At 45.1% G+C, this 71,639-nt stretch overlaps 4 protein-coding genes and 1 long non-coding RNA gene across 8 annotated transcripts in view; all 5 read left to right on the forward strand.

The window, feature by feature from the left end:
- The first annotated feature begins 1,153 nt into the window (after positions 1-1,153).
- Positions 1,154-7,948, forward strand: LOC310794114 (arf-GAP with dual PH domain-containing protein 2-like). The gene is made up of 11 exons (XM_083656011.1): positions 1,154-1,301; positions 2,006-2,136; positions 3,338-3,429; positions 3,739-3,827; positions 4,227-4,330; positions 4,425-4,571; positions 4,940-5,017; positions 5,127-5,189; positions 5,783-5,860; positions 6,005-6,233; positions 7,610-7,948. The coding sequence occupies exons 1-11, from the start codon at positions 1,214-1,216 to the stop codon at positions 7,636-7,638; spliced, it is 1,128 nt and encodes a 375-aa protein (XP_083512137.1). The 5' UTR covers positions 1,154-1,213; the 3' UTR covers positions 7,639-7,948.
- Positions 7,949-9,743: 1,795 nt separating this feature from the next.
- Positions 9,744-16,087, forward strand: LOC310793604. The gene is made up of 3 exons (XR_014553531.1): positions 9,744-9,798; positions 13,857-13,898; positions 16,013-16,087. It is a non-coding gene; the product is annotated as an uncharacterized lncRNA (long non-coding RNA).
- A 188-nt stretch (positions 16,088-16,275) lies between these two features.
- Positions 16,276-30,526, forward strand: LOC310793964 (transmembrane channel-like protein 2-B; the record flags this gene model as incomplete). The annotated part of the gene is made up of 18 exons (XM_083655845.1): positions 16,276-16,424; positions 18,554-18,697; positions 19,148-19,238; positions 19,357-19,438; positions 19,546-19,652; positions 19,799-19,897; positions 20,103-20,245; positions 20,568-20,715; positions 24,566-24,760; positions 25,043-25,222; positions 25,396-25,554; positions 25,851-25,979; positions 26,124-26,191; positions 26,679-26,918; positions 27,435-27,560; positions 28,954-29,032; positions 29,134-29,269; positions 30,270-30,526. Coding segments are annotated over 18 exons (2,532 nt in total), but the record flags the coding sequence as incomplete, so codon positions are not given.
- A 3,558-nt stretch (positions 30,527-34,084) lies between these two features.
- rhot1b (ras homolog family member T1) lies at positions 34,085-58,659 on the forward strand. Of its 3 annotated transcripts, XM_083655540.1 has the most exons (20): positions 34,085-34,441; positions 36,469-36,527; positions 37,899-37,980; positions 38,233-38,276; positions 38,498-38,551; positions 38,767-38,819; positions 38,927-39,035; positions 41,889-41,990; positions 42,205-42,303; positions 42,497-42,605; positions 43,660-43,780; positions 49,640-49,724; positions 51,843-51,988; positions 52,163-52,263; positions 52,491-52,621; positions 53,012-53,095; positions 53,521-53,643; positions 53,761-53,963; positions 55,206-55,328; positions 57,455-58,659. In XM_083655540.1, exons 1-20 carry the CDS (start codon positions 34,405-34,407, stop codon positions 57,570-57,572), a joined length of 1,983 nt encoding a protein of 660 aa, XP_083511666.1. In that variant the 5' UTR covers positions 34,085-34,404; the 3' UTR covers positions 57,573-58,659. The 3 variants fall into 3 exon arrangements, with proteins under 3 accessions (XP_083511666.1, XP_083511664.1, XP_083511665.1); XM_083655538.1 differs by lacking the exon at positions 55,206-55,328; XM_083655539.1 differs by lacking the exons at positions 53,012-53,095; positions 55,206-55,328.
- Positions 58,660-67,005: 8,346 nt separating this feature from the next.
- Positions 67,006-71,639, forward strand: part of rhbdl3 (rhomboid, veinlet-like 3) — a gene marked incomplete at both ends in the record, with an annotated part of 88,270 nt that continues 83,636 nt past the window's right edge. For both annotated transcript variants that reach the window (XM_083655562.1, XM_083655563.1), the window contains 2 exons: positions 67,006-67,125; positions 67,832-67,855. In XM_083655562.1, coding sequence (XP_083511688.1) covers positions 67,006-67,125; positions 67,832-67,855 — 144 coding nt within the window. The remainder of the gene's footprint in view (positions 67,126-67,831; positions 67,856-71,639) is intronic.

The raw sequence follows: 71,639 nt of genomic DNA on the forward strand, positions 1-71,639 counted from the left end.
CACTGTCAGCACTTGTGTGCTACGCACTATTCTTTCTTCTGTATTATGTTACGTTATGTAGCAGCCTGTATGTCCAAGACAAATTTCCCTCGGGACAAAATAAAATAATCTTGGAATCTTGAATCTTGAATTTCGTTCTTCGTTCATTTGACTGGCTGGTTTACCAGGCTAAGACTTTGGTGCCCAACTGTACAATGTTTGAATGTATTAAGTTCCTTGCATTTTCGTTTAGATACAGACTATGCTTAAATACTCTCATTTCAACCACTAAACCACGACATAACATCATCAAAACAGCAGGTAAGATCATCAGAACACAACTCCCCACCCTTGAGGACATTTACAACACCCGCTGCTTGAACAGAACTAAGAGCATCCTCAAAGACCCCACTCACCCCGGTTACCACCTGTTCACTCCCCTACCCTCCGGAAGGTGCTACAGGACACTAAAAACTCACACTTCCAGATTCCATAACTCCTTCTTCCCAAGGGCCGTCACATTACTCAATAAATCACAATCACTTCCCAAATTATAAAGTATAAAGTATTATGCTGCTGTCATATGTGTGTATATATGTATGTATATATGAGTATATATATATATTTATATTGCACATAGTTATTTACTACTATTACTACCATTACTACCCTATTTATTATTAAGTCTATCTACTGTGGGGTCTGGTGAATCGTTGGTGAATTGTCTGGTTGTACTGAATGTCTGCACAAAGGGGAGTTTGCAACTGCAATTTCGCTGTATTTTTTTATTATTATGCAATGACAAATAAACTACTATTCTATTCTATTCAGTGTGCCTTCTGTGATTTATTCCTCTTTTGCCACGACTGCACCATACAAGTTTGTCCTCACCGGGTGAACTTTGCAGTTCAAATTCTGTCAGCTACACAGAAGTCTATCCCCCTATTAATAAAGGGGTGGGTAAACATAGCGACGCCTGTTCCACTTCCTTTCTCTGTCATTTGGAGACCAGTACGTTTGTGTGCAGAACAATCAACTTCGTGCTGCCGTGTCCTTAAGAGGAAATGCTGGGGTACTGGTCTGGAGCACACTGGCCGGGGAGAACATGTTTTTCACCTGCTATGGGCTAGAATAGAGCTGCACTGTATATGATAGAGAATCAGTATGGACTTTATACCTAACTGGAGCTATTCTTTTGGGACTCTGCTCTGACAGAAGCAAACCACCTTCACTGATGGCCAGTCTGGACAGAAATCAGAAAATCCTGCTAGAATTGGTGAAAGAACCGGGCAATAAATTGTGTGCCGACTGTGAAGCTCCTGGTGAGTATGCTGGCAAAGAATTACCATTAAGAATGACATCACATTGTTCAAGTCATGATTCAACATTGAATTATACAGTACCATAGTTTCACCATTTTGTGTATTTAAATGCTGAGTTGGCATTCGCCTCATTTGAAGTTGTTTACCAACCAATGCATTCTTTTGTCAAAGGACGTCAATGTGAATTTTCTGAAAATACAAAGGTTAAAGAATAATGATAAAGGATCCTGTGGCTCCAGGGCATCGAGTTTGTTTGTTTGAACAGAACGGTCTCCAAAATAATGCTTTCTAGCCAAATCACATTTTATTATAATAAACTCTCATAAGGGAAGTGTTCGCTACTTCTTACATTCTACCCAACAGTTAATTACCACCACTGACAGGAACACTAAATATAGGTGTGTGTGTGTGCGTGTGTGCGTGTGTGCGTGTGTGTGTGTGTGTGTGTGTGTGTGTATGCGTGCGCGCGCGTGTGCGTGCATGCATGTGTGTGCGTGTGTGCGCGCATGTGCATGTGTGAGAGAGCAACAACAGCTAGCTACATTGGAAAATGAAACTGCAAAGAGGAAGTTTAGATAATCCACAATGCTTGATGCTGTTATGATACAGCTGGTATACCTGCAAATTCTGTGTTATAGTGTGTCGTTTTCTGGGGCTCCAACAGAATATGTGTCATGTATGACTTCATGTCCTGTACTTGACAGAGCCTGATTGGGCCTCCTACACCCTGGGTGTCTTTGTGTGCCTGACCTGCTCAGGAACACATCGAGATTTGCCCGCCGTCAGCAGAATCAAGTCCATACGTCTGGATTTCTGGGATGACTCACTGGTGAAGGTAGAGCTCATATTCACCTTATACTGATAGTAAATACCCTCATCTGTGGCAACACTTTCAAATGATGTTCAGTCATAAGTCATTTATAAGCCTTTAGTTAATGATGATACATTATTTTGAATGGCCTGCAGGGGGCGACCCATTGGTTTGTTGACTGCCGTTGGTTGGTTCTCGGGCGAGACCAAGGGTTTCCCATAGAGCCGCAGCGCGGCCTGCTGTTGGTCTGTGATTGACAAGCTGCGCCATCAATGGACAGGTGACCTGTCAATCAGGCCCCAAAATTACAAACTCGTGCTGTATTGAAGAAAACGTGAAACTAGCGATTTAGACACAAACCCATTAGGAAAGTGTTTACTGAGGCCATACATCAAGTAAGGTATTTTTCCTATTGACTTCCATACAATCTGACTTTTGCAACCAGTGGAGTCACCCCCTGCAGGCCATTCGAAATAATGCAGGTTTGAGACACTTCCACTTTGGCTTCAATTTTTATAAACAGAGCTACCGTCTTGTATGTAACACATTTATGTGTGATGATGAAGAATTGTTTACACTTAGGGGATACGAAAGCCTTGTAAATGAATTGTAAATTATTACTCATCATTTATAACAGGTGAGGAACACGTTGTAGTTTCTACTGCAGTGCTTTTTACTAAAAGTTTATAGATGATGTCCAACACATTTTGTTATATGTTAACATAGCACTTATTAATCATCTACAAATGTATATTAATGTTTTGTAAATGATTAGTTCATCATTAACTAAAGGCTTAAATGACTTATGACTGAACATTATTATAAAGTCTCGTGCCTGCTGTGTCTGTCCATGTTCTATTATTCTATCAGTCATAATCCTGAGTAGGTGTGTATATGCATAAGGATACTCTTGGTCTAAGTATGATATCCTCTATTTTGCTTTTCAATTCAATAGACCCTTTTCACAGCAGCATTTTGACGATGTGTCAAAGCAGGGTAAACACAGGTGTAACCAATAACATTAATGCTGGTTCCATTCTACCTAGGTGTTCCAGTGCCAGTGCCCTCATTATCATGATCATTGTTGTTGTTGGTTACACCTGTGTTTACCCTGCGTGTTGACACTCCAAATGCCTGCAGTGAAAAAGGTCCATTTCATCTCTCCTCTCTACGAATATGAAATGAAACAGGATATTTGTTGTTTTGCTCATTCTAATCATTGCAGGTCATGAAGGAGATGGGCAATTCTGCAGCGAAGGCCATTTATGAGAAGTGTGTCCCTGCTTTTTTCTACCGGCCACGGCAAAGAGACTGTGCGTGAGTGCCTGTCACCTTACTAAGTTAAGTTCAGTTCAGTTCAGTTAGACTGTGCGTGAGTGCCTGTCACCTTACTAAGTTTAGTTCAGTTCAGTTCAGTGGAAGTGAAAACTGCTGACTCAACCAATGCTCCATTCAGTGCAGAAGTCTTCTTGTACATAAGAGGAACAAACACTAGGAGGGCTGGATGCCATGGTGGAGTCATCAGTGTTCAGCCCTACGTGTTGACGTTCATCATCAGCAGCAGTGCGCTTGTGTTTGCTCCATAATGAGACATACAGTAACCAGGAACTCTGCTGTCCTCTTTAGTGTTCTTAGGGATCAATGGATCCGCGCCAAATATGAGAGACGAGAATTCACAGGAGAGAGCAACGACTTTCAGCAAGCTTATAGCTCAGGTAATTAAACTACCCATACGCTGACACAAACAGATTCTTCCCAGGCATCAGCAAAACATTTTCAAATATTTATTTTTCTATCCAGCTCATAGGATCTTCATATTCCATGTAGGCTCCTAAGTGGAGCATAGGGCCACAACCACACTATGTCAACAGGCTCTGGGCAGTCTTCCTCATACAGAAGAAGCCCCCGCACCATTGCGGTTTCTGAAGCAGTGGGTTTTTACGGGGTGGGGTTCCTAGCCCCACGCCCGCCATAGGATGGGGGGATTGATTTGGGTTCTTTGCTTTATTCATTATGTTCTATTGATTTGGTCTATCTCATGCAGACATACATACAGACACTCCTGGAATGATTAGATAGATAGATGTTCTATTGATTTGGACTATCTCATGCAGACCCGTATGAATTGACGCTGTGGAAAAAAGGCAAGGACAAGAAGCAGTTCCTGAAGAGGACTTTCCTGCTGTCCCAAAAGGACTTCACTCTCAGATACTTTGTTGTGAGTAGTTCTTTTCCCCTTATTTAATATGAACATTTACAAAGTACAAACTTTTCCTCCCAATCTCTTAAAATCAATCCTCTCCCAAATACAGTCCAAGGTGCCAAAAGCCGTGATCTCCATGAAGGACCTGAATGCGGCTTTCCAACCGGAGAAGATAGGTCACAATCACGGTCTGCAGATCTCCTACCTGGAAGAGGAGCGCTCCAGGAATCTGTTTGTTTACCATGAGAAAGGGCAGGTGAAGCCAATCCCACACAACTAATAGTATGTCATTTAATTTCCTCTTGTCTTCAGATAAAGGGCCTGACAGATACAGCATGCAATAGCTGTATGATGGACACCAAGGTCTGTACTGTGAAGCCTGTTTGAGTAGCATTGCTGATCCACAAGACCTGAAAGGCAAAACTGATCCAAATTCCGCACATCTATAATACACACTACCGCAGGATCCAGTGGGTTATCTAAAACGCATTAGACTGTCCAAACAATATTGACCGTACTTTTGGGTATGTGACATGATGCCAGCAGTATGTATACTTGAGGAGACATGCGAATCAATAAAATACAGTTTCCCTGATCCCAGTCTCCTATATCCAACACCAATAGGTAATCGTGTCCTGGTTCAACGCTCTTCGTGCAACGCGTTTGGCTTACCTCCAGAAGAAAGATCCCAACGACGATAACGTGAGACCTTTTCACGTTTTCTGGAGAAAAGAAGAAGATGAACCCTATTATAGCAACTTCTTGTGTGATTTATTCAACTCTGCTACTTGTGTGTTTGTCCCTTGTGCAGCTCATACCTCAGATCACCAGGAGTAATCTGAAGGAGGGGTACATGGAGAAAACTGGTCCAATGGTCAGTCAGACATCCAGCTATCAAAACAGTCTTTTATTAATAGCAGTGTTGACTCCTGACCTGATTCCTCCCTTTCTTTCTGTGTGTGTGTGTGTGTGTGTGTGTGTGTGTGTGTGTGTGTGTGTGTGTGTGTGTGTGTGTGTGTGTGTGTGTGTGTGTGTGTGTACGTGCGTGCATGCGTGCGCGTGTGTCACGGTGCGTGCGTGTGTGTGTGTGTGTGTGTGTGTGTGTGCATGCATGCATGCGTGTGTGTGTGTCTGTGTGTGTGCGTGTGTGCGTGTGTGTGCGTGTGCGTGTGTGTCTGTGCGTATGTGTGTGTGCGTGTGCGTGTGTGTCTGTGCGTGTGTGTGTGTGCGTGTGTGTCTGTGTGTATGTGTGTGTGCGTGTGTGCGTGTGTGTGCGTGTGCGTGTGTGTCTGTGCGTATGTGTCTGTGTGTGTGCGTGTGTGTGTGTGTGTGCATGCGTGCGTGTGTGTGTGTGTGCGTGTGTGTGTGTGTGTGTGTGTGTGCGTTTGTGCGTGTGTGTGCGTGTCTGTGTGTATGTGTGTGTGCGTGTGTGTGCGTGTGTGTGCGTATGTGCGCGTGTGCCTTTAGCATTGGGAGCGATTCAAGAAGAGGTGGTTCACACTGAGCTCAGTAGACAGAAAGCTTCTCTACTTTAAATCGCCACTGGTAATAAAGAGTTTTTTCCCCCCGCCCAATTTAGGGTGTTTTTTGTGTGTGGCAAGATCCAGATTTAAATAAAATGCTAAAGTGTGTGTTTGCTTATATATGCTTTCTCCTCCAAGCATGCATGTGTTTGTCTCTGCCCATTAGGATGCCACAGAGGTGGGCGCCGTCTTCATTGGCACAGAGAGCCACAACTACTCGGTCAGTGAAGGCTGCCCCAGAGGCATGCGGGGCGGCCGCTGGCACTCCGGCCTCACCCTGCACACACCAGGCAGGCAGTTTGTCTTCATGTGCGAGCAGCAGCAGGAGCAGAAGGAGTGGCTGGAGGTCTTCAGGCAGGTCATCTCTCAGCCCATGACCCTGCAGGACTACGCTAGTAAGACACTACGGACTGTTGGTACAATTGTTAGCAATGTTGTTGGTAGGAAGGTACAGCAGATAACTTCATGTACCGGTATGTTGTTATCAGAGGTAATCCAATAAGGATGCAAAGTCTGTGTGTGTGAGTGAGCAGAAATTGTCTTTGTCTCTACAGCTATGACATTTTACGTGCCATCACGCTGAATCTTTCAGGAAGTGTAAAGAGCGCCCCCTGCAGGTGACCTATCACACAGCCAGACTTTTTGAATTCGGTAATTAGGGACGACTAAATGGGCAAAAATGGCTAATTACCGTAAATTCCGGACTATAAGCCGCGGCTTTTTTCCCGTTTTTTGGTCTTTTTTGGCCCCTGCGGCTTATATAACGGTGCGGCTTATCTATGGATTTTTTCAGGAAAAAAAAAAAAAAAAACTGAATTCTCTCTTCTTTAGCACTCTTTCTAACTATAAATCCACTTCTGTTTTAATTTCCTCTCTTGCCCTCTTTTCACCACACTGTATGACACTGTATGACACTGTGTGCACTGTAAAAAAGAAACACAGGTGGTGTTGTGTTATGTTGTTTTGTTGAAATGTTAATAAATGGGAGTTTCCTCAAACAGCCATCTCTTTCCCGACAATCCCCTCTGTGCATGAACCCTTACATATGGTAATTAAACATTAAAACACAATAAAAAAAAAAAAAAAAAAATAAAAAAAAACATTAAAACACCCGCGGCTTATAGTCCGGTGCGGCTTATATATGTAAAAAACAGTCAACTTTGCAGGTGCGGCTTATACACCGGTGCGGCTTATAGTCCGGAATTTACGGTAGGTACCAAAATGAGTGAACACAGGTTCAGCACCGTGGAGAGCTCCATTCCTTAGCTACTGATGGAGCTCACCTGAGTGGAGAAGCACAGCTGAGCTGGAGTTGGAATCAGCCAGGAAAGTGGACTCTGAAAACTCTCTGGGGAGAGTAGAGGCTGCATGCCAACTCTGTCTCTCTGTGTGTGTGTGTGTGTGTGTGTGTGTGTGTGTGTGTGTGTGTGTGTGTGTGTGTGTGTGTGTGTGTGTGTGTGTGTGTGTGTGTGTGTGTGTGTGTGTGTGTTTTACCTTGGCACTGCTGGGCTTGTGCTCCTCCTGGCAGCCATTGAGCACAGCCACCTCATCACCAGTGAGTGAGTGATTGATTGATTGAGTGAGTGTTTGATTGAGTGAGTGAGTGAGTGATTGAGTGAGTGAGTGAGTGAGCTAACAATGGCTTCACAGCCTGATACTGTATATAGTATTTATTAATTAATGGTGAATTACAATGCCACACAAACAGCCACACAGGTGTGTGAAGTTTTCTTTCTTTCTCTTTCTTTCTTTCTTTCTTTCTTTCACTCAGATGAAGCCAATTGGAGAAGAGGGAGGTGACTGCAGCAGCTCTACTTAACTGCTTTGCAGCAGTTCAAGATGTGATATGAGGGGAAATTCCTTTACGGGACTGAAACAATGACTTCAACTGGATGTACAAAACAGTACCTGTACAACACTGCACATAACACGCTGTTATTTTGAATTGTGGTAACTTATTAATTGCAGCACTTTGCATACGGTAGTCTGCACTCACTGGCTGCGATTAAATGGGGACAACGTGGAGGCCTCACTGTCATAGCTGGGTTCATGGCTGCTTTATAACATTTATGCAGATGACTGTCTTGTATTTTGTTACATTTTTGTTGTTGTTACATTGTTGCACATTGTCATGACAGTTCATGCCAAGAACAAAAATATTCACTGTCATAGATATTACTAATCTTTTTCTCAGTAAATGTTTTTCTCAAATACTTCCAATGTCTCACATTTTCTTCACAGGGAACTTGTCACTGGTTCAAAATTAATGGAAAACAGCTTCTTAAAATGTCAGACATTGGATCTATATTTCATGAAATATGATCTGGCAACAAGTGAGAAGACGAGAAATCCAAAAGGGTTGAGATGAAATATGCAAATTGTGATGGGATCTCCTGTTTCCCTGCATGTATTATTCAGTAGGTTAAAAGTGACATTTGACCATAACCACACATCAGGTAACCACAGCAACAAGGAGGGCGGTGGTTTAAAGTGGACTCTACATGCATGGGTTCTGCATGGTCCCGGTCCAGTCTGCGCTGCTCATACCTCTGTCATCACTTTCACTTGTCTATAGATAACCCTTTTCACTGCAACCGTTTTGAGGTGCTAAAGCAGGAAGTAAACCAATACCATTAATGCTGTTTCCATTCCATTTAGGTGTTCCAGGGCTGTCATTGATGTTGTTACACCTGCTTTATTTTTGTCTTTACCACATCAAAACGATTGCTGTGAAGAGGGTCTATAGGCCTATAGCTGTCACTTGGAAGCTTGTACCGAGTTGTCCTGTTGCAAAAACAAACGTATTTAAATCAGAGGTGATCTCTTCCTCTCTCTCCTGTGTAGGCTACAGTCTGTGTTGCAGCTCTGTTTATGGTTCTCACTGAACACTACAGTATTGAATTACAGTGACCCCATTGTGGCTGCTTGTTTCACTTCACTCAGGGTTACTGAATGTAGTGACCGCACTTTAAATACACTTTAAGGGTTTGTAGTGAGACCAACGCCACCTTGTTTTCTACTGACTGTGACAACGCCACCTTCTGTTTAATGAGCGGAAGGAGCTCAACCCAATGGCATAGAGATGAAGGAATTACCTTGCTTCTTACAAATCGCCAGATGAGGCATGAATCGTATAAAAATAATTGTTTTTTATTACAAAAGTCAGATTAAAAGGTAATTAAAAAGCACAAAAGCAAATGACCATCCTGTTTGGCCGACCACCTCTCTACCGTCTCCGCCATGAATCTCTCGGAGTGCCTCACTCCCCGCCGCAGCCCACCGACAGGAGCACCTGGTGAGAGAGAGAAGAAAACAGCATCGCAAGCCAGCATGCAAGATAAAATGGGAAACATGTGATCCCGCTTTTTACCACTACAAACCATACGCTGCAAGCCAAACCATGTGCACACTTAGTTTTATCACTATACCACGTGACATGGATGGAAGCACACACCCCCCCCCCCCCCCCCACCACCAGCACCCCACACTAGGCTGGCCCGGGCCAGCTCTGAAAACACAAACACTGACAAACTGTTAGTACACAACACAACAGCACTGGCGGCGCTGTAGGGTAGTAGTTTGGTATGGCACGATTTTCCATACTGGCTAAATTACGCACAGCCAACAGCATAAACGCTATATAATTCTACACAAAGAAGCCCTATAGGAAACAGCGGCTGATTGCCCCACTTCGATAGTCATCTGCCCGTCTGGATTGCTGAATGCCATGATTGTGCCAGATGGATAAATCTGTCCCGAATCCGATTCTCTTATCTTCCTATCATACAGCTGCAGAACGCTGAGGGAGTGCCAGGAATCAACTGGGTCAATCTCTCCAATTTCCTTTCTACTTCAGTTACAAGAATGGAGCACTGCCCAGCCTGCGTTAACTACCGCTCGGCTGCAAAAAAGAGTTCCTGCCGTGCGCTGTATGAGAGAGACGCACAGCAACCCCGACAGGTGAGCTTCTCCTTCTGTCTGCTAACGTTAATAATCAGACCTCCCCTATTTCTAGCTCCACACGTGGAGTGGTGATTGTGCAACCTCGTGAGAATGTCACGAATGTGCAGTGACTGATTGAATTAATTGGGCCTCCTGATTACCCCGGGACACCACATTCGTCCGCCCCCAAAGTTGAATTGTCGCAACGACGATGGAGCCAACACCAGGGCCTACAGGGGACAGGGCCAAAAGGCAAACTTGGGGATAGGGATGCAGCTATCGTTTCAGTTCTTACTAGCTGATCTAGGTCGATTATGGAGGCTTTGATGCCTCCCTGGCTGTGGCTCTGGTTGTGCGGCGGGGGACAACATCCGCAGACTCCAACTCTTCCAAAGCTCCAGCTGGTACCATCTACTAGCTTCTTAGCACACCAGGATCAAGGCCCCATCCCCCTGGCTGGACTGGAGGGGTGGGACAGGTGGTTGCAGAGTCTGTGACACAGGGTCTGGAATAGCTTTTTCAGGACTTGGCCTAGGGGAAGATTCGTGGTGAGTAGCACATCGCATTTCAGTTCGATGAACCCTTACTCCATACACCACCCCACCTGCATTTAGGGCTTCTGCAACTCTATACGGCTCCGGGGCACAGACATCCTGAATTGTATTTCTCCCCCGAACCTTGTGGTTCTTCATGTAGACCAACTGTCCTATCTTCATGAGTGTATGATGTACTCATTGTGTACCTTTCTCCGATAGTCTGCTGCTCTCTCCAAGTTCCTTTGGGCTGTGGCATATGCTGTCTCTCCTGATGTTCCTGTAGTCAACTCCGGCCCAGCTCCCATTTCTGTTCCCAAGAGAAAATGTATAGGCAGTTGGGGTTGAATACCAAACATTAGCACATGTGAGCAGTGGCACTGACCTGTAGAACGATGGGCAGTACTATTGTACGCCCACACAAGCTGGGACAGGTACTCTGGTTCCTGACAGTAGGACGCTTCTTTTCTGGTGGCAGGCTCCGCAGGAGGTCATGAAGTGTGCGGTTGAACCACTCGCACTGGCCGTTTCCCGGAGGATGGTAGGGAGTAGTCCTGGATGTGTGATATAGCATACATCTTGCACAACCGATCAAAGAGAGCACTTTCAAAATTTCTTCCCTGATCCGAATGGATTCTAGTCCAAATATTGAATCAGCTGTTAACGAGGACCTTTGCTACTGACCTTGCGGTCTGGTCACGGGTTGGTATGGCCTGGGTATACTATAAAGTCAATGGCCAAAATCTCAAGTGGGTGTGTGGCCACTACTGTCAGGTTTCTCTGCTTTGGGCAGCATGCATCGTTCAGTTCTTACAGTAGTTTTCTATATCGACCCCATTCTAGGCCAATAGCAACGCAGCCTAGCCAGTTCCATGGTGCGTCTTATGCCTCGATGGATATGCTGATCATGCAAGCTCTCCATACCTCTTTCCTCAGTTGTTGCCGCAGCAGCAGCAGTTGGTCCACCTCTCCTCCATCACTGTCATGGGCCAACCGCTATAAAAGCCCGTCTCGTTCCTGAATTCGGTCCCACTGACTGATGAATTCAATCACATCAGGTCTCAGGCGATTCCTCTCATCATGGTTTGGTCTGCTCCCCCTCTGCCAGAATGGTTGAAATGCTTTGATGGCTGGATCAGCCTGCTGCAGGGTCACCAACTCACTGCGGGACCTCGAGGGTCGTACACTCACAGTGTTGACTGGGCGGGGCTGCTGATGAAGGGGTGCCAACTGCAGTCCCAGTGGCACGGAGCTCCACGGCAGGATCTTCTCCAACTCCCCTGGCCTTGGTGATTCTGTATATTGGCAAGAAAGCGCATCGGCATTACCGTTGTTTCGACCAGGCCGGTAGCGTATCTCGAACGCTGCCAGCTGGCCATAGCCTGGGTAAACCCAGCCTCCACGTGACCTGTACTATCAGTCATTATAGATAGTATTCTGTTACATCACCACACGGCCATTTTGGTAGGAAAACAACAGGTGATTGTGATCAATTAACAGGTGATTACAATCAAGTGACACTTACAGCCAATGGGCTGTAATTGTAGCGCCATGTTGGTAGGAAAAAGGCTTGTGACATCATCGGAATACTATGAATACATGATCTTGCTGTTCTGGCCAATTAGCATTTTGATTAACCAAGTCCAGTGTGCATTTTGTTTTCAATGTTTGTTTCATTACTTTTCTCCTTGGCTACAGATCATCTGTCACACTCTTTCTTTGGCAGTTGTCAAGGAGCCCAGCCTTTGAACAGCCCAAACAGAGGCACACCTGTTGCTGTAGAGGCAGGACCAGGCAGAACAAAGGCAGCGTGTAGCCAGGCTGAGGGAGAGGACTGAGACGAGTGCTGTAGGCTCGAGCTGGAGTCAGGCTGGCAGGCAGCACTGCAGGGACATGGAGAGACCAATTAGGCAAAAAACCAATCAACATAATTCAGAATATGCAGACCAGGGTGGCACAGAATGTAGAGACAGTCTCAGTCTCTATGTTTATCTGTGGATGAGTGGATGAGTGGACCAGGGGAGATATACTGTGGGCTGATGAGACAATGACGAGCAGCTGGTAGCCAGACCCCCATACACCTGACACCACTCCTGTGATGAAGCACAGAGCCTGCAGGCTGGACGGAGGAGGAGGAGTTCAAAGTGGAGGGCATGACAGCTGCTCCGTCATCTGAGAGAGAGCAAAGGATGGAGAGGAGAAAGAGACGGTGGTGAAGAGACGAGTAGGAAGAGGTCAATTCAAACTAAAACACAGTGCAGCAGAATGCTAACCTGACGCTGCCAGATGGCTTGTTTCACAGAACCATCTGGGAACTCGATCTTGGAAACCGGTTAAAAAGGGAAGAGGCACTTTAAAAAAAAATACTTGGCAGGTGATTGGATGAATGACTTGTCTAACTTCAACCACTTTAGGACCGTCTCTTCCTTCCTCGGACGTTGATTGATCCGCACCACTGCTGGAGTCCAACGCATATCTGGCAGCATGGCAAGATAGATTTCTTGCCCAATCGTGACCTCGCAAGGTTAGCAGAATGCCTCCCAAGAAGAGAAAGGATGTTGCAATCAGGATAGGTGATGGTGAGAAGGCTTTTCTCTGCTTGTGCTGGGAGGATTTTCTTCCTACAGTCCATTTGTTTTCTGCTTTGACCACCAACTACATATTCAATGGGTGATTTGTAATGGTTTGAATGAACCACATCTTAACACATGTCATTGCTTGATAGTAGGTAGGGATGTAACGATAACTGGTTTTAATGATCACCGTGATCAAATTTCTTATGATAACCATACCGTTTCAAATTTTCATTATCATTAAAAGCGTGGTACCGTGATGACAGTGCTTTGAAAAACATGGTAAAGACTGTCCATCATCAACCAAAGTTGGCAACAGTCTCCCAGATGCAAACGTGCAGCCTTTTTTTTTTTTTAATTTTCAACAATTTACGAGTACCGTGATAATATGACAACCGTGATAAATTTGGTCACGATAATCGTGATGTGAAATTTTCATACCGTTACAGTAGGTTATTGTTAAGTGATGGACTTCTATTGACGGTGTTCTGTTTTTTTTTTCCAATATTTTATTTTACATTTTTCATAACAATAACAAGACAAAGAAACATGCTCAGACACACACATGTAAAAAAAAAAAAAAAAAAAAAAAAAAAAAAACATAAGGTAGGCTACATAGCTACCAGCCGCATAATGTGCTTATGCGCTCGTGATAAATGTGCCTGAGAGAGAGTGAGATCCCACGCTAGGGGTCCATGAGAGACCAGTCAGGCGACTCATCAGTCACCCCTAACCTCATCAAGGTAGGCTAGGTTCACGGAGTTCTGTTGCTAGGGAACAGTTTAGCTTACGTAATGTCAGTTATTGTATAAGCAAACACTGTAACAGGAAGTAAGTAAGTTGAAACCGTCCCTAATGTGTGTGTGTGTGTGTGTGTGTGTGTGTGTGTGTGTGTGTGTGTGTGTGTGTGTGTGTGTGTGTGTGTGTGTGTGTGTGTGCGTCCGTGCCTGCGTGTTTTTCCATTTTCCAGTTGGGATGGAGATTGATGCTGTGGAGGAGAGTGGCAGTGAAGGTGAGTTTCCTTCAGTGTGAATAATGGTGTCATTCTTCATCTGTTGGTGTTGAGATCTTTGACTTGTCTGCCTGGTCTCTCTGATCTCTTCTTAGCACTTTTCTACATTTTCCTCAGACTTTGCTTTTCTTCCATGTTCACTCATTGGAATATTGTCATGCCTTTTTGGCTCTGACATTTGCACTCTTTATTGTTGATTGTTTGCATTTTTGTGATGTATGAATTTAAAGGGACAGTTCACCCCAAAAATTAAATACATATTTTTCTTCATACCTGTAGTGCTATTTATCCATCTAAATTTAGATTGTTTTGGTGTGAGTGCCGAGTTTTGGAAAGATCGGCAGAGATGTTTGCCTTCTCTTGAATACAATGGGGCTGGATGGCACAAAGATTGTGGTGCTCAAACTGGGGGTAATAATAAACCCCCCCAGCAATGTCTCTTTCCAGAAATCATGACCCAATTACTCAAGGTAATCCACAGACCTTGTTGTGAGCAGTTTCAAGAACTATTTTCTTTCAACTAAAGCTACACCCACTAGCTGCTGCTAAAGCTACACCCGCAGGCTGCTGCTAGAACTACATCCGCATGCTGCTGCTAGAACTACACCCGCTAGCTGTTGAAAGAAAATAGTTCCTACATGAAACTGCTCACAACAAGGCCTGTGGATTATCTTGAGTAATCGAGTCATGATTTATGGAAAGATATATATATATATTTTTTACAGGCGCTTTGAGCACCACAAGCCGGTCGAGTGCCATCCAGTTCCATTGTATAGGTTGTTTTCAGGTGAAGTTATGTCAAGATGGCGACCGGGGCGAGACCATTGACCATTGGCTTGTTTGCAAACAGCTTCTCTTCATTGCATATGGGTCATATCCAGTGTTGGGGGTAACTCATTACAAAAGTAACATATTAAATGTAATATATTACTTTTAGCAGTAACTCAGTAACATAACTTATTACTTATAGGATTTCAGTAATATTATACCAGTTACTTTGTCAAGTAACTCAAGTTACAAATTGAGTTAAAAAAAATCATCAAAGGACATATTTAAATCAGTACCTAATCAAACTGTGTGTTTTTAGGCAAATAACTACTATAGATGACAATAACAAAGGAAAAGGATAACATTTAGAATTTTGGATTGTTTACACTGACTTCAAGACGGCTGAAATTATTTTTCGGGATGGTTCCGGGGCAGCGATATCATTCTGCTGCTGCTGTTATTACAGTGAAAGTAATGCAAAAGTAGTGTAATAAGTAACTAGTTACTCTACACAGACAGTAATATTATAAAGTAACTTATTACTTTCAAATTAAAGTAACTAGTAATATGTAGTATATTACATCTTGAAGGTAACTTGCCCAACACTGGTCATATCCTATATGTTTTGCAATCTTCTGGCGATACCTGCAGCGTGGAGCGGCATCCAACCTCTTGCATACTCGCTCTCCTCCATTCTCCATAGTAGCTCTGGGAGAGCTGCCCCTCAGACGTCACGCAGACATCATCTGAATCACGTGGTCGAAAACAAGCTATTTGAGAGAAGGCAGACATCTCGATGGCCGATATCTCCAAAATTCAGCAACTCGCATCAAAACGATCTAGAAGGATAAATAGCACTACAGGTAAAAGGAAAAATATGTATTTTTGTTTTTGGGGTAAACTGTCCCTTTAAACTAATTCCACTGCTGCACTCATTTTACGTTACTCTGTTAGAGTGTCGGCTAATTGTAAATGTAAATGTAGTCTAAAATCAGTGGTTCTCAAATGGGGGTCCGGGGACCCCCAGGGGTCCTTGAGGGGGTTCCAGGGGGACCCCGGCCAAAAGGGGGGTAATTTATTTTCGCTATAATTCCATTCATAAGTAACACAATTTGTCAGTGACTATTTTGGTCCTGGGTTTTATACACTTTCTGTAATAAAACATCTAAAAGCATCAATCTTACTATCATATGGGGGACCGTGGGACAAAATCCTATCAAATGGGGGTCCGTGGTCTAATTGTAGTCAGTTTAGGGGTCCTTCATGTGAAAGAAATTGAGAACCACTGGTCTAAATTGTGTGTTTGTGTGCATGTAAAGTAAAATGGTAATATGTTTGTGTCTCAGATGAGGCCAGGAGGAGAGCTAAAAACAGGAATGCCAGACGAACTCCACGCAAAAGGAGAGGGGTCAGTGAGGATGATGATGACGACGAGGAGGAGGAGGAGAAGCAGGAGGAGGAAGAGGCACAGAGGCAGAGAGGACAAAAGAACAAGGCCAAGTCCCGTGACAGCGAGGACGAGGACGACCAGCGGAGTGTGAAAAGCACCACTTCGAAAGCCAACCAAAAGAAGAGGGCTGCCAAGGAGGAGAGAGAGGGCCAGGAGAGCGAGGAGGAGCGAGGGAAGAAGAAAAAAGGAGGGACACTAAGGAGCAAGCAGGAGAAAGAGGAGCAGAACAAGGAGAAGAAGGGAGCCGCTAAGGGGAAAGGAGGAAAGGATAACGGCAATGAGAAGGACAAGACAAAGAAGAGTGGCAGGTGCAGTGTTCTCTGCTGCTGGCAGAATATTCAGGAAGATGAAACAGTCAACACTCAATTTACACTTGTCTAGCTGAATATTATGGTATTCATGCCTCTATCTGGTTGACTTCAAATGTAGGAGGCAATGTTCAGTCAAGCTCTTGGATGGGAGATGATGTTAATGGACTAGGAAATGATGGCGAGGGATTACTTCAAAATGTGTAACAGTGGCCCATTTTGGATCAACAACTAAAATGAGCAGGCAGTTATTAGAAGAAAGTCTATTTTCAGAGACGGAACGTAATAAATTCCTTTAGCAGCACTAGCCGAGCTACGCACAAATCCATTGAGATTTTTCAAACCGGTCAACGTATGAGGCTACAGCGCAAGTTTACTTAACATCATTTCCCCCTTTTTGTTGTTGTTCGTCACAAGGGGTTAGTGTTTTTGTGAAAAATGATCAAATGGGTAACCCCATGTGACTAACGACTCAATATACATACACACAGATTCAGTATATATGGCTGTATCTCAACAAGACTATAGTAAAAACCTATAGCTGGCCTTCAGTGTAGCCAAGGAAGGTCGCTATTGGCTGCTCAGAAAGTCGCTAGAAGTCACCAGATGGCATCACATGATAATGTGCATATCAATATAAGGCTGCACTAGTTATGCATGCCACGGTGTAGCCCATTTTAATATAAACTGCTGGCTCCTCCCACCCTGGCCAGAGTGTGCATACGCTGGTAAAATAATAATAATAATGGGTTCTATGGGTACCCAGAAGTCCCCCTCTGCTGGTCTACAACATGGTCTACACCATTGTAGGAATTTAGCCAGGGGCAAGGGCAAAAAGGCCCCCAAGAAATCACAGAATGCCCCTAAAAACCACGATCCAGGGGCAAAAATATGCCCCCAATATTTTGATAATTTTATTTACATTCAATTCATTTAATTTCCATCTCTAACACACACTCAGCACCTGCAAGCTGGTTGCCAGAAGACAATGAGGAACACTCACACAAACAGCGCTGTTGTTCACACTACGCAACTTTATGCACTAATTACTATGTTTTAAAGTGCCCCCAAAATTTTGTAAATGCCCCCAGTTTTTCATTAAGTTCCTACACTGGTCTACACCCAGTGGTGCTGTTGGGGAGATACAGTATAACTAGAGGCACTTAACGTGTAACACCTGTATGTATAAATGCCATTGCACGCTCAGGAAGGGCTGCCGCCCGAAACGTCCGTTGTGTGGCAATAAATATTTGTCAACTTGGAGTGCTGTCTCCTTATTTGATTACCCAGAAGTCCCCCTTTACAGACCTGCCCACTCTATGCTATTTTTTGGCAAAACCACGCAGTTTTCTGCATGCAGTATAAATGTGTGTGACTCTTGTCTACTTCTAACGCATATGCTGCCATAAAACTAGTTGCATTCGAGAAGCTAAATCCAGTGACATGAAGGGACACGAGGGTTTCTTTATCCTTGGCGAAAAGCTTTTTCATCTGGTATATGGCAAAGTCCTTGCATCTAATCCTGCATTTGTCACCAACTCTTTGAAACAGCTGCTCATATTATCAACTACAACAACTCAACAGGGAGCACATTGAGTGATGACTGATAATTGGTTCTTAATTAGACAATGTTATTATTATGTCGGTCACCAAACTATGTTGTGCCAATACACACAGAATGAGGTGAAAACTGCTCCTGAATTCGCTGCCATGTGTGAATGATTTCAAAATAGATCTGTCGATTTTTGCTTGATGGCATAAGTCATATCTTAATTAACATTCGTGTTTGCAAACAGTATCATAGATGAAAAATGTAATGAATACACAACCTGAGAAAATGAGCTTTTTCATTGATCTTAAATAGGAGCACAGTTTTAATGAGTTGAAATTCAGTGAGTTGTCACTCTTCTTCTATGTTATAAGTCTCTTCATCACAGGCAGATGAGTGAGAGAGGTAAGTTGAGCTTTGAAGTTTGGCTGCTGTAGCATCCTGACCAAGTCACATGACACATGACAGCTCCCTCCCCCTGCTTTTAACATCCTGACCAAGTCACATGACAGCTCTCTCCCCCTGCTTTTAACAACCTGACCAAGTCACATGACACATGACAGCTCTCTCCCTGTACCAGCTCCTCTTCCTCCGGGTCTGATGATGATTCCCTGTCGGAGGGAGAGATGGCCACCCTGAAGGAGGAGGTAGAGGAGAAGAAGAAACTGATTGCTACCATAAGGAACAAACCCTGGCGCCTGAAGAGGAGACTCGGACACCTTAAGTAAAACATCAAACCAACATCAATAGCCAACCTTCCCATATCCTCTGCCTGTTTTATTCTAGTTCATTTCTGAATCTGGTTTTGAGGTTATTCCTCGCTGTGTTTTGTCCTCTACACTGACCTAAATTAGACTACAGACCCCCATTTGATAAGATTTTGTCCCCGGGTCACCCATCTGATAAGATTTTTTCTTTTAGATGTTTTGTTACAGAAAGTCTGAAATCCATGACCAAAATAGTCATACATTCTGTCATTCTCTTACTTATGGGTGGAATTAGTTAGAATAAATTATTTCCCTTTTTGCTGGAGAGCCCCTCAAGGACCCGTGGGGGTCCCCGGAACCTCACTTTGAGAACCCCTGCCTACCTCACTTTGAGAACCCCTGCCTCAGTCTATCACTTAATTCCACTGGGTGATTGTGCTTCTTCTCCTCTCTGGTTGGTCCAACAGGGAGGCCCAGGCGTTTGTTGACAAGTTTGAAGGAGCTCTTGGGAAAGGAAAAGGGAGGAAGCTCTATGCATATAAAGTCATGATGTCGAAGGTAACATGCTCACTTTGTTCACATCACACATCAAGCTAAGTTATTACATCACTGAGAATGATAGTATGCATGCAGGAACTGGGGCAATGACACAGTTTGTACCTGCTTTTCTTTTCAGATCCTAATCAAGTTTAAACGTGACTTTGAGAACTTCAAAACAGCCTGCATACCCTGGGAGAAGAAGATCAAGGACGTCGAAAGTTGGTACCGCTACGAGATTATGGCTCTGATGCACATTTGGTCGAAATTAGTTATTGACTTATGAGCTGCCCTATTTATGTTCTATTTTGTCCTTCACGGATCATAGGTCACTTTGGGTCGTCTGTGGCATCTTACTTCATTTTTCTGAGGTGGATGTATGGTCTGAATCTGGTCTTGTTTGGGTTCATGTTTGGACTGGTGATGCTGCCAGAGGTACAGCCTTTCTCATACTGCATGCGGACAAGTGATTTCTGATGTAACATTGTGCAATGTACATGCTATCAGTATTAGTTAGACAATAACTTACTGTAGGCCTATACGTAGTACTATCCTCCTCCACCCTCCTCCTCTGTCTTTAGGTTCTCATGGGTCTTCCCTATGGCGCCATTCCCAGGAAGACTGTTCCCAGAGCAGAGGAGGACAGAGCCATGGATTTCTCCGTGCTCAATGACTTTGGTGTGAGGAACTAAGCTTCATTCTTAAAACATTCAGCCTCAACTCATTTCACCAGAATACCTCAATGTGCTTTATGTTGTTATACCTATCGGTAAATGAAGTTCTTAAGTCAAAACAACTTCACTTTGACCGAACACAGTTTGTACAACATGTGTTATTTCCTTTGCTTTAAGTATATGAATATTAATTTGTATGCCTCACCAACAGGGATACTGCAAGTACTCTTTTTTGTTTTATGGGTACTATAACGACGAGCGAACCATCGGGGTGCTGCAGTTCAGACTCCCTCTGTCCTACCTGCTGGTGGCCGTCGGCATCTTCGGATACAGCCTCATGGTTATCATGAGAATGTATGCAAGACACACACACTCACACTCACTCTCTCTCTCTCTCTCTCTCTCTCACACACACACACACACACACACACACACACACACACACACACACATGTGCAGCCACAGACCTAGGTCTTCCCTAGCCTAGGTAAACCCTAGCCTAGGTAAACCCAGCCACCACGTGACCTGCTCTCTCAGTTCCCAGTCACCTAGTCACCCAGTCAGTGACTGAGAACAGGTCTGAGAGCAGGTCACGTGGGGGATGGGTTTACCCAGGCTAGGTCTTCCCACCCCTCTCCTCTCTCACCCCTCCTGCTGTCTGCGTGTCTGTCCTCAGGATGGCTCGTAACGTAAATGAAGGAGGGGATGGGGCGGGGGAAGGAGAGTTCACCTTCAGCTGGAAGATGTTCACCAGCTGGGACTACCTGATAGGAAACCCTGAGACCGCAGACAATAAGTATGCCTCCATTACCACCAGCTTCAAGGTTAGCAGATGTGTGTGTGTGTGTGTGTGTGTGTGTGTGTGTGTGTGTGTGTGTGTGTGTGTGTGTGTGTGTGTGTGTGTGTGTGTGTGTGTGTGTGTGTGTGTGTATATGTATATATGTATATATATATATATATATATATATATATATATATATATATATATATAGCCATATATATATATATTGAGTGGGATATGATGGTAAACGGAGCATGGGCTAGGGACATGCATGATGTCCTTCTAAGAGCTGGGTTGGAAGATGTTTTTCACAGAAAGCAACTCATAGTTATTAATGTAGTGAAAGACATTATTTTTCAGAAAGTAAAGGATAAATGGGCATCAGATATATGTTACAAACCAAAACTTCGCACCTTCTGTGAAATAAAGCATGTGTACGGCACAGAGAATTATGTTTTGTATAATCAGTCTAAGAAAAAGCGCTCTCTATGTGCTCAAATCAGAGCTGGCATACTTGGCCTTCATATTGAGACAGGCCGATTTGTGGGCACTGCTGAGGAGGATAGACTGTGCAGTCTGTGTGAACTTAAGGAAGTTGAAAACGAAACACACTTTGTATTCTATTGTCCCTTCTATAATACTATCAGGCAGAGTTTTTTTAATAAGGTAGACAAAGAAAATGAATTTGTGTGGTTGGAAGACTCTGAAAAATTCATACGGCTCTTCCAATATGAAACTTTTGCATTTCCCACTTTCTTAGAAAAGGCTTGGTTGATGAGGAGGAATGAAATGTATAGATAAAATAAGAAAAAGAAAATGTATATATTTTGTGTAACTGTGTCATATAATCCCATGTGGGATGGGCCACAATGTGGTATGACACGCAAATAAAATAATTACTCATTCATATTCATTCATTCATTCATTCATTCATTCATTCATATATATATATATAGTTAACACGTTTCACCGTAGAGTTGTGTGTGTGTGTGTGTGTGTGTATGTATGTAGGCTATGTGTATATATATATATATATATATATATATATATATATATATATAGTTAACACGTTTCACCGTAGAGTTGTGTGTGTGTATGTATGTATGTGTATATATATATATATATATATATATGTGTGTGTTCTCACTCCGAGCACGTAGCATATTGACGCTTTGTCCCGTCCCTTGTGCGTCACTTGTTACTAACATACCCTAACGTACCCTTGAGCGACCCATGAAACGACTTGGGCTTTCCGACTAAACTCAATGCAAACCCATGGAAGTCATCTTTGACGCTTATGGCAACTGCTCCCCCATTAGCCTAACTGCTCCCCCATTAGTCAACTGCTCCCCCATTAGGGTCTGGGGGAGGTTAGGTTTAGGCGTGGGGGGTGGAAGAGGTTAGGTTTAGGGTTAGGGTCTGGGGGAGGTTAGGTTTAGGCATGGGGGGTGGGAGAGGTTAGGGTTAGGGTTAGGGTCTGGGGGAGGTTAGGTTTAGGCATGGGGGTGGGAGAGGTTAGGTTTAGGGTTAGGGTCTGGGAGAGGTTAGCTCCTCCAGACCCTAATGGGGGAGCACTTGACTAATGGGGGAGCAGTTAGGCTAATGGGGGAGCAGTTACCATAAGCGTCAAAGATTACTTCCATGGGTTTACATTGAGTTTAGTCGGAAAGCCCAAGTCGTTTCATGGGTCGCTCAAGGGTACCATGTTAGTAACAAGCGACGCACAAGGGACGGGACAAAGCGTCAATATGCTACGGGCTCGGAGTGAGAACGGGTTGATATATATGTATATATATATATATATAGTTAACACGTTTCACTGTAGAGTTGTGTGTGTGTATGTACAGTGGGTTCGGAAAGTATTCAGACCCCCTTAAATTTTTCACTCTTTGTCATATTGCAGCCATTTGCTAAAAGCAATTAATTTCATTTTTTTCCTCGTTCATGCACACACAGCACCCAATATTGTCAGAAAAACACAGACTTGTAGACATTTTTGCAGATTTATTACAAAAAAACACTGAAATATCACATGGCCATAAGTATTCAGACCCTTTGCTGTGACACTTGTATATTTAACTCAGGTGCTGTCCAATTCTTCTGATCATCCTTGAGATGGGCCTACACCTTCATTGTGCTTAATTATATAGATTGGACTTGATTGGGAAAAGCACACACCTGTCAATATAAGACCTTACAGCTCACAGTGTAAAGTCAGAGCAAATGAGAATCATGAGGTCGAAGGAACTGACTGAAGAGCTGAGAGACAGAATTGTGGCAAGGCACAGATCTGGCCAAGGCTACAAAAAAAATTCTGTTGCACTTAAGGTTCCTAAGAGCACAGTGGCCTCCATAATCCTTAAATGGAAGAAGTTTGGGAGGACCAGGACTCTTCCTTTAACTGGCCGTCCGGCCAAACTGAGCATCTGGGGGAGAAGAGCCTTGGTGAGAGAGGTAAAGAAGAACCCAAAGATCACTCTGGCTGAGCTCCAGAGATGCAGCGGGGAGATGGGACAAAGTTCTAGAAAGACAACCATCACTGCAGCCCTCCACCAGTCGGGGCTTTATGGCAGAGTGGCCCGACGGAAGCCTCTCCTCAGTGCAGAACACATGAAAGCCCGCATCGGGTTTGCCAAAAAACACCTGAAGGACTCCCAGACTCTGAGAAATAAAATGATCTGGTCTGATGAGACCAAAATCGAACTTTTTGGTCTTAATTCTAAGTGGTATTTGTGGAGAACACCTGGCACTGCTCATCATCTGCCTAATACCATCCCTACAGTGAAGCATGGTGGTGGCAGCATCATGCTGTGGGGGTGTTTTTCAGCTGCAGGGACAGGACGACTGGTTGCAATTGAAGGAAAGATGAATGCAGACAAGTACATTGATATCCTGGACAAAAACCTTTTCCAGAGTGTTCACGACCTCAGAATGGGACGAAGGTTCACCTTCCAACAAGACAATGATCCCAAGCACACAGCTAAAATAACGAAGGAGTGGTTTCAGAACAACTCTGTGAATGTTCTTGAATGGCCGAGCCAGAGTCCTGACTTAAATCCAATTGAGCATCTCTGGAGAGACCTGAAGATGGCTGTCCACCAACGTTCACCATCCAACCTGACAGAACTGGAGAGGATCTGCAAGGAGGATTGGCAAAACATCCCCAAATCCAGGTGTGAAAGACTTGTTGGATCATTCCCAAGAAGACTCATGGCTGTATTGGCTCAAAAAGGTGCTTCTACTCAATACTGAGCAAAGGGTCTGAATACTTATGGCCATGTGATATTTCAGTGTTTTTTTGTAATAAATCTGCAAAAATGTCTACAAGTCTGTGTTTTTCTGACAATATTGGGTGCTGTGTGTGCATGAACAAGGAAAAAAATGAAATTAATCGCTTTTAGCAAATGGCTGCAATATGACAAAGAGTGAAAAATTTAAGGGGGTCTGAATACTTTCCGAACCCACTGTATGTATGTATGTATATATATATATATATGTCTATGTATGTATGTATGTATATATACTAATAATAATATATTAAAATAGCCTCATTTGATGAATGAATGAAACAACTGGCAACCACTGGCCTAGAGTTTAGTGAAGTGGACTTGTGACAGGAAGGTCACTGGTAAAATAGGTGGGGCAAAATAATAGTAATGAAGAAATTAAAACAAATTGAAACCATGTTGGTATGATCTATCTACAGTGCCACTATGCATAAGTTAGATGTTTCCTTCTGTTCCAGGCTTTATGGATATAATTAGATATTGCAAATGTATGGTTATTAAATAACAATTTAACAATATATATAAATTTGAATGAAACATCTCTACTACTACTACTCGACTACTGCCACTTCACTGCATTCTTTGAGGCATTTTTCCCTGCTGCAGGAGTCCATCGTGGATGAACAGGAGAACCAGAAGGATGAGAACATCCACCTTCGTCGCTTCCTCAGGGTTCTGGCCAACTTCCTCATCATGTGCTGCCTCGGAGGCAGCGGATACCTCATCTACTTTGTGGTGAAACGATCTCAGGAGTTCGCTGAGATGGCCGATCATGAGCTCTCCTATTGGGAAAAGAACGAGGCAGGTTGAGATGAACCTTTCACTGTTTTAGGATGTTTTGAGGTTGAACTAGAAGTCATTCCCATGTACGTGTTAGCTATGATCATGTTTTATTTGTTGCAATGCCTTGTGCTCATACAAGTAAGTAACCCAATGCACAATCATGGAGGAAGGACATAAAATGGGACAAGGTGTGGAAACGGAAACCGAGACAATAAATGAGAGTGATTTCATTAGGTAGAGTGTCCCTCTTTGTACCAACAGATAATTGCAACACTCCCCTCTTTCCTCTCCATGTATCAGGTGGAGTTGGTGATGAATCTGCTGGATGTGGTTTGTCCTCCTCTGATGGATACCATTGCTGAGCTGGAGGAATATCACCCTCGAATTGCCCTCAAGTGGCAGCTGGCGCGCATCTTCGCCCTCAAACTGGGAAACCTCTATACCTTTCTCTTCGCCCTGTTCGATGAGGTCAATGCCAAGGTAGGGGAGGTGTTGTACTGATAGATGTGTGTGGTGTGGTGTGGTGTGTAGATGGTTGTGTTTATGCATATGTGGGGTAATTTCCATAGAGAACAATTGTGCTACAAGTGCTAAAATCATGTAGTATCTCCATTGTGAAGACCCTGAACCCTTCTATATTTTCCTTTCTTCAGCTGGAGAGAGAGAAGTCGATTAAGAATGCCACGATCTGGGCTTTGAATGAGTACTATGCCAACTACAGCTCCATCTACAACACCACAGACATCCCTCCTCCTCATGTCTCACCTGCCGACGTCATCAGAGGGCCCTGCTGGGAGACTGCAGTAGGAATAGTCAGTAGGCTCATTATAGAGCTGCACCACAAATGACCAAAGATATACATACTGAAAGGAATGGGTGATGCATCTGGTCACCACCTAGGATATTTTGTCAAACTTATCTTGCAGGATTTTTCTATTAAATTTCTAAAAGAATGTAGGTAAAGTACAAGCTCTATGTGGTGTCGCTATCACATTTTCAGCATCTCCGGGAGCCAATTTGTTATGGTCAAGTGATTGGGGTAATCCATCACAGGAAACAATGTACAATATGTGTTCTTATTTCCTGTGCCTATTTTCTTCCTGAGTAGGAAATTGTGAAGCTGACTGTGTCGGAAATCCAGATGACCTACCTGATGATCCTGGTGATGGACGTCGGGCGTGCTATCATCATCCGCTTTCTCAACTACTGCTGGTGCTGGGACCTGGAGGCTGGATATGTGAGTGTGTGTGTGTGTGTGTGTGTGTGTGTGTGTGTGTGTGTGTGTGTGTGTGTGTGTGTGTGTGTGTGTGTGTGTGTGTGTGTCGTACGCAAAGTTTGGCGTTGAACATGTTGATAATCTGGGTTGTGTTTATGATTCAAGCCGTCGTACGGAGAGTTTGACATCAGTGGAAATGTGCTTAACCTCATCTTCAATCAGTGCATGATATGGTAAATAACTCCACACTGCATGTGACATTATTCTCTTTCTATCTGTTTCTAACTTTAAACATGTAGTGTGTATTTGAGATACACTGGTGATTGAAAAGTGCCGGTAGACTGCCTTCAGAAGTTTTAAATGGAATAATTTTAACTCTTAATAATAACTCTTTCTAATTTTAGAAGTATTAAAATAATGACTTATATTGGTTACACATTATGATATCTAATCTACAGCCTTTAAATTGGATTGGATTGTTTAACTGCAAAATCTATTTTGGATGTTATTGTTTGTTTAATGACACAATCGATTTGAGTGGCTAAGTACATAAGTTACATAAGTTACTGAAAGCAATCACATTACCTTACTAAATTTGAGTATTGAGTGGGTGATTACAATTTGAAGGAGTTTAATCACTAATCTGGTTACGCTTTTCAAATAACTTTTTCAAATAACTGTTCTGTTCTACGAAATAACTATGACCCTCTTGTACATCAGGATGGGGGCATTTTATGCTCCAGGTCTGGTGGGTCTGAACGTTATGCGTCTCCTGACCGCCATGTACTACCAGGTCTGGGTGGTGATGAGCTGCAACGTGCCCCACACAAGAATCTTCAAGGCCTCGCGCTCCAACAACTTCTACATGGGCCTGCTACTGCTCGTGCTCTTCCTCAGTCTGCTGCCCGTGGTCTTCACCATCATGACTTTGCCCCCCTCCTTCGACTGCGGGCCCTTCAGGTGCGTACGTGAGATAGACATCATCAGACAGGCACAATTACACTCATGGACAGTTACACAAAAACCCACAGTTTCACACGAACACACACGCACGCACACACACACACACACACACACACACACACACACGCGCACACACACACACACACACACACACACACACACACACACACACACACACACACACACACACACACACACACACACACAGACAATGCAGAACTCTTTCAAATCATTTGTCATTTGATTGACAAGTTTATCCAAAACACCCTATATACTGTATGTGGGTGTGTACAATCACATGACTTTCTAGTGAGGAAGTGCAAAGAGTTTGGTTTTCACTGGAGCCATGCATGCTAAAAAAAATATACACCCTCATTATAACACATACAGTATAAGGTGCTTCTGATGGCCCATGTTGGTACCATGTTAGTTCTACCTGTTAAACTATACAAGATCAAATCAAATAGAAGAATATAATATACAATGTTTGATCCATGTGTTTGTGTCCTCCAGTGGCAGAGAGAAGATGTACGAGGTGGTGATGGAGACTATAGAACGGGATCTACCGTCCTTCATAGCGAACATGTTCACCTATGCCACCAACCCTGGAGTCATCCTGCCTGCTGTTCTTCTCATGGTGTAATAATCCATTTAAAATGACTCTTGCTGTCGGGTTTGGTTATGAAACTGCTGGTGTAGAATTCTAAAAATCAGAGATGCAGTGTCACTCTATTTGACGAGGTGGGGCATAAACCTTTAAATCTGCATATCGTGTAGCACTAGACAAGCAAAGCCACATTCAATTGGTGTCTATTTTAACCCATTGATACCTGATGCAGCATTTGTGTGTGTATCCCTTTACGGGGTTCGCGGTCTTAAAGTGATACGCACACAAATGAGGGATATACACACAAATGCTGCATCGGGTATCAATGGGTTAAATTGTAAGGTTAGGATTGGGGTTGACGTATCTCAGCTTTTAGGTCTGGGTGGTAAAAAGCACTTGCCTACACGGGGACCCGGGTTCAACTCCTGGCAGCGGTACTGCTGGCTTGGTCTGAGGTTCCTACAGATACAGTTGGCCGTGACTGCGGGTGGGAAGCTGATGGGGTATGAGTCTAGCCTGCCAAGCCTGGTATCCAGCCCCATATGAATCGCAGTTGTCAGCACTCCATAACAGTGGTTCTCAAGATTTTTCACATGAAGGACCTCTAAACTGACACAAAATTACTACCACGGACCCCCATTTGATAGGATTTTGTCCCACGGACATCCGTATGATAATAAGATTGATGCTTGTAGATGTTTTATTACAGAAAGTGTATAAAACCCATGACCAAAATAGTCATTGTGTTACTTATGAACGGAATTATAGCGAAAATAAATTAACCCCCTTTTTGGTTCTGGAACCCCCTCAAGGACCCCTGGGGGTCCCCGGACCCACATTTGAGAACCACTAAGTCATGATCGGTGCACTATTGCCTCCTCTGGTCGGTCAGTTGCGCCACGTAGTTGTCGGGAGCATTTGAAAATTGCGGGAGCCAACCCGTCTATCTTGAGAGACTGGGGGGAGGGGAACTGGAAGACTGGGGGGAGGGGAACCGGGGGGAATAGCGTGAGCCTCCCACGCGCTACGTCCTGTCAGTGAAACTCTTCCCTGTCAGGTGAGGTGAAAAGAAGCGGCTGGCGACTGCACATGTATCAGAGGAAGCATGTCTACAACTCCCCCACAGATCAGCAGAGGGGGTGGAGCAACGATCAGGACACCAGGGGGAATTGGCCAAGTACAGTTGGGGAGAAAATGGGAGAAAAACCAGATTTTTTAAATCTCAGTTTTTACAATTTCCTGCCGTGACTTTTCCTAGACTCACTTTTTGTACAAAGAAACAAACAAAGAAACAAACGTGTTCAAGTGTTTCAAGCTTGATTGTAGCCCAGGCCTGGTACTCAATGCAAGGGAACTTGTACACAGATTATTTAACACTACAATAGGCTACACATAACTAAGAGACTAATCATGTTTCTATAACAGGCTGGCACTCTACTATCTGAATGCCTTGTCAAAGGGATATCAACAGGCCAACTTGGATCTTAAGAAGAAGATGCAGGTGGTGAGTATGAGCTTCTCCTGTTCTTTTCTTTTTCTTCTCTCCTTTGCTCAAAATGTAACCAAACCAAACCCACTTCTGTCTGGTGCTGATGGACCCTGTAGGCTCGCGATGAGGAGAAGAACCGTCGGAACAACAAGGACAGCACCAACCAACAGATGAAAGACTTGGAGGACCTGCTGCCAAACAAGTCTCTGATACCTCCTCCCACTGAAAAGGAGCCACCCATGCCTGGTATTGGTACACGCATGCACACACACACACACACACACACACACACACACACACACACACACACACACACACACACACACACACACACACACACACACACACACACACACACAAGATGCTCACAAGTCATTGTTTGTGAGCCCAAGTCATGTCTCAAGTCTTTGAGCTAGAGTCCAATTATATCTCAAGTCTCTGAGCGGGCAAGTCCAAGTAAAGTCTCAAGTATTTGGTCCCAAGTCCAAGTTAAGTCTCAAGTCTTTGTTGAGCTGGACTGCAAGTCAAGTCTCAAGTCTTTACTCCCAAGTCCAAGTCAAGTCCCAAGTCTTGATGAGCGTTCTATCATCTGCTGCATGCCATCCGCTCTGCTTAGCATGCAAAATGAAGCATGTACTGTATTATCCTCCTCACTCCTTTATCTATTAGCATACAGTATCAGCATTGACTAGTTGACATTAGTATTAGACAAGTCTGAACGAGTATCAAGTCAAGTCTCACATGCATATGCACGCACGCACGCGCACGCACCCACGCACGGCACGCACACACACACGCACACGCACACACACACACACACACACACACGCACACACACACACACACACACACACACACACATGACCCACATTTTTCCTTAGTCATTAAGTTGCGACCCAAATTTCTGATTTTCCCCTTGCCAAAATGTTGCCAAAATTTGTAGGATTATTTGGCTCTCTTTACCTTTACCCCCCGACAAGCTAGATTGGTACCAATGGACGCCTTAGGTCTTCTAGGGTCATATAATCCGAGGAGCTTCACTCTGGATCTAAAAATGCACCAGGCAAGACAGTAAAATCAGCCGTGGATGCCACTTCCTTTTTCATGCATGTGACCCACTCAAAACGACCACGCGACCCATGTTTGGGTCCCGACCCACCAGTTGAGAACCACTGCTCTATATCATGTGCACCTGCTCTAAGTAAATTTGCATCTGATTGTCTGCTTTTTTGCTCTGCATCTCTCGTCTCAGATGTAAGTGAGAAGGGCAAGTCTCCCAAAATGAAGCCAGGTGCAGCAACCAATGGGAAAGGGGTTAATCTGCAAAAGGACATGTCATTGGGTGCCTCCGCATCGAACCCTAGAGGTGCAGTGACACGCCCCCCAGGACCAAGAGGGCCCCCTATGACACGCCCCCCAGGACCAAGAGGGCCCCCTGGAAATGCCAGGGGTCCTCCTCCTGGCCCGGGGAGAGGCGGAGGTCGGGGCGGCCCTCTGCCAAGGCAATAGAAGTTTGGATTCATGGATCAAGATCTGCATCCACAACAACTACTGTATATGTGCCAGATGGAATTGGGTCGGCTGAAGTAACACATTTGGCTTCTCATATTGATTTATCATATTCTAATACTGAAGTAGCAGAGTAACATTTGGTTTCTCATATTTCTCAGTTGCAGCAGTTACTGTAGTTAGAGAACAGTATTTTGTGTTTTCTTATGCTTTTATATTCAAAAAGCCATGAGCAGTTGTTCCCAGAGGGATCCAGCAGAGGGTGCGTGGAGCTGACGTTCAGGGACACATCGCTTCCTCCCTTCAGTCATTACATACTAGCCTGGTAAACCAGCCCGTCACGTGAACTCACATTTCATTTGGTTCTGCGTGACGGGCTGGTTTACCAGGCTAATTACATACATGATCTGACGAAAGTTTGTCCACTCTTCTTTCTCTCAAATACTCCCTTTTCATGTACTAGAAAAAACTAGGAGACCTTCTTCTTCTTCTTCTAATACTGGCTTTCTGGCAGACTGGATGCCTTGCGGCACATTGCTGCCTCTCACAGTTGGGCCAGACAGACACCACCACCACAGAGCCCACTTAGCCAAGTTTAACTTGAGATCACTATTGCTCAAGTGACATCACTGATGACATCACATACGTGACAGACACCGCCACAGACACCACCACCCACTTAGCCAATTTTAACTGAGATGAGTCCCTCATAATAATGGTTAATATTTACGAGTGTAAGGTGAATGTGTGTGTGCTCAGGAAACTGTTTGTAATACAGGTATGTTTGTGTATCACGGTGATTAAGCTAACTTTAGTCACAGTAACCTTGTGCAAACCGTGTGTGTGTGTGTGTCTATTGTGGAATAGTAGTGTTCGTGACTAAAGGCCATGGAAAAGCTGTTAGCTACTTTGTAGTGTGTATAGGCTATTCTCTATTTATTTTTGCTGAAATATTTGCATTAATGAATGAGCGTACTGTCCTAAATAATGAGTTGAATGTTATTTATCATCAGTATATGAAAGTAAGCCAACTTACAGTATATTTTGTGAAATGCTGTATTTGTCTACAGTACCTTACGTGTCATGTTTAGTAATGAAGGTGCTAGGTGACAAAATAGACGTGTTAACTTCCTGGTTTAGCTGTACATGGTCATATTTCAGTATAGTCTAATGACGTACAGTATAATATTTCAGTTCTGTGGATATTCAATAACGGTAACCATTTACAATAAGGGTCACAAAATGAACGGGTTGTTAATGTTTAATAAGCATTAATAAGCCTTAGTTAATGCTTATTAAGCATTCATTAACTAACCATTAGTTAATGTTTATTAACTCTAACCTTACACATTAACTAACTCAAAACTATTAAATAATGCATACATGAATACCTATAGTTATCATGAACACCATTAGTAAATGATTAGCTACAATACTATATAATACTACAATATTATACTAGATACAATAGTTAACTGTTAAATAAGCATAATTTAATTAGGCTACCCTTATTGTAGTGTTACCTCAATTAATTAGTAATTGTACATTATTACATTGTACTGACAATTGTAGGCCTATGTATGTGGTTACTGTGATAATTCAGTTATTACACATGATCTGACGAAAGTTTGTGTCTGCTCTTCTTTTGCTCAAATATTCCCTTTTCAGGGCTTTATGTATATAGGAAAAACCAATGGTTGGCTTTCCTGTTTGGAGCCTAAATGTGAACCCTGTCTCATAGACTCTGGGACATACAGGTCAACTTCAATAATGAAGACAACAGTCAGTGTGGGTCAAAATGCCAATTAATAGGCTGTTCAGCTAAAGTGGGGTGGGGTGGGGTGGGGTGGGGCAGCACACCAGTCAGCAAGCTAATGCACTGAAAGCGTAGGCTACTATCAGTGGGAAAACCAAAAGTCAATTACACACAAAATAAACCCTATTTATTTCCCCAACAGAAAAACACACAATTTACTACCAGTGTGCCACAGTAGTCACTTAAAACAGACAAATGCTTCTGCCGACCCATCTGTACTTCACAAAGGAGAAAGTTGGGTCAAAACGGAAATAAGGTGTGTGTGTGTGTGTGTGTGTGTGTGTGTGTGTGTGTGTGTGTGTGTGTGTGTGTGTGTGTGTGTGTGTGTGTGTGTGTGTGTGTGTGTGTGTGTGTGTGTGATCTGTTCCTCTCCAAGCTTACTTGTAGTTCAGTCAAGTTTATTTGTATAGCCCTAATTCACAATCATGTCTCAAAAGGCTTTACACAGAATATGTCTAGCTAAGCACTATTAATAAACAGGATTGAACAATCTTATATTAGAGAGAGAGAGAGAGAGAGAGAGAGAGAGAGAGAGAGAGAGAGAGAGAGAGAGAGAGAGAGAGAGAGAGAGAGAGAGAGAGAGAGAGAGAGAGAGAGAGAGAGGCGCGGAGATAGGGGAGTGATTGAAGGGAGAGAACGGGGAGGGAGGGGAGAGAGCAAAACCAACAATATCACAATAATCATATAGCCTACAGTAGGGGTCATTGTAGGTCTACCTGCTTGATTCTGAGTGATTGGTTGGCTATAATATGCTCATTTCCCTCCACACCAACATGAGCAGGAACCAAAAGTAGCATGTACTGTAGATATGCCCTTCATTCCCATCCTGTAATATATATTATATTGAATATTTCATTAATAATGTGTTCTTCTGAATTCTGATCTGCCGTACGTTGTGCTTAACAATGATGAAAAACTGTTAATATTCATAATGGTTTTCACTATTTCTCTGCACCGCAGGGCCAGTAAAATTACTAATAGTTATTATGGTATATACTAACAGATGGTCTGACACCCCTTTCTTGATACTGTATATATGTCTCACTCACTGGAATATATACAATGTACTGCTGCACCTGCACAAACTGTATCTGGATATTTTGAGCCATAAAAATATAGAGTCTGCAAAATGCTGTTCAAAATACCTCTGGACCCTTTTTGGGAGTAGCTCTGATTCAATTACATTCCTGCTGAATGTTGAGGTGTATTGGCAGGAGGACTAACCAGCTGGAGGAATGGAAGATATAGCAACTGTGGCCAGCCCAATAGTACCTAGAAATGTGTCTCATTTCCCTCTGTTACTCTTCTTCTGCTTGTACTTTCCGGCAGGGTACCTCTGGTAAACTAAAGCCTCAAATAGTCATGTTTATTGGTTTGCAATATTGCCTGCCCTACTACAGTTGTCTCACAACCAGATATACTTTATTAAAATCACACAACGCTTCTGACAGTTACAAATTAAATTCATTTTTAGTCTAATCCATTTTTATGACCGATGTACCCCACATTTTAAATACAAATAGCCCAATGTTGTCATTTCATATTTTCATACCAGTATGATCATGTCAATTGGTGAATGAAATACAGTTCGCGGGGGTCGTAAATGCAGCCATTGACAAGAATCCTACTTGCCCTGAACGTTGCACGGTGACGGGGCGGGGCGTGTGTTTGGTGTGTTTGCTATGGAAAGCTTGCTAGCGCCCCCTCCCGCTAATCTGGTTGGTTCGGTTGTAGCATTTGACTTTCTGTGGTGTGCAGATATTGGTGCACACAGAAGACAGCTGCAGCTACCCAGTGTCCAAGTTTGCATCAGCCAGGTGGAATATCTATCAACAACACACAGAGACGGATCACTGCTGCCATCTTCTATATTTTTGACCGTGGTTAGGTCTCATAACGACCGGTTCGTTAGCTCGGACCTAAAATGCAAACGTAGCTGCTAGCGTCGCGAGCCAGGCCGTGTGAAGCTGCTACTGGCTGTCTGTCTCATCCGGACAGGAGCATAGCGTTCATATGTTTCTCACAAACCAATTGATCGAGTTGGTTCTCGACGCTGGCGAAGATGCGCAAAGACGTGAGGATATTATTAGTGGGAGAGCGTAAGTTAAACATTATTTACCAGTCGTTGTTTGGATGTCTGTCTGGCTGTCAGTCAGGTCAACCTCGGATGTATGTTTGCACTGCATGGATGCTGCTTGGACGCTGGATATGTGATGCTAACTGATAATCACCTATGCTATGGCAGTGACTAAAGTAGTGTAGAATTGGCTTTGTGTCCATTCGTTGGTCTATCGCTAGTGATTGGACACAGTGATGGTAATTAAATAATATAAGTGGCATAAGGCAATTGCCAATTACATCGACTATTATTAACAAAAATCGTGTTGTTTTCTTAATATACATGTATGATTTTCCCCTTTCCCCTATGTTGTAGCCTATTACAGTAGGTTACTCTGATTTAATGTAGATGTAGATTAGTATCAGCCAAATGGTGGAGAAACTGCTCCACAAATAAGAATGAGGGTTAATTCAGGTCAGGTGGTTTCACCTTCCATTACATCCCCACAGATACCAAGCTGTGCCCCACACAGGCCCGGTTCTACGGGGGTGCAAAAGCATGCATTGCACCCTTATTTTAATTGTCTGCATGCTCAGTTGAAAAGTAAAAAAAAAAGATTTTTTAAATAAATGCTACAGCTGCACACTTACTGTTTAAACTTGAATTATAGTTGTTGTTTTTCTTTGTTCTTTGATGTGATTTTATGGCTTTTTGGCACCTATATGTAACCTTTTAAGGTTGAGATAATTGTATTATCATTATATGGTCCAAATATTTCAGTAAAGCACTTGAAACACTTGAAATATTCTTGCTTGGGTGGTATCATTCTACTTGAAATGATGGTAAAATGCATTATTTTTAGTAAAATAACATGTCAAATTTTTGCCTTTGGCCGGGCATCTGCACCCCTTCCTATCTAGGATGCACCCCTAGTCATCTTGTTCTGGAACCGGCCCTGGCCCCACATCTGAACACAGCATGGCCATCATTGTAGTCTTATATTGCCCAGCTCTGTCAGGTCTATCCATTAGGTACTGTAGGTAGGTAGCTAGGTACTTTTATTAATCCTCAATGGGACATTTATTTTTCAGAGCAGCAGTTAGACAATACAAATAGAGGAGAGGGGGGGGGGGGGGGGGGGTTGGTTGGTTAGTCCAGGGATGCACTATAAAGTCTGATGGCTGTGGACAAGAAGGACCTCCTGTGCCGCTCCGTGGTTGCTGAACATGCTCCTCTGCCTACCTCCACACTGGAGGTTTAGCTAAACTGCTGGCCATCATGGTCACCACTCACCACACTCACAGGGTCCAGGCTGGTCCCCAGGACAGACCCCACCTTCCTCAGCAGCTTGTCTAGTCTGTTGTTGGCATCTGCAGCTTTTATGCTACCAGCAGCACACAACTGTGAAGAAAATGCCACTACTATACTGCCTGAAGGCATTGAGCATTGGGTCCACAACACATACTGTACATCAACAGGACCTGAGCCTCCTCAAGGAAGTGGACTTCATATTTAGTGAGATGTGTTCCAGACAGCGAAAGTCAAGGAATTTGACAAAGTGTCAGAGCATTTTACAAATCGGTCACTTTACAGGACAACTTGTTTCACAAACACATTGCATTACATGGTATATCAGCTGTTGTTCCACAGTCCCACAACAGCAGTCCCAGATGTAGTTATCCACACACACACACACGCGTGCGCACACGCACACACACACACACACACACACACACACACACACGCACACACACGCACGCACACGCACACACACACACACACACACAGCAGTTTCTGAATCAGTTGGAGAAACAATATGTCAGCGACATTTTCAATGATATATGGAGGAGTGAGACTAGTTTGACTTTGTCTCACATTCTGCATATGGATTTCTCACTGGGCTGCATCAAATGTGATTTGCTTCAGATGATATGAATGCACGCACACGATTCTTGCTAATAGAAGAGGAAGGTCGAGCAGATAGCAAAATATGAGCTCAGGTCTAACGGAGAATCTCACCTTCTCTCTCACTGCTTTTCTGTTGACTTCTGCTGCCTCCCTCTGCAGCCAAGGTGGGCAAGACTTCCCTCATCATGTCCCTGGTCAGCGAGGAGTTCCCACACGTGGTATGATACATTATTAGAGCTCCTACGCCATAATTTCACATGCACACACACACACACACACGCACGCACACATATACATATACACACACACACACACACGCACACACACACGCACACACACACACACACACACACACACACACACAACTCTAAGGTGAAACGTGTTAACTGTGTAATAACTGTCCCAAAGCTTTACTTATATAGATTGATAAACAACTGTGCAATATCTGACTTGTAGCCTTGTTTACAATCCAGTGTGGTTTATACTTATTCTTTATACTTATATACTTATTATTTTGTATTCCTTCTTATATACATATTTATAGTGGTCACTCGACATCACACTTATTGTATAATAGTGTAAATAAATAGCAGTGAACTTGCTTTATGTACCTTTGATCGCTGTCCTTGTTTGTTCATATTAGATTGTATGCATACATTTTCTTTTTCCTTTGTAAGTACATTGAGAGCAACGGATACCAGAGTCAAATTCCTTCTATGTCTACATACTTGGCCAATAAAGTGGATTCTGATTCTGATTGTACAGTAGCAGTATTAGCAGAGTGACATTAGGCGCATTGGTGTATGTTGTAGGGATGGGCATTTCTAGCAAAAACACTATTCGAAATTCGCTGGCCAAATTCGAATTTAATTCGAAATTCGAAAATAAAAATAAAAATGTTTTTTTTTTTTTTTTTTTTTTTTTTTTTTGTGAGTGAAATGTTGCATTGTCTCCCCTGATTCTAAGTCTACGGCTTTATTAATTAATATAAAAAGCTTCTGCTGTGGATTTTTAGCTCAAACAAGCATTGCACCACTGAAGTAAAGAACATGTTACATGACATTGACATTTTCGAAAATAAAAAACAGTTTTGACAATCATTCATGAGTGGTTCATTAAATATTTAGTAGGCTCAGGTCTGAGTGCCAAAGGGGTGCCAAAGTCACCCCCTCTCCCTCTTCATGGGATTTCATCCGCCATTCATTTTTCCATAAACCTTGCTTAAAATGCTTATAAAAATTGTTTTACTTGCTCAAACCAAGCGATTTGACTATACTTAGAATCAGGGGAGACAATGCAACATTTCACAATTTTTTTTTTCTTTTTTTTTTTTTCTTTTTTTCGAATTTCGAATTTCAATAATAAAAGTCGACCTTGATAATAACAACGATTATTCGAAAATTCGAAATTCGATGCCCATCCCTAGTATGTTGAGGATGTCCTTCCCCTTTCAGCTTCATACATTACTACCTGGCTGTGTACCGACTGCAGGGTTTACACTCACTGTAATACAGTAATAGCCATTTCTGTGAGTATGTGTGCTTTTGTGACAAGCAGGTGTGTGTGTGTATCACTTTGATCCGTCCCAGGTTCCCTACCGTGCTGAGGAGATCACCATACCTGCAGATGTCACACCAGAGAGAGTTCCCACACACATCGTAGACTATTCAGGTACTTCTAGGCTAAGGGCTGTTCCTGATTTCTTTTGACTCCTCAGTGATTGGTTTCCTTGGGATTTCAATTCAATCACATTCTTACTAAGCTTTAATATTCGGGGGGGAAAAGAGAAAATATTAAAGTTGTGTCTTCAGCTCTTGCCTAGTTTTCCTATTTTATCTGACAAGCTGCCACCGAGAAACACTTTGTTATTATATACAGGGCTAAGGGGAAGTTTTTAATACAGTTGTTGTCGTTCATCCACAGAGGCAGAGCAGACAGACGAGCAGCTGTTACAGGAGATCTCCAAGGTCAGTTTTTATTATTATTATTATTATTATTATTATTATTATTATTATTATTATTATTATTATTATTATTATATATTTTTAATTAATTAATTAATTAATTAATTAATTAATTAATTAATTAATTAATTAATTAATTTAATCTATTCATGTGATACCCGGACAGAAGCGCTGAGTAAAAGGAGAAGGCTGATGAATGATTTTGTTTGTCTCTCTTGTCATAGGCAAATGTGATTTGCATTGTCTACTCTGTCAACAACAGGAAGTCTATTGAAAAGGTTTGTGCTTATCACCAGTGATGCTAGAATTTTGTTCTGCAGTAACGGCTAACAAAGATAACAGAACATACTGTCTGCTAACCGACTCTATTATTTTTGTATCCCACGACACTGGAATATGACTTTATGACATTTATACACAATTGGGGTAGCCTGTCAAAATAACAATAGTCCTTTCTTTTCTATCTTTTCTGCCATTGTCATTATTTGGGCAGGTGACCAGCCACTGGATCCCACTCATCACTGACAACACAGACAAGGATAGTAGGTATGTCGTATTTTGAAAAGCATGGTGTTGGTTTGATGTTGGCTATATTCCGGATTCATGACAGTCATATGGAGTGTGTGTGTCTGTGTCTGTGTCTGTGTGTCCAGGGTTCCTCTGATCCTGGTGGGGAACAAGTCTGACCTGGTGGATTACAGCAGCATGGAGACCATCCTGCCCATTATGAACCAGTACAGTGAGATCGAGACCTGTGTTGAGGTGAGCTTGAGACCTGTGTTGTTGAGGTGAGATTGAGACCTGTGTTGAGGTGAGACTGAGACCTGTGTTGTTGAGGTGAGATTGAGACCTGTGTTGAGGTGAGATTGAGACATGTGTTGTTGAGGTGAGATTGAGACCTGTGTTGAGGTGAGACTGAGACCTGTGTTGAGGTGAGATTGAGACATGTGTTGAGGTGAGATTGAGACATGTGTTGAGGTGAGATTGAGACCTGTGTTGAGGTGAGATTGAGACATGTGTTGAGGTGAGATTGAGACCTGTGTTGAGGTGAGATTGAGACCTGTGTTGTTGAGGTGAGATTGAGACCTGTGTTGAGGTGAGATTGAGACCTGTGTTGAGGTGAGATTGAGACCTGTGTTGAGGTGAGATTGAGACCTGTGTTGAGGTGAGATTGAGACCTGTGTTGAGGTGAGATTGAGACCTGTGTTGGGGTGAGATTGAGACCTGTGTTGGGGTGAGATTGAGACCTGTGTTGGGGTGAGATTGAGACCTGTGTTGTTGAGGTGAGATTGAGACCTGTGTTGAGGTGAGACTGAGACCTGTGTTGAGGTGAGATTGAGACCTGTGTTGAGGTCAGATTGAGACCTGTGTTGAGGTGAGATTGAGACCTGTGTTGAGGTGAGATTGAGACCTGTGTTGAGGTGAGATTGAGACCTGTGTTGAGGTCAGATTGAGACCTGTGTTGAGGTGAGATTGAGACCTGTGTTGAGGTGAGATTGAGACCTGTGTTGAGGTGAGATTGAGACCTGTGTTGAGGTGAGATTGAGACCTGTGTTGAGGTGAGATTGAGACCTGTGTTGGGGTGAGATTGAGACCTGTGTTGGGGTGAGATTGAGACCTGTGTTGGGGTGAGATTGAGACCTGTGTTGTTGAGGTGAGATTGAGACCTGTGTTGAGGTGAGACTGAGACCTGTGTTGAGGTGAGATTGAGACCTGTGTTGAGGTCAGATTGAGACCTGTGTTGAGGTGAGATTGAGACCTGTGTTGAGGTGAGATTGAGACCTGTGTTGAGGTCAGATTGAGACCTGTGTTGAGGTCAGATTGAGACCTGTGTTGAGGTCAGATTGAGACCTGTGTTGAGGTCAGATTGAGACCTGTGTTGAGGTCAGATTGAGACCTGTGTTGAGGTGAGAGAGTTTAGCTTGTGCTGCTTTTTCCCATCACTGATCCAAAGACAACTATCTGCCAGCTGATGTTTTATTTGCTGTGGCAGATGTGTCTGGCCGCCCTTCCGTTCTGACAGATTTTCACCCGATCCGAAAACGGTCCAGCCAATCACAAATGGTTATCTAATATGGATGACTGACAGAAGAGCGCTCTGATTGGTTGTAGGTCTATCCAATTGCGTCCAGAGGCATTTTGGTCTGCTGCGCCCATCTATAATGTCCCCTTGAAATCGAGAGCTCCCAGACTCGCATTTGTGAATTGGTCTGGCGACGTCAGCCTACATCTGACATCGCCAGACAGTGTTGCCCAGGACACAACATCAAGACAAAGAGAAATCAATATCTCTGTGGTCTAGTCAGTCGTACACAGAACCCAGAGAAGATATCTCTGTGGTCTAGTCAGCCATACACAGAACCCAGAGACGGTTCAACATCTCTGTGGTCTAGTCAGTCATACACAGAACCCAGAGAAGATATCTCTGTGGTCTAGTCAGTCATACACAGAACCCAGAGAAGATATCTGTTACCGCTTTCAGACAGACACGGTTCTGGTTCTGGCTCTGGCTCCGTTCTGGAGTCTCAGAACCTTGGTGCTTTCTGGCGAACCAGCCCGTGTTCACACCAGTTTAAGCGGAACCAAAGTGGGAGGACATTATTCGGTAGTCCTTCTTCAGTTTTTTTTTTTTTTTTTTAAGTTTATTAATTATTTGGTCTGGCGTTCGAGTGAACCCAGCCTTGGCCCTCTCTTCTGCAAGTTCGGCATATGACTTGCTCTTTCTTGTACTGCTTTCTAGCTTTTCTTGAGATTCGGTAGATGCCCAAATCGCCACTAAACATTTGGTTTCCTCAGGAGACCACTGCAAATTATTTTTCTCTGTGTTGTCACTGCCTTCTTCTCCTTCCTGCTCGTTTTCACAGCCTAGAATGAGACACGCCCACTGATGATGTCACGGTTCCCAAGGAAAACCAACTATTTTTTGGTTCCGCTGAGAACCAACTTTTCAGGTTCCGAACCAATTATTTTTCCGGTCTGAACGCGCCGGCCAGTTCAGATTAGGGTTCTGGAACCGGAACCGGCACGGAGCCCTGCCGGTGTGAAAGCCCTATCTGTGGTCTAGTCAGTCATACACAGAACCCAGAGACGGTTCAACATCTCTGTGGTCTAGTCAGTCATACACAGAACCCAGAAAATATTTTAGTCGATCTTATAGATTGCTTTATTACCTTCTCCACTGTCTCCACTGCTGAGGTGATTGTTGTTAGCCATCTAGTAAAGCAGCAGCAGCTATGTTCTGCCAGACTGGTTAAGTGGCGTGTCCCTCAGACAGATCCTGTGTGCTAACTGCTAATACCCTGTCTGGCTATGATGACGAGTCCATCTGCACCAGATTTCCATCCGTTTCGACGCACAGAAAGTTCAACCCAATTGAACGTTTTTAGGCGACCAGATTCGTCACCGTCCGTTTAATAAATCAGAGTCGAGGAGGGTCTCTTCTGCCACAGCCAGAATGTTGACTTTCCAAAACATCCCAACGGACAGAAACTTCTACAGCAATATTAATAATTCTGTCCGTTTTCAGACAGATCAGTGTGGCTGCGTCCTTTAGCCATAATGTGACCTGCCATCACTTAACTGAATCCCTGTGTTCTCTTTTCCCCATGTTGCTAGTGTTCAGCGAAGAACCTGAAGAACATCTCAGAGCTCTTCTATTATGCCCAAAAGGCAGTTCTTCACCCCACCGGTCCCCTCTACTGTCCAGAGAAGAAAGATGTAAGAGAGGAAGTATTCTGCACCACTATTTGAGTTAGCACAATGATTCTCATCTGGTTTCATATCAAGACATATATTGCCCTCTATGAAGTTCCAGTGAAGTATGTATTGGAGTATTTGGACGTCTTTGTTGAAGTCAGTCCACAGTTCTGGCAGAACATTTCACAGCCATTTTTAGTGACTGTCTGAAATGAATTGCCTCTTTGATTCCCAGATGAAGTCACTTTGTGTTAAAGCCCTGAGTCGCATCTTCAAAGTGTCCGACCTCGACAACGATGGGATTCTCAATGATAACGAGCTCAACTTTTTCCAGGTAAGTCAACTGACGACTGCTGTTGCTGAGAATCAACAGTGCATTTAGTATGCATAGAATTAGCAAATTATTATTATTTTTGCTTTTTGGATATGAACGCAGAATGGAATTTAGCAGCCGAGAGGTAAACAGTGCACCATTAGAAGAGAACAGCTTGAAGAATATAATAATGTTTGAGTGCGTGTGTTTACAGAGGACATGCTTCAACACCCCGCTAGCACCTCAGGCCCTAGAGGATGTCAAAAACGTGGTGAGGAAGAACGTGAGCGATGGAGTCTGTGACAACGGCCTCACTCTAAAAGGTAGGGAGGGGTGAACTGACGGACTTCAGGCTGTTACACACCAAGAGCGATGCGAATATGCAGCACGAAATTGCGATGCGAATTTTGACCCGCCTATCAATCACAGCAACAGATGTGTACACTTCGGACGCGAATTTCCGAAAAGTCGACCGTGGTCCGAAAAAATAAACACTGCAATAACGCTCAGCGAAACTTCGCTGTTGGTACGCACGGTTGCATTGACTCGATATAGGGTTGAGAAATCTTATTGACGTCCGAATTAATCGCATGAAAATAACGCTCCCGGTGTGTAAAGGACCTTTAGTGTTAGAAACAAAATTTCAGTTGGCAATGGCAAATTTGAGAAATATTCCTCATGTTGTGTAGTACACACAAAACACCGTTAACACTACTCCTATAGAGACACTGCGGAGCGCGTCATCATTCAGAAACCACGCCCAAAACGGGGGAAAACAGAAACCCCCCCTCCAATCCTGGCGTTCTCCTATGTCGCGTGCATGGTTGCATGTTTCACAAAAAGATCGTATATACGGAAGAGGAACACTCCAACTTACTTCCTGACAGCTAGATCCACATTTTTCTTCTCGCCAATTCTCAATGGCTTCCTTGTTTTGCTCAGGAGTACAAAAAAACTTGAACTGGTGATTTTTTACATGTGTTGTCTGCGCAGCCCACCACACAACAGCTTTTAACTATGTTTAATTCAAGGAAAATGACGCTGGTGTATTGGAGTGAACGGACCGATTTCCCCCGTGATGGGCGTGACCTATTTCATGCAGTGTCTCTATTAAAAATAAATTATTTTTAAAAACACGACTAAAAAACAATATATATATATATATATATATGTTTGGGTGTTCATCCAAACACCATCATCAGTTGTAAATGCAGCAGGAAGTAACTCTGGCAAACAAATCCACGCGAGAAAAGTCACATGACAACACATGGCATGAAGTCACATGACTTCTTTTTAAAACTTCTATTCACCTGGATGTCTGAGAAATGGAACTTATACTCCTAACTATGTAGTTGTGTGTTTTTGTTCCCCCTCCAGGGTTCCTGTTCCTCCACACCCTGTTCATTCAGCGAGGTCGCCATGAAACGACCTGGACGGTGCTGAGGAGGTTTGGATACGACGACGACCTGGAGCTCCACCAGGACTACCTCTTCCCTGCGTGAGTCTGGCTCTGACCCTCCAGACAGCCGCTACACTGTTCTCTTTCAACATTTGTTTCGGTATCTCACTATGGGAACACGCTCTCTGCGCTGTTTCCTAGAAGCATTTATTGCATTACGCCAGTCCTGACTGGCTGACGGACGTGACGTCTGCTCCCTAGGGGGAGGGAGCTTCCCCTACTATAAGAGCCTGACGTCACATCCTTACCCTCAGTCTAAAACCTCTTCTCGCTCCTGAAGCATACCTCGGAAGGACAGACAGTACGGTGGATGAGGGACTAGCATCACTGCTTACAGAGCGAGCTTACACCTCGGTCAACGAGCGCTATCCCGACACGGTACGGTTCCACTTTCTGAGTCTAGCGGCTAGTTCGTATCCAAACATTAGCTGCTAAGGCTAGCCATCACACTAGCCTGAGCGATGTCGGAGCCGGCGGCACTTATCCCCACCACGGGTAGAGCCACCCCTCCGGCGGCGAGGACGTGCGATTGCGGCAATAAAATTGCGGGAGCAGACACTCACCAAGTGTGCTCAGCGTGCCTCGGGCTGCAACATGCCCAGGACGCTACGCTATCCCCGATTGCCTGCGAGCATTGTGCACGCTTCTCGAACAAGACTCGCAGACGCAGGCTGGCACGCCAGGCCAGCATGCCTGCGATGGATCCTATGCTGGGGGTATCCACTCCCCCACCACAGGAACTAACTGAGAGCCCCCGAGGAGACACCATCCACGCGGGGGCGAGCTGGGGCGAACAGGTCGACGAGCTAATCCCTCTGACCGGCCCCGACGACGAGTCCGACGACGGCCTCACGGCCGGGCAAGACAACGTCTTGGGCGAAGCCTCTGATTCGGGAGACGAGCCTGTCAGCTTGGGCTCCGACGATGAGGAGGACGGCTACGCGCCGTTTGACATCGCACCGGCTGCAAAGCCGGGGGCTGTGGGATTCTTCGGCAGTGGCCCTCCAGACCCGACCGCCGGTACGGACCTACACGATGTTTGCCGGAGAGCGGCTGCGAAGCTAGGCATAGTGTGGCCTGAAGCCCTCGTCGAGACCGCAAGGTCTCGCTACGAAGGGCGGAGACTGCCCACAACCAAGCCCTCGGCAAAGCAGCTGCTGCCGATTTTCCCTGAGTGCTTGGAGGAGGCGACCCGGTCATGGGATAATCCCCTAACGTGTAAGAACCCCGTCCTGGGAGGGTCGTCGTTAGATTGGGCCGGGATGGAAGAGAAGGGTTTCGCCCACCTGCCGCCGGTCGAACCGGTGTTGGCTTCCCACCTCCACCCCACTCAGAAGAACACCATGGCCTCGGCGGGGCCAGGCCTGCCGTCCAAGGCTGAGTGTTTCCAGTCATCACTGACGGAGAAAGGTTACAAGTGTGTCGCCACGTCAGTGAAGGCTTTGAACGCATCGTCCCTGCTAATAGCCTACCAGGCCGAATTACAGGACGACATGCGAGCCTCACCCTCCACACAATTGTGGGATGAGGGGTGTGTGGTTACGGATCTCTGCCTGCGTCTGCATAGATGCGCCGTGCAATCATCCGGGCGTGCCATGGCAATGATGGTCACTCAGGAGAGAGCTAGATGGCTTAACCTATCCAGCCTGTCCCAGAGGGAGAAGACCCAGCTCCTGGACGTCCCCGTGGATCCTAAGGGCCTGTTCGGTCCAGCCGTTGCCTCCATGCAAAAACGCTGTGAGGAGAAAAAGAAGGAAGGTGAAGCGCTACACCTCTGCCTGCCCAGGAGAGCGCCACCTCCTCCCCCCCCCGCTGCTGCACCCAGGCAGTTCGCCCAGGCCGCCGCCCGACCAGGCTACCGCGGTCCCAAGCGACAGCCCTCCCCCGGCCCACCCCAGACGGGCGGACGGGGACACAGCAAGCCGCCAGAACAGAGAGGCGCGTGGGGGAAGAAAACCTTTGCCGCCGTGGTGACGCAGGGAGACCAAGCTGGTCCTCCCGCCACGACGGGGGCAAGGAAGAAGAGGCGTACTTAGTGCGCTGTTGCCGGGGGAAGACGACGGGTCCAGTCAGACGACCGATTCGCTACCCCCGAGGGATGTTCTGTTCCTAAACCAGTTCCAGAGAGCATGTTCCGGCTCCAAGAGGCGTGCAGAGGCCACATCGGCGCTCAGTTCACAGCCACGGGAAGAGAGGGGTTTGCCCAGCAGAGAGCTCAGTGGAGCCGCAGCTGTATCGCACAAGTGTAACAGGGTTCAAATGTTACACAAGCACATACCAGTGTCCCTCCCTTCCCAATGTAAAACGTTCATTAAAAATGTTTACAGGCGCGCATCCAGGCCACGAGCCGAGGGCGCAGCCCAATATTGTGAAAACAATAAAAGGAAAAACATTAATAATAATGAATGTGGCGCAAGCCTGGAACATGAGCGGGCAAGCCCTCGTTACGCCGCACGGGGGAGCCATTGCTCTCCCTGTGGTGCAACGACCAAGCCAGCAGGACACAGTGAGTACGGGTGCCGCGAAGGCTCATCTCACAGTGTCTGCTCAGCCCGAGCTAGCAGCGAGGCCGGCTTTGGGCCCGCTTGCGGACCGGGCTCAGCAGTGGCGTGCGTGTGTGGCGTCAGATTGGGTCATAAAGACTGTAACAAAAGATTACAGGCTCCAATTCGCATCAACACCACCGCGTTTCAACGGGATACTGCAGTCACAGGCCCGTGGGGAAAAAGCCCGTATTTTGCAGGAGGAAATAACCTCGCTGCAGAAGAACAGGGCTATTCAGATGGTACCATCAGAACAAAACCACAGCGGGTTTTACTCTAGGTATTTTCTGGTCCCCAAGAAAGGAGGAAGTCTGCGACCGATACTGGATCTGCGAGCTCTGAACGGATACCTAGGACGGTACAGATTCAGGATGCTGACAAACGCAGCCGTATTACGCACTGTGCGTCCGGGCGATTGGTTTGCATCAATAGACCTGAAAGACGCCTACTTTCACATCCATATTTATCCGCCTCACAGAAAGTACCTCAGGTTTGCCTTCAAAGGAATAACCTACGAGTTCATGGTGCTCCCGTTCGGACTCTCACTGAGTCCCAGGGTATTTGTGAAATGCACCGAGGCAGCGATCGCCCCCCTGAGGGAGAGGTGCATTCGCTTGGCAACGTATATAGACGACTGGCTTATACTGGCAGATTCACCCCAGCATATCCAGGCGCAGACCAGACAGCTTACGTCGCATCTGGGAGCCCTGGGTTTCACAATAAACTGGGAGAAAAGTGTTTTGACCCCCACTCAAAAGATCACTTTTATAAGTCTGCATCTAGATTCAGTTGTCTTCAGGGCACGTCTGTCGGCGGGAAGGGAGGAAGCCTTTCGGGCTTGTCTGACACCTTTTCGCAGAGGGGCGCTGCTAAAATTCAAGGTGTGTCTCAGGTTGCTGGGCCTGATGGCATCAGCGCTTGTGGTGATCCCACTCGGCCGGTTATACATGAGGCCGGTTCAGCGGTGGGTGACGTCACTCAACCTGAGTCCGACGCACCACGGTCACCATGGCACATGGAGCTCACAGCTGAGGGGGTTTCACATAAACCTTCTGGAGCTCCAGGCGGTCTCGCTGGCACTAAGGCATTTCCTACCCTTCCTGAAGGGGAGGCATGTCCTGGTCAGAACAGACAACACCACGGTGGTGGCGTATATCAACAGACAGGGTGGGCTGCGCTCCTACCGACTTCACATGTTGGCACACAGACTGACTGTGTGGAGCGACGCTCACTTGTTGTCACTGAGAGCCACGCATGTGCCGGGGATATTGAACCGGGCGGCAGATTTGCTGTCCCGAGGCAACCCCCGTTACAAGGATTGGAAACTTCACAGCGAAGTGATGTCCCAAATCTGGGTGAAATACGGTCGGGCGGAGATAGACCTGTTCGCATCGGAAGAGGATGCTCAGTGCCCACTGTTTTATTCCCTGACCGGTCAGGCCGGTCCGATGGGGCTGGACGCCTTGGCACACGAGTGGCCGCGTGTCCCCCTGTACGTTTTTCCCCCATTAGAGCTGATCACTCCTACTCTTGCCAGAGTGAGAGAGAGGGGCCATGCTCTGATCCTGATAGCTCCACGCTGGCCGGGGAAAACCTGGCTGGCGGAGATAATTCAACTGCTGTGCGGCACGCCATGGCCTCTGCCTCTCCGCAGAGATCTCCTGACGCAGGCTCGCGGGGAGATCTTCCATCCTCATCCGGAGCGCATGGCCCTATGGGCCTGGCCCGTGAGAGGCAAAATCTGACTACTGTCGGGCTTCCACGAAGTGTCATTGAGACTATTCAGAGCGCCAGAGCCTCTTCTACGCGCTGCGCATACGATGGTAAATGGCGCGCGTTTGAGGAGTGGTGCGTAAAAGCCGGGGAGGTGGCTTTTCAGAGCCCCGTACCGGTGATCCTGACGTTTCTGCAGGGGCTGCTGGATAAAGGCTTGGCTTTCTCCACTGTCAAAGTGTACTTAGCCGCTATATCGGCGTGTCACATAGGCTTTGGGGACAAAACGGCGGGTCAGCATCCTCTCATTTGTCGGTTTATGAAAGGGGCACGACGCCTGCGCCCGGTTTCAAGGGACTTGGCTGCCCCGGGGATTTGGCTATGGTGCTTGAGGCGATATCACGCCCACCTTTTGAGCCTTTACATCACGTAGAGCTTAAAATACTCTCCTTTAAGACCACTCTGTTGCTCGCTTTGGCTTCGGCTAAACGCGTGAGTGACATACATGCGTTGTCGGTGAATCCGGCGTGCATGCGGTTTTCAGGGGTGGATAAGGTTGTAATGAGACCTAATCCTGTTTTTGTGCCTAAGGTTTTCAACCCGGCAGTGCCATATCGCCCTATTGAGCTATATGCTTTTCATCCCCCTCCTTTTTCCTCGGGAGAGGAGGAGCGGCTTAATGCGCTTTGCCCGGTGCGGGCATTACGCATATACATTGACAGGACAGCTGGCTTCAGGAAGTCTGAACAGCTGTTTGTGTCGTGGGCTACTCTCACGAAGCAGCGTTTGTCACACTGGATCGTGGGGGCTATTACCATGGCGTATGATAGCAGGGGGATTCCTCCCCCTGAGGGTCTGCGGGCTCATTCCACGCGTGGAATGGCCACGTCATGAGCTCTGTTTCGGGGGATTTCTGTGGAGGAGATATGTGCGGCTGCCAGCTGGGCAACGCCTCACACCTTCACCAGATTTTACAGGTTGGATGTCACTGCGCCTACACTGTCTCACACAGTGCTGAGCGTGAGTTGAGACACCAACTGTCCCTATGTTGACTATCGTAACTGGTTGTATTCTCGGTCTTCGAGGTAAGCTTGTCTGACAATACGGGAGTCTCTATATCCCATAGTGAGATACCGAAACAAATGTTGAAAGAGAACTTTAGGTTAAGAAATTAACCCCTGTTCTCTGAGACATTTGTGAGGTATCTCACCAGACAGCCCTCCTTGCCTGGAGCGAGGAAGAGGTTGTGCTTGCTTAGACTGAGGGTAAGGATGTGACGTCAGGCTCTTATAGTAGGGGAAGCTCCCTCCCCCTAGGGAGCAGACGTCACGTCCGTCAGCCAGTCAGGACTGGCGTAATGCAATAAATGCTTCTAGGAAACAGCGCAGAGAGCGTGTTCCCATAGTGAGATACCTCACAAATGTCTCAGAGAACAGGGGTTAATTTCTTAACCTAAAGTTATCTCTCCAACAAACACTTCCCTGTGTGTTTTATCCCACTGACACCACTTACCAATGTCCTCAATCAAACTGTTTTTTATATATTTGCAGCCTGTATTGTTTACTCTGATCTTTTTGTCCTCCCCGGGGGCTCTGTGAATCCAACTGTGTCAATATACATGTTGTCGTTTCACCCTCTGCAGGTTGAAAATTCCTCCAGATTGCACCACGGAGCTCAACCACAACGCCTACCTCTTCCTGCAGAGCGTCTTTGACAAACATGACAAGGTACCGTACGTCGGCTCCTGTGTTTACTTCAGTCTCTCTGCCAAGGGGCTAGCTCCGTTCGTGAAAATTGAAGCCAATGCGAAAGTGTCTTAAACCGGCATTGTTTCGAATGGCCTGCAGTGCGCAACTCTACCGGCTGCAAAAAGAAGTCTGATTGTAGAAGTGAATGACCCTACTTCTAATTTGATTTATGACCTCGGTAAACACTTTCCTCGTGAGTTTATGATCTCAATCTCTAGTTTCAAGTCTTCTCCGATATTACAGCTTGATGTTCATTTTTTTAATTTTATGGTCCCGTTTAGAGTAAAATAGACGATAAAGCAGACTATGTTTTGGGGCGTGACTGACAGGTCGCCCGTCCAGTGATTGCGCAGCTTGCAGATTACGGACCAATAGCAGGCCACGCTGCGGCTCTTCTCATCCAAATTAACCTGACATCTGCCTGCAAATAACCAAGATGGCGACGGTGAAAATGACGACCTCGAGGCTTCAAAACACGAGTCCACAAACCAATGGGTGACGTCACGGTGGCTCTGTCCATATTTATGATACGGTCTATGTCTCTGCCCAGAGGCACTTACAGGAAGTTGTTCAGTACAGAGAAACACTCCTAAGCCCCCGTTCACACTATACGCCGAAGCAACGCTCAACCTAAGCTCAACCTACGCTGAACCCACAAGTTTAATTTAGGCGTCCTTGTTAACAGACGAGGCCGTTCACACCACCAGCGTGTCACGCTGAAGCCACGCTCACGCCTTGCTCAAGCGATCGTTCAGGATTCAGTCCTATTTTCCAACCGTGACGCGTGAAGCTTGAAGCTGCCAGGCATGAAGTCAATGGGAGTTGTGGGCGGGTTCAAGGCGCGCCGAGGAGGCGCTGAGAGGAAAAGTGAAGGCTTCTTGTGTGAACGGTTAGGCGTCAGCTCAGCTTGTGCCTGCTTCAAGCTTCAGCTCTACTTACGTTCGGCGTCGGCGTCCTATGTAAACAAGGGCTAAGGCCAGCGCTGGCCCCCTGCTGGCCTGACGAGGGAATGGCAGGACAGAGAATAGCTGTGAGTGAGTGGAGGAGAGAAAGTGGCAGCTTGTGCCAAGATCTGCTTTCTGTGGTGTGATTAGTGTCCAACTGTGCGCGTGGCCTTCAAAGGTCCTGGGTTTTCTTTCTCAGCGAGGGTTGATAGGCTGTGACCAGAGTGACTTTTCGTGCCTTTTTGCTGTGACATGTTGAGTGTTGTTTTTCCTTTACATTTCTCTTAAAATCTATAAACAAGGGCAGCGCTTTCAGCGACCCCATTTATCCCTTCTCACTTCACTCCAGTTATTTATTGTCTCACACGGGGAAATCCATTTAGCAGCAAAGCACAATACAGCGAAAACAATACGAACACAACAATGCCACGTAGTACAGAACAAATACAAACGATTCCATGTATGAGCCCATAAAATAAAGTGCTAAAGTTAGCAAAAATGTAGAAATAAAAACTGCAACATTTACACTGTGTGCAAATTAATCGTATTTATCGTTTGTGGGGTAAATTCCAATAATAAATTACTCCTGCCTTCACCACCAATTTCCATATTTTGGGGCAGCTGCTCTTTGTCTCCACCGCTAACCAATTGTGCGTTCCTTTATCGCAAAAATAACTGGGATGTGGAGGCTAAATGACGTCACATCCGTTTAGTTAGCGTTCCATTTGCAGAAAACTTGAGCTGGGAAGTTCACTGTTCATTGGTCAGATCCAGTCGCTAGCCAGGCTAGCCATTGTTAGCAATAACAGTTGGTAACGTGGCATTTCACTGCATTTTGAGCATACAAACACTGCAGCAACATGTCCACGCAGATAGAAGTTAGGCAGTGCTGTGTGTACAGCTGATTTAGTGAGACACAAACAAAACAGAAGTGCTCAACAACATTACTACGATTATAACTACTGTTGTTGCGCGGCGCAGCCATCTTGGATTTTTGAGGTCGGGGCTGCTGAGGCTCCTTACGAGTTTGGAATGGGAAATACCAGCTCTGGTGACGTCACCGTCTCAGCTCATGACCTTTGAAGTCGTAAGATTACCAGTTCCCAGTTATAAAGGAATGCACGACAACCAACGGACCGTTTGTGTATTCCAGGACCGTGACTGTGCCTTGTCACCAGAGGAGCTGAAGGACCTGTTTGATGTGTTTCCCTACATGCCTTGGGGTCCGGATGTCAACAACACAGTGTGCACCAATGACCAGGGCTGGATCACCTACCAGGGATATCTGTCACAGTGGACGTAAGTGACCAATTCAAATACATTGTAACTAGCTGTCATTCTCAAAGTTGTTTTCAGGGAAGAACTAGGCTTAATCTGTTTAGCTGTCTGAGTGGATGCAAAAAAAATCACATCATCAGGTTGTATCTGTCTAGTCAGTGAATCCATTTAGCCTTTTCCTGACTTTCTGTCCAGGCTCACAACGTATCTGGACGTCCAACGATGCCTGGAGTATTTGGGCTACCTTGGTTACTCCATCATCGCCGAGCAGGAGTCCCATGCAGCGGGAATCACAGGTGAAATATCAGATGATGATATGTGCCGTGAATATTATTCAGCATCATATTGAAGCGCTAACATCATTGTCCCTTTGTGGATTTTACTGTATAATAATCATGGAATCAGATCAGTCTGTGATCACATCAGTCAGTCACCACAGTCTCCTCATAATGCCAAACTGCTACCATAGCAGTCTAAAGAGATCCTCTGATGCCCATGTGTGGTCTGCCCCCCCGCCCTGCAGTGACCCGGGATAAGAAGATTGACTTGCAGAAGAAGCAGACCCAGCGCAGTGTCTTCCGCTGCAACATCTTCGGAGACGTTGGCAGCGGCAAGAGCGGCTTCCTCCAAGCGTTCCTGGGCAAGAACCTCATGGTGAGGAGAGATAAACAGCAGTGATGAAAATGCTGCATCATAAAGCAGCAGACACTTAAATTTCACTTTGCCGTATACAGATATAGATTGATATATAGACCGATATTTTCACTATGTAATGTAATCAAAGCAATATTTACCTTTGCTCCTTCATTAGCTTCTCAGCCCACATACACTGCAAAAACAACACATTAGGTGTTACATCTGTATACTTGATTTCACTCCAATTTCCCAGGACAGAAATGGAGACCTGATTGTGATTTTATTTATCTCAAACTCTCATGTGTCCTGTATACTGTACACTGATATTCCCCATTGCTGCGTGAAGCTAGGGGTTACCTCGTATCAAGATCAGTTTTACATGATGTTTCTTTCCCGCTCTTCTCTCAGCGCCAAAATCTAGTTCGAGAGGAACACCGATCCTACTATGCCATGAGCACGACCTTTGTTTACGGCCAGGAGAAATACCTCCTGGTGAGTATCATACTAATGGTGCTTCATTTGGTAGCAATATTCTTTGGTTTAGTGAATCGGAGCATTTTACTGCTTTCTGCTTAACATTTATATAAATTGTTTAATGCATAAATTGATAAAGCCACCGTTTGCTATATTCTTACTTGGATTGTATTTTTCTTTGCTGTCCTGTTACTCGACAGTACCGAGGGATATTGGGCCTAAGATTCCCTGCCAGTGTCCACACCAACACCAGAATTGAATTAGGGAGAATGTGTTAAATCTACAGATGGGACGCTCTTCTCTGTTACAGCTTTGTTTTGTGATTCAGGTGGATCATCTGATGTTAAAGGAGGGCTCTTCCTCCACAATATGGCATACTGTATACTGTTTCCTTATTGGATAGTACCGTGGATTTACCTTTGAACCTCCTCCCCTCTCTTCAGCTCCACGAAGTCTTCCCCGACTTCGACTACCTGTCTGATGCCGACCTGGCCTGTGACATTGTCTGCCTGCTCTATGACGTCGGCAGCCCTCACTCCTTTGAATACTGTGCCAAAGTCTTCAAGGTAAAAGTGGATAAACTTGTGTGCGCTGCTCACTTTCTATCAAAAGAAAAATTCTTGTTCGCCCATGGAATTTGGAGGACGTTTTAGGATCAGTTACCCCCTCTTTTCCCCCCACAGCAATACTTCATGGACAGTAAGGTCCCCTGCATGATGATAGCAGCGAAATCGGACTTGCCGGAGATCAAGCAGCTGTACGCGTGCAGCCCCCTGGAGTTCTGCAGGAAGCACAAGATGCCGCCTCCTCAGTCCTTCACCTGCAACACTGCAGCAGTGCCCAGCAAAGACATCTACATCAAACTCACCACTATGGCCATGCACCCGTACGTATACATGCACTACATCAAACTCACCACTATGTGGCCATGCACCCGTACGTACTGTATACATGCACTACATCAAACTCACCACTATGTGGCCATGCACCCGTACGTACTGTATACATGCACTACATCAAACTCACCACTATGGCCATGCACCCGTACGTATACATGCACTACATCAAACTCACCACTATGTGGCCATGCACCCGTACTAGGGATGGGCATTTCTAGCAAAAACACTATTCGAAATTCGCTGGCCAAAGTCGACTTTTAATCGAAATTCCAAAATAAAAATAAAATGTAAAAAAAATTAAAAATGTAATTTTTTTTTTTTGTTTTTTTGTTTTTTTGTTAGTGAAATGTTGCATTGTCTCCCCTGATTCTAAGTATAGTCGAATCGCTTGGTTTGAGCAAGTAAAACAATTTTTATAAGCATTTTAAGCAAGGTTTATGGAAAAATGAATGGCGGATGAAATCCCATGAAGAGGGAGAGGTTGCTTATAAAAATTGTTTTACTTGCTCAAACCAAGCGATTCGACTATACTTAGAATCAGGGGAGACAATGCAACATTTCACTCACAAAAACCCCCCCCCCTTTTTTTTTCTTTTTTTTTCAATAAACGAATTTCGAATTTCAATAATAAAAGTCGACCTTGATAATAACAACGATTATTCGAAAATTCGAAATTCGATGCCCATCCCTAACCCGTACCCGTACGTACTGTATACATGCACTACATCAAACTCACCACTATGTGGCCATGCACCCGTACGTACTGTATACATGCACTACATCAAACTCACCACTATGGCCATGCACCCGTATGTATACAGTACATGCACTACATCAAACTCACCACTATGTGGCCATGCACCCGTACGTACTGTATACATCCACTACATCAAACTCACCACTATGGCCATGCACCCGTATGTATACAGTACATCAAACTCACCACTATGGCCATGCACCCGTACGTATACAGTACATGCAGTACATCAAACTCACCACTATGGCCATGCACCCATACGTATACATGCACTACATCAAACTCACCACTATGGCCATATGGTGGACACCCTTATTTGTTATGGTGGCGGCAGCGTGTCTTTCAACTTACTAACTTACTTTTTTCTTGTTCTCTCCTGTACGTATACCTCACTGTGTGTTGGTATGTGCATATGTTTACCTGTGTGTGTGTGTGTGTGTGTGGTGCGTGTGTTCCCCGCCTCTCTCCTTAGCCACGCCCGGCTGCGCTGCATGTGCACCTGTAACCGCTGCACCTTCTGCTTGTGTCAGAACTTCCTCAACTCTGAGCTGCTGCAGACCGTCAGGGCCAAACTCTACGCTGTCGTACTCAGCAGGTCCTCCTCACCTCCTACCTACTACAGCTGCCTCCTCTTCTCTGTTCTCATCATCATCACCGCCACTGTCTTTTCTTTTTCATTTCTCTTCAGTTTTTTCACTCTACTACTCTTTGCAGAGTTGTTTTGTTTCATTTGAGGCATATCGTATTCTCAGGATGATGACCCCCCAAATGGAAAACAGCAGGTTGTTGCATGTGCTGCCTGTGAAGGTGTCGCCAGCAAAACATTTGACAAATTGCAGTTAGGCCTGGGCAATATACTGTACTGTATCGTGATATGAGATATCGTCTTAGATTTTGGATATTGTAATATCGCATATGGCATAAGTGTTGTCTTTTCTTGGTTTTAAAGGCTGCATTATAGTAAAGTGATGTCATTTTCTGAACTTACCAGAGTGTTCTAGCTGTTCCATTACCTTTACCTACTTAGTCATTATAGCCACATTACTGATGATTATTTTTCAAAAACCTCATTGTGCAAATATTTTAGGAAAGCAGCAATACTAGTCATTCCTCCTACAATATTGCCACAATACTGATATTGAGGCATTTGGTAAAAGATCAATATTGAGATATTTGATTTTGTCATATTGCCCAGCCATAATTGGTAAATGGCAAATGGCCTGCATTTATATAGCGCTTTTATCCAAAGCGCTTTACAATCAGTAGGTACATTCACCCATTCATACACCGATGGTGGCAAGCTGCCACGCAGGGTGCTGGCACACCATCAGGAGCAATTTGGGGTTCAGTATCTTGCCCAAGGACACTTCGACATGCAGACTGGAGGAGCCGGGAATTGAACCACCGACCTCGCTCTTTCATCCAAAGCGATTAGTGACGACCCGCTCTACCTCCTGAGCTACAGCCGCCCCTAATCAAGCCGCGCCCATAATTGCAGTGCGCAGGAGGCTGGAAAGCATGACATTTTCACAGTATGATACAGCCTGATTAAAACCGCTTTAGAGACTGATTTGAAATGATATCAGAAAGAAATACTGGAAATCTAGTCTGTTCAATGCATAGACCTTAAAACAATAAGGTTCAATGTCAAAATGTTTGCTGGGTCTCTTCACTCCTCAGTTGCTGTCACTTTCACTTGAGTATCATCATCTTCCCACAACCTTTCTTTTGTTTTGGATTTGGTTATGCAACGCAGAAGAACATCCGTTTGTACTCCTTCTCTTCATATCTTTGATATCATCCTCCCACTCTCGTCCTAACCTGACTCTGCCAGATGGGGGCGGTATGGTGTTGTGAAAACAATACCGCCCCCATCTGGCAGAATCAGGGTTCTCTCTTCCTCCATTCGCTTTGTTTCGCTCTGTCATTGAAGCTGCTCGGTCCCCTTTTCCTCCCCGAGCGATTCTTTCACTCTGATATCATCATCTTCCTCCTGTCTTCTGTCTTCTTTCACAACTTTCTTCATTTTGATATTCTTTCTTTGCGGAGTTTCACAGTTAGACGCACTTTTTTCCATTTTCCTCCCAGGCCCGCTCTCATTCGGTTGCCTTTCACAACAATGGGTTGTTTTCCTCTTTGCTCATGTCAACATGACTATTCCATCTCATCAAACAGAGATGTGGTCTCATGAGCCCGTGTGCTGCAATGTCTTTTCCTTCATCATCTTTCTCCGTACTCTCAAGTCCCATCCCTGTTGTTCTTTCATCATTTCATCCCTATCTTTCTTCACATCTCCATGTTATCTTATTCTTTAGGCCATTTTCTTGATACTAAATAGAACTTCAGGTTTGTTATGAAGTTATGACATATCCTTTTTTAGAGACTTCCCTCATATTGTGCATGATTTGTTTTTATAGGTCATGTTATTAGATGATGTATTATGTATTACATTTTGTTACTAGCTTAAGTAAAATGTATTGCATGATGTGGTTCTACCCCATGCCTATCTGCCCCAGTTATGAGTAGTTTGTGATTTTTCTCACTGGTTTCTCCTTTGGTTTGTCACCCGTGCTTCCTTCTTTTTCTCTCTATCCCCTCTTTACTCTCTCTCATACTACCTGTTCCTTTATCTCCCTGACTGTATCTGTCCATCCGTCTCTTTTGGTCTCTCTCTCTCTGTCTCTGTCTCTTTTGGTCTCTCTCTCTCTCTCTGGTTCTCAGACATGTAAGCCAGGCAGACCTGAAGAGCTCTACCTTCTGGCTGAGGGCGAGTGTGGGGGCCACAGTGTTTGCAGTGCTGGGCTTGGCCATGTACAGAGTGCTGCTCAAACAACGGTGATCCTTGGACACGCAGACAAAACATCCTTATCTTGACTTTTGACCCAGTGTACAGTAGTCACATTATCCCACACACGTTCAGAAAAATTAAAGATGACATTTTGAATATGCTGAATAGGGATGGGACGATTATATTATCGGAATTCAGTATATCGCAATACAAAAATGTGACAGTGTATTGCGGTACGGAAGAAATTATGGCGATATTAATTAAATTATATTCTACTGTAGTCACAATTGAAACGGCTTGACCATCACAATTTCGCAAGCTCTTCAAATTATATTATTTGCACTTGTAATCTTATATTATGCAACAGCGCACTAGCAAACTTCTTCTTTACAATTTCATTCCTTGTAGGGATAACAGAGAAAAAATATTTAATTTTGTACCAATATTGCTAATTTGCTTTCTCCATTTGTCTGCAAGTATTTGCTCAAAGTACAGATAATATATTTATATTTGTATTGAAAATGAGGGTAACTGCTGATGAGCCTTAGTGAGTTGAATATACTGTATCTAGCTTCTTCTTTTTTGGCGGCCTGTGTTAATCACTTTAAATCGGGAGTGGGACCCGTCAAGTATGCAATCAGGGTTAGCGATCTCAGTGAAACTGAACAAACAAAAAAGATGGCGGCGTCCTTGAGCAGGTTACCGAGTGCCAGGTCCGGCACGTTAAGCGGCATCTCTGGCAGCCGGGCCCCTCCATGTCACTGCCATGTGCTGCAAGAATCCAGCATGTGGGGAGAGGAGACAGACCTGTCTCCACCCTCAAGCGCTTCAGCCTCAACACACTTGTACCCTTCACGGAGAAGGAGCATCAGATTTGAACAGTGGAGGACACGTTCATCAAACGATTCATCTTCGGGGACCTTGAGGTTGTGAGGTCTGGCCGATGAGGTTGTGATCAAGAGGCACGGCAACATTGCTCATGTGCTACAGAAACTACCGCCACAGAAATTGTACTTCTTGATTGGCTATTCAGAGTCACTCCTCGCTCACTTCTACAAATGTCCTGTCAAGTTAGAGATCCAGACCCTGCACGATAAGGCGGTTTACAAGTACGGTACCTCTGTTGGATCTGCGCAGTGCGTCGTCGTCTGTGGTGACATAAGTGCTCCGGTCCAGCATGATTGCTTTGTTAAATATTTCTTCTAAATAATGTTTCTTCTTTGTTCAAAATTCAAATGTATATAGTTCAAAAAAAGGGGTGTATACTTACAAATAATAATTTACACATATGTAAATACTGTATATATAACATATTAGATGGTACATTCCAGTAGGGACATGTGTGAAGTGGCTCCAGGATTCACACTCAAAACATGGAATGCAACGTTATTAGTTTCAAAACCAGGTCATGGACTGCACTGGAAGCACTGCAGACTTGAGCATTGATCGCAGACTTTGACTTAACATGACATGCTTGGTTGCACACTTTGTATGTTTGTATATCTGAACAGGCTTCGTGTGGAAGTAGCCTGGGTAAACCCAGCCTCCACGTGACCTCTATAGCACATAGATAGAGGTCACGTGGAGGCTGGGTTTACCCAGGCTAGTGTGGAAGGGCCTTCGTGCAAATGACCACTTCTGACTGTAAGACAGTAGCTGCTGGTTCCCTTCCACCATGTCTTCCCACGTGGTCACTTTAGCTTTTGGCCCATCATATGTGCGCGTCTGGGAATCTCCACTGTACAGTCATTCTGTATGATGAGCTGTGTTTGCCTGCTTCAGAATTCCTGCTCACATTCCATTGTTTGAATATCGTTGTAAACAATGAGCACTCTGACACTTCTCTTACCAGCTCCCAGTAATCCATATTCATTAGTGTCTGGAAATAGGAGTTCATCTCTTAAGTCGTAGTCAAGCTCTGTACGGTTGTTTGACCCCTGCGCTGATCCCACATCAGCCCTCCTGTTTGCAGAAGATGCATTACCATGGCTCAGATGTTCATTTCTATTGCCCCCCCCCACTCTCTATCAATGATTACTTTGGTTTATTCCAGAAGTTTAAAACAAATAAACCAGTTATATTCATTCCGTGTGATTGCATTTGTTATTTCAGTTGACCAAAAACCTGAAATTACTTTAAAAGAAATACTTTCCAATCAGTGTTTTCATGTTCTCATTTTATAAATAGGAATTTCACATTTGAGTCAAGATCTGAAACTGTTTCTGAAGACTTTTTGCATTTTTCTGGACAGAAGTGACTTCTTTACCTTCTTTATAGATCCCTCTAGCTCCGTGACTACACTGCAGTGGAGGATAGTGTATTACCCCTGAAGACAATTATACAAGCAGTATTTTTAAGTAAGTCACCAATAATTATCACGAGCAGCAATTTCTTTGTTTTTCTACCCGGTAATCCACATGGATTTTGTAGAAGGCAACGTCATCTAGTGTATGTTGCCTCAAAATGTTACCTGTGTATCATGTTCTTTAAGGAAACTGTTACAGTATGTCAACATAAGGATTTTAAGTTGTCAGTTGAATTGGAGCATGTGGCAAAGGGGTAACTTGTATAGCCACCAGAGGGCAGCATCGCTTAAGCAGTAACTAACTGAAACTCTTGATGTCACTAAATTGAAAAGCTGTCATGCATGCACGTTTGAAAGTTGGTCACCATTCACTTCAATTGTTTAGGAGAATGCTGTAACTGTTTCACCCAACCTCCCACCGGCATCGGGGTGAGTAGCTAATGACTGAATTTTCACTTTTGGGTGAACTTCTCCTTTTAGGACCTTTTCACAGCAGCCATCTTGAGTGTAACCAATAACATTAATGAGGGCCCTGGCACTGGAACACCAACATGGAATGGGGCCATCATTAATGTCATTGGTTACACCCATTTGCCCTGCTTTGAGACCCCAAAATGGCTGCTGTGAAAAGGGTCTAATGAGGGTTGCACTAGTGTGATATGTTGGAGGGGTTAGTGATGATTCTGTTTCTGGTATGGGAAGAGATAGCTCAAACTATCAGGAAACACCTTGAGGAATATGAGATAGATGCACACAAATGTTTGGTACGCTTTGTGTGTGTGTGTGTGTGTGTGTGTATTTTACACATAAGGTCATAAAATACTCATCTCTGGCAAAAAAAAGGACCAGAAAACATTTAAATTTCCAATTTCAACCTGCATATATAGTCCAGAGCAGCTATGGTTGAACCAGCTGGGCAGTGTGAAATAACTGCCAGCTGGGCAGTGTAAATCTATTTATTTATTTATTTATTTGTCTGTGTAACAGTTGCATTTCCATACTACTATACAGAGAAAGAATAAATGGCTGGTGGCCTGATGATGTAACCAGTAAGGAGTTGTTGCAGAACCAAAACCATATTAAATTTAGTGGTGGACACAAGCTAGTTAAAACATAGGTACTAATTCACATGGAGAACCATTCAAAATGCCCACAGTCTTTTTTGGATAGTCTCCTAGCATAGTTTGAGGCACACTACTTTTGGACATCTGTGGGTGTCTCGTCTGGCGTAGCTGCTTTGTCATGATATTTAAAGCACCGCTGCTTCTCCCACTAATGAGTATCTGTAATTATATGAGACAGTCAGACACTAATGCATAAGAACTTCTATTTAATGTGGAAAATAGTCCTCTGTCAGTAAAACTTCCACCCTCTGAGGATGCCATCGGCCAGTGGTTCTCAACCTTTCTACACAAAGTACCACCTCAGAAATGACCACCATATTATGAAAGTATGAGAGGGAGGGAGCCCCGCGTACCACCAGTGGTACCTGTACCACCAGTGGTACCTGTACCACAGGTTGAGCACCACTGCTATAGCCAATCTAAAGGGTGCGTGCATTTGTTTTTTGATGAGCTGTCCTCATCTTTTACTGAGAGAACAGTCGGTATCTTTCCGTTGATTATTTTCTCAACTAATCGATTAGTCGTTTGGTCTATGAAATGTCACAAAACGGTGAAAAATGTTGATCGGTTTTTCACCAAAGCCCAAAATGACATCTTCAAATGTCTTCTTTTGTCCTGACCAACAGCCCACAACCCAAAGATAATCAGTTTAGGTTGAATGTCATAGAAGACTACAGCCATGGCATGGTGGCTCTATCACTGTTGCCTCACAGCAAAAAGGTCCTGGGTTCAAACCCCCGGCCTGTCCCAGGTCCTTTCTGTGTTCTCCCCCCGTGTCTGTGTGGGTTTCCTCCCATCAAGACATGTAGCCTATGTTAAGAAGATTTTGTTTTAATCAGCCCAAACGATTAAGTGATTTAAAAAAAATGTTGGCGATTAATTTTTTCAGTCGATCAATTATTATTCGACTAATCCTTACAGCTCTGGTATCTGCAAATGGCTCTGTGTGTGTGTGTGAGTGTGTGTGAGAGAGAGAGAGAGAGAGAGAGAGTGAGTGAGTGTGAGTGTGTGCACCTCCCCATAGATAACACTGAAAAGAAAGCAATACTTGTCTGTACTTACATGATTTATACATGAGCAAGGTTCTCCCACGTAGCAGGTGTTTTCCCTGCTGTGCTGTGGATCTTACTTTCTCCTTCTCTCGCCCTCTTGTTCACACTCTTCTCTCCTATCAGCCAGTTTCTCTCCATCTCTCTCCCTCTTCCTCCCTCTCACTCTTTCTCTCTCTCTCTCTCTCTCTCTCTCTCTCTCTGGCTTGTGAAAGCGGAGACGTGTCAAAGTTGCTTTTTGCCCAATTAGCTCCTTTTAATGGGCTCCTCCTAACATCCCCACTGCTGCGCCAACGCTACATCTCCCTCACTGCCTGCCTGCTGATGTGGAGGAGGACGTGTGTTGTGTCCCAGCGGAGACTGAATGACAAGAAGTGTGTGAGAGGGAGAGAGAGAGGAAACTATAGCCAAGTCATAGTCACAGACCAGTTTATCATGGAATGCTCAACAATGTTTTTAAATTTCTTGTGAAAAGAGTCGGACACCCCCCCCCCCCCCTCCATAGAAGAAAGCCAGGTCATATGGTCTTCATCCAATTCATATACACAGTCGTTTAATGCGGGTTCACTCTCTGCAATGGCTTTTGATTGGTTGCATTGGTCATTGATTGATTTTTTAATTAATTTGATAACTTTCAAACGTCTGACCTTGTGGAAAGGATTTTGTCTCTGCCTGGGTTCAGTTCAACATCCGTTCTGTATGAAGGGGAAAGAGTAGATTCTGATAAAAACACAAGTTTCCAAACACTAGTGCCATGTTTGAGCTGAATTAAGATTCAGCCAAGAGATGTTCATATTGAAATTCACATATTATGCTCTACTACCGAAGATACATCAGCTAAGCACCATCTAAAGCTCCAACCGGATTGAAATATGGCTCCCTAGTGTTTGTTATGGTGCTGCTGAGTGAGGACATTATTTTCAATCTGAATTGTCTTGGATTCGGATCCAGGGACTGGCAGTACTGTATGTTAGTAAATGCTGAAGATCTGTAGTCTGAAGTTAACAAAATTCCAACAAAACTTTGTTCTCGTCCAGAGGACAAACCCTTGGAGAATGTATGCAAATATACCCCAAAATACAGATGGTCAAAAGACTGCGGGTTACATCTTTAATTATCAGACTGCATGTGGAGACACTAAAGATTTCAGTGATGAACAACATCACAGGCTCTAACGTCAACCCGACGCTGCTGCGTGGGTGTCAGGAGAAGACCCCCAGGGTTAAAAATATCCACTGCCCATATTGTTTCCATGGCAATGCAATCGCTTAACTGGGGGAGTTTTCACAAGGCGGATAGTGATCGACCTAAACACAGCAAACCGCAGCGCCGCCACCCAGTTCCTCCTCAAACTTGACTGACTGCCACCCAACGATTAGGTGCGTTTGATGTCGCTTAAGGTAATAGGTGGGTGGTCGTGTGATACGGGGCACCCATCATTTGGCTGATTGTTGTAGCAGACCTGGAGGGGATAGTTTATAGCCCCTATAATACACACCCTGGAATTTACAAGCTGGGAGACTTATCTTCTGAAGGGAAATACCACACAAATTAACAATGCAAGTGTGCTTTTCTTGTGGGATTATGAGAAATCAGTATTTAGAAGATACAGTAAGCAATCCCCACGGGGAATTTGCGTTATTGCCATGGCAAATTGTAACAGGAAAAATAGAGGTATTTAAGCAAACTGTCAATTACAACACAACAATGTATGAATTTCCTTCAGTAGATCAGTAGAACATACTGAGACAAAGAAAAAAATACTGAAAACTATGTACAATATAAAATATAAACATGTATTATATTATACAGTATATAGCATACAAATAAGTTTTTAAATTATAATAATATAAGATACTGCAGTATATTAAAAAAATAGACATTTGGCTGCAGATTTGCAGCCAAATGTGTTCATATTCACAGTGACAGATCTACATTCTGTATGTACAGAAAGTAGATAAGGGTATGTAGTTATATATATATATATATATATATATATATATATATATATATATATATATATATATATTCACTCTACAGATGTGAATAGCATGTGTACAGTAGTAGAACATGCAGAATTACACGTGCGTTATTAGCTGTTCATTTGATCAAAAACTCCAGATGAAGGTACCAAAAAGGTGACAATCTGCAATCTGTTCTCTGCACAACCTGTTTACACAATGAGATAGCACTTGTACAGAAATGTGCCTATAAATATGGTATATGCAGTGAGTGTAAGAAAGTATGTGCAGGTCAGAAACAAGTATATAACTTTTTTTTTTTAAATAAATGAAAAAAATCGCCTTGTCTTTTAGCAGGCAAGAGAAACTGTTCTTCCTTTATTTCCCTGATATGGGGGACAATAATGAAAGTGCACCTATCCAGTCTGAACTGTCCTGGGTTACATTCACATTTCCAAAACTCAAATTTAAAAAAAGGAACCTTCCCCTTTCAATCCATGAGCTTGGAGAATAATTGTGACCTCTGGATAAATCAGTGGAGAACCAGCTGATACCCCCATATTATTATGTAGATGTTGATCAGGTTTGCACAGCAGACGGTGAGTATTGATCAGTAATTGAAAATATGCAGGGAGTGGAAGTTTGTGTAATGATGGACTGAGGCATGCGATCCTGGAGCAGCTCGGAGCCGTCACTGCATATCTGGATCAAATAACGGGCCTGTGTCCCGTCCCTAATGAAAAATCACTATAGTATTCGTGTAGCACGTGTAGTAGAGGCTCGATAGTGAGTTTATACGACCTTAATGTACTTTATTTGTTGTATCTCCTACGGAGTGCAGTGCTAAATATTTTGCAATTGCGCCTAGTCATAACGCCACCTACTGGCAACACAAATAGCATTTTATCTCGAGAACCCTTCATCCAATCAACTTCAAATTTGGCAGGTGCGCTGCTGGGGACCCGATAAAGTGCATTGTTGAATTTCATGCAATTCAACCACTCAGTAGGGCTGAGAGCATGACGTGTGAATTGGGGGAAGGGGATGGAGGGGAACGGGCACTGCATTAGTCTATATCTAATAAAGTTGATTCTGTCTGTATGTCTGTCCTTCGCATATCTCGAGAACCGTTGGTTGGATCGACTTCAAACTTGGGGAGTGCGCTGCCTTAGGGGGACCCGACGGAGTGCAATTTGGACATGCCCATAGTCATCGCGCCACCTACTGTCAACACAAAAAGCGGTTTATCTCAAGAACTGTTCGTCCGATTGACTTCAAACTTGGGGGAGCCGGGTGCGCAATGCTGGGGACTCGACAGAGTGCAGTGCTGAATTTTGTGCATTCAGTGTACAATACACAAAGATTACAGATGCTTCCGGGAACGAAATAGTCTATTCATAGCGCCACCTACTGGCAACACAACAAAATGGTTTACTGTATCTCGCGAAGCGTATGTCCGATCGACTGCAAACTTGCCGTGTGCGCTGCTGGGGACCTGAGAAAGTGCATCGTCGAATTTCATGCAATTCGACAAATTGGGTGGAGCAGTGCAAGGCAAGCAGGGGGAGGATGGGGTGGTGAAGAGTGCATTATATGTGAATGGGGGAAAGGGAGGGAGGGGAACGGGCACTGCACTAGTAGTCTACTATAAAATATACTACACAACAATATCATACTAGGCTACGCTACAGTACTACACCATACCATACTAGCCTCCAAAATACTAGTCTATAGACTCTAGTCTATACCATACTACTACTAGAGTATTCGTATGGCTATAATATGGGCATATAGTTTATAGTTTTGCTGTGATATCTGTATAGCATCCTTCTCATATCACAGAACTAATATTTCTCTCTCCACACATGATGCTGTGCATGCATCATTTGTGCTTGTTAGGATAACCTAAAAGCTGATAGGCTCCGTACTGTCTGTCTGTGTGTGTGTGTGTGTGTGTGTGTGTGTGTGTGTGTGTGTGTGTGTGTGTGTGTGTGTGTGTGTGTGTGTGTGTGCGTGCGTGCGTGCGTGCGTGTGTGAGAGAGAGAGGGAGCGAGAGAGCGAGCCAGCTGGTTTGAAAGGATAGCCGGAGTTCCTCGAAACATCTCTCTCCTCCCCTCCCTCCATGTGCCTGGAGAGGGACGCATGCGGCTGTGTGGAGCGGAGCCCTGGCTGCATGGTGTCTCTTGGAGCTGAACCAACCCACCCGGTGTGTTGTTCCTCCTCCTCCTCCAGTCAGAACAGCACGCAGCGGAGAAACCAGACGGCTGGCCCCACCGACCGAGCGAGCGACCCGCAGCCTGCTGCTGGAAACACTTTGCCAGGTACCATGACGCACCAAAAAATTAGGCACTTTTATCTGGCTGGACTTTTCGCTCGGACTCTTTCCATATGAATGTGCGCGCACAGCCAGGCAGGCCTGTCGGGAAAGTCGAGCTTTTACTAGTAATGAGAGAGACGTGTGTCTCGTTTGTCCAGTCCGGTGTATGTTTCTGCCAGGCTGCGTTTCATGTTGTTTGATGATGTCATTATGTCTTTCAGATGGGTCCGCGCGGTGCTGCTGCTGCTGTGTCGCATCTCTCAAAGTGAGAAACTTGGACCGCTCGTGCCTGCCTGCCTGGGGAAATAACGCTCCGGTGTGGCTTCTGGCTCCTCTCCGCCTCCGGTTCTGACTTGGAAGCTCAGTGCTGTCCCTAAACGACGCGGTGGTGCACGGTGCTGCTGTGACGGAACTAAAACTGTGATCAACTTTTCAGGACTAGAAGAAGGAGCCGCGCGAGTGAATAACCGCAGAGAGCGAGCGAGCGCACTTTATTTACCTGTGATTTATTTGTCACCTGGCTGCTGGCCACCCCCAACACCCATGTGAGCGACACACACACCCGGATTTTTTTTCCCCTGTCCCCCTTTTCTTGCCTCTGGGATTTTGCTGACGCGTATTTGGGAGCGAAATGCGGTTGTAAGAAACAACAACGATGGGAAGTGGTCGTTGAGGATATAGAGCCGTTGCTCTCCGCGGGGTCTATGGTGGAGAAGGGCAGCCCGAGGATGGCGGGCGGAACCCGGGAGGCGCCGGCGAACTCCTCTCCGGCGGTGGCGGCCAACGCGGAGGGAGAGGAGATCGAGGTGTTGGAGAGTACCGACGTCCTTCCCGTGGCCCCAGAGGACGTGAGTGTGCATGACTGCGACCTCAGCTCACCTCTGTCTGTACTGCTCAGCCTGTATCATGCCTTTAGCACTGCACTGAAGCAAAGTGAAATGTCATTATGTACCTGAACTATATTTTAAAAGCAGGTCACTAGACAAATAGCATCCATATTAGCAGGAGAATACTATAAATACTATATAATCATCAGTCATCAGTAAATGGGAGCTAGGGCACTGTTTGTTTCTCTGTCTGACCCACTGATGACATCATCAGTGATGTCATAAATCCCACTGATGACATCATCAGTGATGTGGTTTTTCGTTGTGCACCCCTCCTCCCTCCCTCCCTCCCTCCCTCATTCTTCTCCCCAGACTTTCACATAGCCTATCATAAGAGGGCCCTTACACATATAATGATCCACACACTTTGGTAGGCCGTTATGTTTTGCTGCGGCTCATTGACCACAATGATCACTTAATGACAGTGTGTGCCGTTTGCAAAACAGCAATTAAGGCATGATGTGCCTACACAGAAATGGAAAAACCCCGTTGCCCAGAATTCATCATTTCCAAACAGGTGCTTCTCCTGCATGTAGCCGCTCTACTCGCTCGGCTGCGGCACCTGTTTCTGATTGTCTGCTCTGCCTTCCACCTCTCCTCCGTCTCCCTCACTCACTTCTCCCTCTCTCGCTCTGTTTCCTCTGTTTCCTCTCTTTCCTCGGCTCAGCAATGGAAGTCTCTGTTTGACAAGGTATGTATGTACTGCAGGCCGACCACAGTGCCTGTGTGTGTGTGTGTGTGTGTGTGTGTGTGTGCGTGTGTGCGTGTGTGCGTGTGTGCGTGTGTGTGTGTGTGTGTGTGTGTGTGTGTGTGTGCATGTGTGTGCGTGTGCATGTTCGCTCACTGTGTGTGGAGCAGTGTCGTCTTCCAAGGTGCTCGCTCGTCTCTGTGTGTGACTGTGAACTGTGACTGGATTCCACCTACATTGTTATTATTAACTTGAAGCAGTGCAGATGGAGCTTTACCAGATGAAGCATTGCAGTGTCTCGATAAGGTCATGAAACACACAGGCCAGATTTGGAGTCACCCTCCGCTTCAGCATCAGAATGCGGGTAAAGTTAGGATGTAAAGGGATCAAGTCTATGTCAATAAGTGTCAGTGTTGCAGTAGTGCAGCGGTATGATTCCCTGCCTGCCAACATGAGGGTCACAGGTTCGAGAACCCCGGCCGTGTTACCTCCGGCTTGGTCGGGCGTCCGTCCATCCATACAGGCACAATTGGCCCGTGTCTGCGGGTGGGAAGCCGGATTAAGGGTATATGTGTCCTGGTCGCAGCGCTTGCGCCTCCTCTGGCCGGTCGGTGGCGCCTGTTTGAGGGGAGGGGACGGAAACTGGGGGGAATAGTGTGATCCTCCAATGCGCTATACGTCCTGCCAGTGAAACTCCTCGCTGTCAGGTGAAAAGAAGTGGCTGGCGACTGCACATGTATCAGAGGAAGCATGTGTTAGTCTCCAACTCTCCCGAGATTGGCAGAACGACCGGGACAGCAGGGGGAATTGGACAAGTACATTTGGGGAGAAAATGGGAGAAGAAAAAGTATCAGTATTGAATATTACATGAAGTAGTACATTACTGTAATGATGGGTAATTTACAAATGTTGCCTGTGTATCATGGCCTTTATGTGTGATGTGTTATAACACTGTTATAACATTGTTATAACACTGTTATAACACTGGCTCTATCACTAATGAAAGTGACTCACAGTTAAAGCCACACTAGGCAACTTCGCAATGGGCAGTTCCATTTGGCAGCGAGAGGTAACTGTTCAACACCCAGCAATAGAGACACTGCATGAAATAGGCCATGCCCATCACGGGGGAAAGCTCTCCATTCACTCCCATACACCAGCGTCATTTCCTTTGAATTAAACATAGCTAAAAGCTGTTGTGTGGTGGGCTGCGCAGTCAACAAATGTAAAAAATCGCCAATTAACGTTTTTTTGTACTCCCGAGCAAAACAATGAAGCCTTTGAGAATTGGCAAGAAAAATGTGGATCTAGCTGTCAAGGAAGTAAGTTGGAGTGTTCATCTTCCGTATATATGATCTTTGTGTGCAAAACGCCAGGATTGGGGGAGGGAGTTTTTGTTTCCCCCTGTTTTGGGCGTGGTTTCTGAATGATGACGTGCTCTGCAGTGTCTCTATCCCATAAAGTGATGTCAGTGAACTGCACACAGAACTCTCATGTTGACCAATCTGACCGGTCTATGATGCTATATTATAGCAAAGTTACCAAAGAAACGATAGGGGAACAGATTTCACTCTTCAGTTTGGCTTTGTGGCTTCTTGTGGAGAAGTGTGCATACTGCATAACCAACACCAGAACTTAATTTGGGTAAAAAGGGTGAATCTACTGGGTCTTAATGAGTGGGGATTGGACACTCTTCTCTGTATGCTGCCCCACTTTGTGATCTAGGCTGATTAGACAAATGTATTTTTACATCAAAATCTGGCTTGCCTAGTGCAGGACAGAGTGCCTGAGGAGGGGACAGGACAGAGTGCCTGAGGAGAGGGACAGGACAGAGTGCTTGGGGAGGGGACAGGACAGAGTGCCTGAGGAGGGGACAGGACAGAGTGCTTGAGGAGAGGACAGGACAGAGTGCCTGAGGAGGGGGACAGGACAGAGTGCCTGAGGAGAGGGACAGGACAGAGTGCCTGAGGAGAGGGACAGGAGGACAGAGTGCCTGAGGAGGGGGACAGGACAGAGTGCCTGAGGAGGGGACAGGAGGACAGAGTGCCTGAGGAGGGGGACAGGACAGAGTGCCTGAGGAGGTGACAGGAGGACAGAGTGCCTGAGGAGAGGGACAGGACAGAGTGCTTGAGGAGGTGACAGGAGGACAGAGTGCCTGAGGAGAGGGACAGGACAGAGTGCCTGAGGAGGGGGCCAGGACAGAGTGCCTGAGGAGGGGACAGGACAGAGTGCCTGAGGAGGGGACAGGACAGAGTGCTTGAGGAGGGGGACAGGACAGAGTGCCTGAGGAGGGGGACAGGACAGTGTCCCTGAGGAGGGGACAGGACAGTGTCCCTGAGGAGGGGACAGGACAGCAGTGCTGGGATGCAGCCGGCTGTGGGTGTGTCGCCCCTTGAAACTGACCCTGATAATGCAATTAGAGCGATACATAATCCTGGAGGCACAGCTGTATCAGTCAGCCCACTCTTGTCAGAAACATGTGTGAACACACACACACACACACACACACACTCACACGCACACGCAGACACACGCGCACGCACGCACACACACACACACACACACACACACACACACACACACACACACACACACACACACACACACACACGGATACAACCAAGGAACCCCCAGGAGAAGAGAAACACAGACTGTCTGATCATGCAAGCAGCAGGTTGGCCTGACAGACGGCAAACGAACCCCCTTTCTACCACACGCATGTAGACACACACACACACACACACACACACACACACACACACACACACACACACACACACACACACACACACACACACACAGAGCACCTGCCTGCCCTGGGGCCCCCTGCTCTGTCCTGGGGGGAAGTGTGTGTGTGTGTGTGTGTGTGTGTGTGTAGGGGGTGGCGGAGGAGGGTCAGTGTTGAGTCAGAGGCTCGTGTCAGGCTCACTCTTTCAGGGAAGCCCATGGTCCCATGGGATTATGGTAAAAGCTAGCCTGTGTGTGTGTGTGTGTGTGTGTGTGTGTGTGTGTGTGTGTGTGTGTGTGTGTGTGTGTGTGTGTGTGTGTGTGTGTGCGTGCGTGCGTGTGTGTGTGTGTGCGCATGTGCGTGTGTGTGTGTGTGTGTGTGTGTATTGGTGATGGAGGCTATTCTGTGGACAGGCCTTAAGTGGGCCTCTCAATCCGGTGTCTTTATGTGCCCGGCGCTGCTTTGAATTTCCTGAAGTGGACTTCAGTCAAAAAAAGAAAACGGGGGGGAGGGGGGGAGGGGGGGTGAGGTCGCTGACGGGCAGAACGGGGGGGGGGGGGGCTGAGGGGGGGGGTGAGGTCGCTGACGGGCAGAACGGGGGGGGGGGGGGCTGAGGGGGGGTGAGGTCGCTGTCCAGTCTGGCAGCTACAAATGTCCTTTCACTCCTTTCTTCTCATTTGTCAGCAGGCTGACCTCAGGCACCCCCTGCCTCTCTGTAGCCAGTAAGGAAGAGAAATGATGCAAAGGGGGATTTTAAACCGGTCTGGCAACCTGTGCTGCCCAATGAGAGACAAAAGAGAAATACTGCTTGCTTATTTCTATTACGTTACGTATACATACACATCAGAAGGTGTATGTGTAGCAGTAACCAATGTATTTTACCGATGGGACAATGTTGCAGTAAAGTTACCTATAATAATGAATATTAATTGATTGCATTTATATAGAGCTTTTTCGAAGTACTCAAAGCACGTCACATAGCTTATGGAGAGGGTGGGACTCAACTCATCCACCAGCGATGTGTAGCACCCACCTGGGTGATGCTGCACGGCAGCCAGT

This window comes from Poromitra crassiceps (assembly GCF_964638095.1).
Source record: "Poromitra crassiceps genome assembly, chromosome: 19".
Lineage (NCBI taxonomy): Eukaryota > Metazoa > Chordata > Actinopteri > Beryciformes > Melamphaidae > Poromitra > Poromitra crassiceps.

Coding starts and splice junctions, on each gene's coding strand:
- rhot1b (XM_083655540.1), top strand. CDS start 34,405: ATGCGCAAAGACGTGAGGATATTATTAGTGGGAGAGC. Junction 52,622..53,011: donor TCCTGGGCAAGAACCTCATG/GTGAGGAGAGAT, acceptor CTCTTCTCTCAG/CGCCAAAATCTAGTTCGAGA. Junction 53,964..55,205: donor ACCACTATGGCCATGCACCC/GTACGTATACAT, acceptor CTCTCTCCTTAG/CCACGCCCGGCTGCGCTGCA.
- LOC310794114 (XM_083656011.1), top strand. CDS start 1,214: ATGGCCAGTCTGGACAGAAATCAGAAAATCCTGCTAGAATTGGTGAAA. Junction 4,572..4,939: donor TTTACCATGAGAAAGGGCAG/GTGAAGCCAATC, acceptor CAACACCAATAG/GTAATCGTGTCCTGGTTCAA. Junction 5,190..5,782: donor TGGAGAAAACTGGTCCAATG/GTCAGTCAGACA, acceptor GTGTGCCTTTAG/CATTGGGAGCGATTCAAGAA.